The following is a 70,375-nucleotide window of genomic DNA, read 5'->3' on the forward strand; positions in this document are numbered from 1 at the left end:
AATACACACACATGCATACCATCACAAAGGGTGCATGCACACATGGAAGAGAGAGGACAACTTTTAGGAGTCAGTTCTTTCCTAGGAGTCAGTTCTTTTTTTTCACTGTGGGTTCTAGGGACTAATTTTAGGCCATAGTGACTTACCTGCTAAAGCTATCTCACCAACCCAATAACCAGTTTTAAAATTCTAGCAAGAAAAGTAAAACTGCAAGCAAGCCTTAATGCTGTGCAGAAACTATCTCTGGGTTGTCATATTCTAACATAAAATGAGTCAGCATTGTTTTTGTTGTTGTTGATTTTTGTTTGAAGACAATTTATTAGGGTTTAAAAGAAGAGCCCCAGGTATGTCCAGAGGAGAAAAATGAATAGATTTTTAACAGCTATGCTATTCAAGTTAAGCTGGCATGTTCAGCCACTTGGCAGACAAGCAGCCACATGGCAGTGAGTTGAGCTTGGGAAAGAAGGAAGCCAAACGCCAGGGAAAGCATACTTGGGCTCTGGTCAACATCCAAAACGAAGAAAAGGCAAAGGTTGTGACGCTATAACAACTCACAACAGCACTTTATCAGGTCCCCAGCCAGAAGCAGCAGCACACACCTTTAATCCCAGCACTCTGGAGGCAGAGGGAAGCAGATCTCTGAGTTTAAGGCCACCTAGGTCTACAAATAGGCCACCAGGGCTATATAGTGAGACCCTATCTCAAACACACACAGAGAGAGAGAGAGAGAGAGAGAGAGAGAGAGAGAGAGAGAGAGAGAGAGAGAGAGAGGAGAGAGACAGAGACAGAGACAGACAGAGACAGAGACAGAGACAGACAGAGACAGAGACAGAGACAGAGACAGACAGAGACAGAGACAGAGACAGACAAAGAGAGAGACAGAGACAGAGGGAATCCATTTCATTCATTTCATTCATTTCATTCAACCTTACCCCTAATGTAATTATTTCACAAGCACCTGTGTTATAGGAAGAGGCTAAATCCTATTGTGTAGGATTTACCAAAGTAATCAATTACATCAAAATAAATGTAAACAAAAAGTACATAGTACCCTTAAAGCACAAATGGTAGATGGATAGTTACTATTAAGCAGTATATAGAAGAACAGGGTAGCATAGGGTGGAAGCAAAAAAGATACATTTAGCTGAACCTGTAAAAACTGAAAGAGGTGGGTGAGGAAGGGAGGTTCTAATTCTAGACATGTACACACTGCAAAGTAAACACACTCAATACACTTCTCTCAGCTTCAGGAATTTAACAATTGCAATTGAACTCACTTTCTTTTCTATGTTTTATTTGAGTGTGTCTGTCTGTCTGTCTGTCTGTCTCCCCAAGAACAGGAAGAATACTTTTGTTTTAAACATTCAGTTGTCCTTTGTTTCGTATTGCATGCTCTCTCATACAACCCAGAACCACCTGACCAGAGAAATCACAATTCTCCCACCTCCCAGTAGACCTCTCTATCAATGTGTTAAAGCACTGATTGGGTCAGAATCTAACTAACTCTGGAATTCCCCTCCTAGGCACATGCTCCAAACTCAGAAAAAAAATTAAACCTTGCTCTCCCTATGCAGGTCCTAGCCCATAATGTATATGTGTGTGTGTGTTAGTTAGGTTTCTATTGCTGTGATAAAAAACACCATGACCAAAAGCAGCTTGGGTAGGAAAGGGTTAATTTTGTCTTCCATAACAATCCATCACTGAAGGAGGTTAGAACAGGAACTCAAAACAGGAATCTGGAGGCAGGAACTGAAGCAGAGACCTCAGCCATAACCCCTGTTAGGCTTGCTCTATCTGGTAGACCTGAATGGGGGCAGGGGAGACAATTCCATTACTATCTGATTAAAGGAAGTTGTATTTAGAACTGGCCAGCCTCTCCCCATTGGGATTTTAAAGAGCAGCCACTTACTGGCTTTAGGGATCCCTTTTATGAGGAATGGTTAAGGTTGATAGAGAACAGCTGTTGCGATAATTGGCTATTAGCACCTGGCCAGAAGAGTGGGAGACTCAGGGCTCAAGGCTGCCTGTGGGGTGGATAGAACAAGAATACATCATATGGAGAGGGAGTCATCAAATTATCTGGAAAACAATTTCATAAAGCAAAGGGGCAATCATATACCACAGGTTCCAGAGTTTAACAAGGCAAACGGGTAGGCGTACATTATGGAGTCACCATTTCAGGTTAGGTTGAAAAAAAAAAAAAAAAAACATGGTTTCCAGCATCCATCCATTAGGCTTAGAAAATAAATTTACTCTTGTGAGGTGTGGAGATTTAGTATAATGTGGCTCTCGTTCCCGATACACAAATCTGTCTACATCCTTTCCTACACAACACAGGACCACCTAGCCACTACCACACACTACCCACAATGCACCAGGCCCTTCCACATCAATCATCCATCAAGGAAATACACTATAGGCTTGCCTAGAGGCTAATCTGATTCTTAGCTGAGATTCCTTCTCCTCACATGACTCTCGCTTGTGTCAAAACTGTTTTTTCCTTCTGGTTTCAACTCCATCCGAGTCTTTATCATAAATAAACAAATGCAGTTGAAGGTCTGGGAAGATTGCTCAAGATTGCTCAACAGTGAAGAGCACAATTGTTCTCTTGCAGAGAACCAGGGATCAGTTGTCAGCGCTCACACCCGGCTGATTCGCAACCATCCGTAGCTCCATCTCCAGGGAATGCAGAACCATCGTCAGTAGCTTCACTCAGACATTCACAGATACGCACAGGATCACATACATAATTCAAAAATTAAAACTCAATCTTTTTAAAAATGTTAATTGATAGTGCACGTGTCGAACCCCAAGGGAACTTCTGTTGTGCCAAGATGGTGGTCCTAACGGTATAGCATTGAAACTGAGCAGTGTTCGAGTGGTTTCCTTAACTAGCTATATGATGTTTTCAACTGTGACTTAATTAGAAAAAAAATATCATTTCATTTAATGACATTTACTAATCGTCTGGGTTATTCTTGATCCAATCACACTGACGATCTAGATCATACTCAGCAAGACTGCTTCTGTGACAAGGAGGAAGCAGAATGAGTAGGAAGTAGAAAGGAAGAAGCACTTTCTCTCTGAGGTAGACAGTGACTCTGGAAGTTGCATATTACCCAAAATTATTTGTGTCAGTTAAAAGCACGCAGCCGATATTGGCTCATCTATCTCCTGTTGGTTTGTTCTGCTGGCAAAAACCATAATACGGTCTGCAGAGTGAGAGGTCCTGTTAAGTGGGTCCATCACATGGAAGACAGTTTAAATGCAGATGAAATTAGATGGTTTTCTTTGCTAAAGAGAACCACTTTCAAGGATCATCGGAAAACAATTATAAAGCAAGTGTCCTGGATGGTTTTTTTTTTTTTCAATGTTTAAGTGCATTCTTGAATACTGAAAACAATATATGCTTACAAATTAAATTCCACAAAGACAGAAAAATAATTCAATGTCTCTGCAATAAGCCTAATTAAAGACAGTGTATTTACTTAGAGCAGTCTATGCCAGAATTTTCCTGTGATCACTCACCCTTAGAAAAATAAAGTCTTCCCATGAATCCCACATTTCCTAGATACAATTTTTAAATCAGTAGAAATAAAGTAGACATATATAATTTTTAAAGGTACAGCCAGCAAGACATCTCAGTGAGCAAGGGCACTTGCCACCAAGCCTGGGGTTCAACACCAGCCTGTGTTCAACCCCCACATCATAGAAAGAGAGAATTAACTCTACAGGTTTGTTCTCTGACCTCCACACGCACAGCAGGACCTGTGTGCACCCAATTTGCATGCACAGAAAGAGGAAGAATGAGTCAAATTAAACAGAATTTTTTTTCTAATATAGAAACTCTCAAATAGACTTGCTGCCTGGATTATAACATATGCAGGAGCCTCAGAGCTTATCAGTGCTGCCCAGCTTTGTGAAACAGTAGTTCGTTCACAGGTAAGAACACAGACTCCTAGCTATTGCAGCAGGTGCCTCCCCTACTGAACAGGAACTTCAGCCTTCTTAATACTTTGAGTTAATCAGTGACACGTTTTTAAGGTCCTATATCCAAAAATACTTTTAAAAACATGATATTCATTTAATATGTGTATATATTTACATCATCAATTGAAAAAATATAAAAATAAAATGGTTCCAAGGGAAGGCATTAGTGGTGGAGCATGCCTTTAATCCCAGCACTCAGGAGGTAGAGGCAGGCAGATCCCCGAATTCAAGGCCAGGCTGGTCTACAAAGTGAGTTTCAGGTCATCCATGGCTACACAGAGAAACCTTGTTAGGAAAAAAACAAAACAAAGAAACAAAAAGGCTAAGAGGAGCTTTGCTGAGATTGCACTAAATAATTCTGAGCTTCCCAAGAACCAAGACAAATAGAAATCAAGGCATTAGTTCTTTTATTTTGCTGGAATAAAAGATATTACATGAGTTCCTGTCAATTTTATAAGTACTTTCCTGGTACTAAATCACTGTGTAAGTGCATATGGATGGGAAAATAAGAGATACTGGATATCAAGAGGGTCAAAATATTCAGCTGCTGCTTTGAAACTTCTATGGTGATGTTTCTTAAGTTCTGTGTTTTTAACAGTATTGATATGTAGCCCTGACTCTCCAGGCACTGACTAAGTAGATCAGGCTGCCCTCAAATCTGTGGCAAGCTTCTCGTCTCTGCTTCCTGGTGTTGGGGCTCACATTTCAAGAATTTTTAATGGAAAATTTCGAAGTGAATTGTCAGGGAATTGTTAGAGCTAGAGTTGAGTTCTTTATAAACTCTTGTTGTAACTTGATTCAAGGGACTGAGCTTAAAGACACCAGATTAGACCTAGGAAGACAGCAATGTCAAGACCCATATAAAAGTCAAGCACACATAGTGTAATGGTTTGAAAATGCTTGGCCCAGGGACTGGCACTATTTGGAGGTGTGGCCCTGTTGGAATAGGTGTGTCACTGTGGGCTTGGGCTCATCCTAGCTTCCACTAGAAGCCTTCAGAAGAAGATTTAGAACTCTGGTCTCTGCCTGTACCATGTCTGCCTAGATGCTGCCATGCTCCCACCTTGATGATAATGGACTCAACCTCTGAAACTATAAATCAGCCCCAATTAAATGTTGTCCTTTATAAGACTTGCCTTGGTCAACAGAAGCTGGTACCAGGGACTGTGGTATTGCTGTGATAGGCCTGACCATGCTTTTGTTTGGAGGAATGTAGATTTTGGGACTTTGGATTTGGAAAGCAGTGGAATGCTTTAAGTGGGGCTTAATGGGGCATCTTAATAGAAATATTGAAGACTTTGTTACTGAGAGTGTTTAACTGTGCAGACCCGACCCAAATGGTGTCAGTGTAGAAGAACTTCAGTAGGAGGCCTAGAGGTTGTTTTTACAATATTTTGGTGAAGAACATGACCGCTTTCTACCCTCGTCTGAAAAGTCTACCTGAGGTTAAGGTGAAGAGACTCAGATTAATTGCATTGACAAAGGGAGTCTCAGAAATGACCGTCATAGACCTTGTTCTCTGGTTAAACAAAATGAAGCCTCATTGCAGCAGAAGACCCCAGTCTATTGGAGATGCTGGTACCATGGGATGATCACCAAGAACAGCGTTGACAGTGGAGTAGATCAACCTGAGCTTAGAGTGCTACAGAGGGTAGAGTTGGAGAAGTGACACCAGCCCTTTGGAGGAGCCCAGAAGATCATGTGTGGATCCCAGACACTTAAATGAGAAACTGTAACATTGAAGTTGCCTTGTAGACCCCAGGATTTTCAAGATGCCAGAACCATGGGATATTTCCTGAGGAATGCTGTTAACAGAGGGTGGAACCAGTCCAGGAAAGGAAGTTTGTTGCAATCAACAAAGATGAAAAAAAGAGTTGGAGATCTGAAAACTATTTTGACATCAGACATGGAGATGCAGAGTTTGGAGTTTGCTCAATTGGTTTCCTGTCTTGATTTGGGGATAACCGTTAAGTGATTGAATGAATCTCAGAAGAGACTTTGAACTTTGGACTTTTAACATTGTTGAGACTGCTATAGACTATGGGGACTTTGGAACATGGACTAAATATACTTTTTTATTATACTATGGCTAGATAGAGCTCCCATTGACTCATTAGTTTGAACAAGCCTATGGGGGCCAGGGAGTGAAATGTAATAGTTTGAATATGCTTAGCCCAGCGAGTGGCACTATTTGGAGGTGTGGCCTTTTTAAGAGTAGGTGTGTCACAGTGATGTGGGCTTTAAGGCCCTCATCCTTGCTGCCTGGAACTCAGTCTTCTACTAGAAGCCTTCAGATGAAGATGTAGAACTCTCAACTCCTCCTGCACCATACCTGCTTAGATGCTGCCATGCTCCCACCTTGATGATAATGGACTCAACCTCTGAACCTATAAACCAGCCCCAATTAAACATTGTCCTTTATAAGACTGCCTTAGTCATAGTGTCTGTTCACAGCAGTAAAACCCTAACTAAGACACATAGTCTGCCTACAAGAGGCAAAGTAAGGCAAGGTGAGTAGATAAACTGGAGATATCTGTGGGCTTCAACATAAGGCTCAGAATCTGCCTCAAAATCTCAGAAAATAAAATGAAGAGAAATTGAGGAAGATAGCCAGTGTCAACCTCCAGCCTCGATGTTCACAAGTGTCTGCGCAAACATGCATCTGATCACGTGTACATGCACTTGTGTGCATGTGGGCGCGAGCACACACACACAGAGAGAGAGAGAGAGAAAGAGAGAGAGAGAGAGAGAGAGAGAGAGAGAGAGAGAGAGAGAGAGAGAGAGAGGCAGACAAATAGACAGACAGACAGATATAAAGCTAGACAGAGACAAAGAGAGACAAGAGAGAGGCAGAGAGAAACAGCATTTCTGAAAAGGTACTTGTAGTTATCCTTCATCAGATTATTTGATGCTACTTTTCAAAAACCCAAAAAACTCTAAAACCTCTAAATGAGAATGTGAGATGTGGATATGAAACTCTTCCCTGATGGTAAGTTCTGGTGAATTGTGTACATATGGTGCTGACCATTTACAATCTCTGGATCCATCCACTCCTCTAGGCTGTGGCTAAATCTGAAGAAAGACACACCGCCATTACCATAAGCATTTTGGCTAGTTTCTTCCAATGAGAAATAGTACAGAGAGACTTGAAAAATCAGGAAGGAAAGGAGACAGAACAGGCCAGTTCCCCTATGGTTTGCCTACTATCCAAGGATGTGCCACCCAGCTGCCCATTTCTACCCCAAACGGTCTGCTTGTTTCTAACAGCTGGTTCTAAGTGCCACTTCTTTCCATCTCTGCCAGCATGGTGGTACACAGAGCACCAGTGTCATCTAAGCCTGGATTCCTGCTCCTGTAGGCTATGCCCTCCTGAGGAAGCAGCATATCCAGGCAGCTTCCTCTCCCCAGTGCCTTCCATTCCAGCTTCACAGTTTCACAGTGGCTAGGTTCACACACCCTCTCCCTTTGTGCTGTGTGCAGGACTGTTTCCTCCCATGCCTTTCTCTGTGTGAGTGTCCCTTTGCTCTTTCAGGCCTCTAATACACATATATCCAACCCTCTAAGTGAGTCCTGTGTTGAGATAATTGATGTGAGACACACACACACACACACACACACCTGACAGAAACTAACATTTTGAGTGCTGGTGTTTGTGGGATTAGGAGTATATTTCCCTCTGATCCCCCTTAGTTATCAATTGCTCAAATTGGTACCCATGAGTAAGTCTGATATAGTAACATCTGTCACTGTGTTTTATTACATTCAATTTTTTCTAAAAAGCTTCTAGTTCCAAATGACCTCCTTACAAAGTTTAAATTCTTATCATAGAAAACAACAGATGAAGAAAGAGGAGTGAAAGGAAAAAAGAAGAAAATGAAGGATCCTGTGGTCTTTTTTTAGATAAAAAAAGACTAATCTCATTTTTTCAGAAAGGATCCATGTGTGAGTCTTTAAACAGAGAAAAACATTCTCAAAAGAATTTTATTCATCTTAAAGATTTCCATGGGATATAGTGGATGAAGTATCTGCAAGAGAGAAATAAGTAAGCTTTAGCATTATCCATGAGAATGCCCAGTGTTGTTATTCTGCATGACCTGAAAGTGATTCCACCTCTGTTAGGATGTGGCCTTGACTTGAGGTATTTGTTTCCACCCATGCCTCATCTACAGGTTCCTGCCTCTCTGCTTCGACTCAGCATCTTCTCTCTGCAGATCCTTGTTCAATATGCAAATATCCAGAGCAGTCTCACAATGGAGACTCAATACGTGCTGGAAGTGGCACGCCTTGCCTTCCTTCTAGTAAGCCTTCCTCAGCATCCGTCTGCTCGGAATGGCCACGGCACTGCTTTTATGTATACATTTTACATCCAACTTGGCTTATGGACAATCTTTCCTTCTAGATAACAGACTCTTTGAGGACACACTATGTGTCTTACACATAGGCTATCTTCACACTGTCCAAATGAATAGTCCTTTATTTCATGAGTCATTCCTTCTTCTGTTATATTGTAGCCATAACCAATATTCCTACAAATATAGAGGCTATAAGCCTCTAAAAAGCATCTAAAGTGCCTTATATGATCTACATGGTGTAATGAAATCTTTGTGCTTTGCCTTGATCCGCATATACAGAATGTATGACAGGCTGACCAACACAAATTTAGAGAGAACCAGGTGTTGGTGAAGATTTCCAGTGCTTCTGTTCAGATTCTCGGTCTTACACACTTGGGCATGACAGCAGTGGAACATAAGCAGGTCCATGCAGGTCTCATCTCACGGAAAACAGAACCCAGAGAAAAGGAAGGGGGAGGGGAAGATTCAGCCTTCCACAGGAAGCCCCCAGTGATTACTTCCCTCCAACTAAATCCCACCTCCTAAAGTTTCCACAACCCCCAAAACGTACTGCAAGATCCCTAGCATGGAGTATGTTTACTTTGATCCCGGCACTACAGAGGCAGAGGCAGGTGGACCCTGTTTTGGTTAGCATCATTTTAGCTTGTAACTAGTTCTGGGATAAGGCATTTAACTAATGAGGCTGTGGGCACATTGCATCTTCAAGCTAACCAGTGCATAATATTGCGTATACATTGGGCATGTGTCTTTTAATGCTACCTTGGGGATAACTTTTACCTTTCACTGAGAAAAGTGAGGCTCTATGGACTTCACTAACCTTCCCAAGGTCACATAATGAGACAGGGGTTATTGTATCTGGGAGCCTGACAGGTGCTCTTTTCACGGACACCACACAGTCTCTCAGGAAGTTGTTGATGATGACAGCGATGAGTTCACCTGACAGACGGCCCTTTCTCCCTCTTTGGAGACTCACATCCACACCAGGAAGAACCAGGAGGAGTGACTCAGAATTCCCAGCATCGGTGCCAGCTTGTGTGCTGCTGTTCTGACCGTGAGTGTGATGATCATGCCAGGGAGTCAGATGGCTGCTGGATTTAGAAAAGGACCAAAGGTCACAAAGGGAAACAGCAAGCCTAAAGGCTTCTGGGAGTTCTGGGGCTCTTACAGCATCTCTTTCACACCCATCCCAGCCAGGAGCATGGCTACCAGAGGAGGAAGGACAGCAAGGGAGAGGTAGGGATGGCTTACTCCCCTCCCCTTCTTCCCTCCCTAAAAACACCCATGTTACTGGCACTCTCTACAGAGGATTCATAGCCTAAACTATGACTTATAATAAAAAGAAAATTTAACAACTTTATAGAGCATTCATGTACTTCAGACAGATATTGAGTTTTCCTAGGGTTTAAATGACAGTATCAAGCTCTGTGGTTTTTACAGGTCTGTAAGCACAGCTAACAAAACCGGGATTGGATTTCAAGTTCAAGGGCAACCTGGGCAACTTAGTGGGACCCTGTCTCAAAATGCAAAACAAAAAGAAGGCTGTTGATATGTGGGAAAGGAGAGCACTCGCCTAGCATTGGTGAGGCCCTGGGTTGAAGTTTCTTTATATTGTATGATATATAAGAGACATCTGATTACAAGACAAACATTGGATTAGAGCAAAGGTTTAAATGAAAGATTCCTTCATCAGTTAAAGATAATATTGTTGTCCAAACGTTTAAGTAAAAGTAGTGGCTAGATTGACTCATGTCTTTCCCCACTATACTGCCTCCTCCCTCACCTCTCTACCACTTTTTGTTAACAATCCAAGCTTCCCTTGCTGCCTTCTCTCCCCTAACTCTCCTATCTGTGTAGAGAAGCATTCTGACCATTCAATAAACTGATTTGCTTGCTACAGCTATTGTTAAGCTCAAATTGAACAAGCTATCCTGTTTGCATGATGTTAAAATAAAATCAGAAAATGACCTTTTTAATGAGGCAAGGCCAGACATGATCCACTGTGTTGCTTCTTGAGGGGGCTCTAAGAGCACAGTATTGTTCAGTAATTTTGAGAAATGTCCCACCAACCAGCATCGTCTGACAGGAAAACTTATTATTAGGAGTTGGCAGGAGCTGTCAAAGGCCCCAAAACCAATCGATTTTAAGTATCAAGCCAGGCATCATGGCTCATACCTGTAAGTCTAGTACTAAGGAGGCTGAGACAGGAGAATTGCTACAAGTTCCAGGCCAGTATGGTCTACACTGAGACAAAAAGACAAGGGGAGACTCAACAGTGACCAATGAGTTCCTATTTCACTATTAGAGAAATGCAACATTTGCTATTATAAATGACGATGTAATTGACAGTTCTTATTCTTGTGGTACCTTTATAAGACTATGAGCAATTTTTTTTATTTTTGACAAAAAAGAAAATAGTATCAAGAAGATTAACTGCTGCTCAGAATACCACAAAGATAACAGCATGGATTCCTAAAAATGAGTAAATAAAAAATAATCAATGCAAACAAACTGGCTGAGAGAAGTCAAACTGGATCCATGCAAAATGATGTAACGATGAAACACAATCATTAAAGCAGCCACAAGGTTAATTACTCAACACTCTTTGTTGTCTACTGGAGTCAGCACTTTATCCCAAGGTGAAGAAAGGGTAGCAGTGGAGCCTTGTCAGAGGAGAGCCGTGGGACACAGCTACAGACAAAGCCAGCCTGAGAAACAAGCCCAGAAGCTCCATATTGAACTCACAGGACGACACTGGAAGGCATCCAGAAAAGGTGTGCCTGCCTTTCATTTCCAAGTCCATAGTTTTACTGCAGAGTCTAAGATGCTCCAGGTAACCTGGATCCCTCCAGCACCTGATACATATGGCCCCTTGCTAAAGCAGCACACTTGTCTCCAAGTGTGACCAGTTGAGCTGGATCACTAGGAGTCCCATTGTGGAAGGGGGTAACTGATTCCCCAAAATTGTCCTCTGTTTCACAAGCCAATTGGGCATACATACATAGGAGTAGGAGGGTACATATTCACACACACACACACACACACACAAAGGCATGCATACATGTCACATATGTGCATAATTAAATAATTTAATTAATTACAGATATTACAGCCTAATTCCTGAAATTTTTGGATATTAAAAAAAAATTCTTGAGTGGAACTGGAACCACTCTTGGTGGCAACGTGTCTGTAATAGCACTTGGGGACCTGAGAGAGGAACATCTGTTAATTCAAGGCCAACTTGTACTGCATTGTAAGCCTCTGTCTACAAAAAAATACACACACACACACACACACACACACACACACGTAAAGTAGATTTTTTTCTTTTAAGGATGAAATTATAGTTGCTTATTAATTAATACTTAGTGCATTGTATGCTTGATATGTGCCTCCTACATCCTGTGGAACCAGGAAGTCTCAAAGCATTAACAGAAAAAAATCCCAAGCACTGTCCTTATAGAACTACGGACCTAGTAAAACAGATATGGTGGCTCCTGTTTGTAATAGAGCAATCAGGAGGCAGAAGAGGAAGGCTCACAATCTGAGACTGTGAAAGGGAAAATAGAAAGGCAAGAGAAGGAGAGAATGTGTCAGAAGACAGAGGGAGAAGAAAAGAGGCATCAAAATAGCTGTCATTATTTTCTGCTTCAAAGGACATTATAGATTAAAAGAATACATGAAAATATATATATTTCGGCACTCATAGATTCTTAATCGCATGCTGGGGCTTTCAAGGAATAGTGCTTACGAAACTATGGAATTTGTTGTTTCTTCTTAGATATGAGGCTCTTTACTCTTTCCATCTACTCTGGGGTTGATGGACTGGAGTGTGTGGTTTGCAGAAATTAGCAAGATAGAATAACTGAGCCTTGCATCCTAGAACTGGATTCAAAATTTAAGTGGCCTTCTACAGATGGAAAACCGGTCCTAATCAGACTGAAGGGCACCTGTATTGGGAAAGGTGCCAGGAATCCCAATTCGATTTTCTAAACCACACAAACTGTAGTGAACTGTTGGGCAAACGTTTTAAATGAAGACATCATGTCCAGTGAGAGTCGGATTAGGAGTCTTCAGGGGGCATCCAGACCTGAGCTTCTGTATCTATAAGAGTCCTCCACAGAATGGAAGTAAATAAACCAGTGACCACTTTAACACACCCATTCTTAAATGTGGGAGTGGTTTAAGTCAATACACTCAGTACTTATAAAACATTTTATATCCAGTTGGGTGTGGTGGCACATGTTCTTAATCCCAGAACTAAGCAGGCAAAGACAGATGGCTATCTACGTGTCCAAGGCTAGCCTGGTGTACATATTGAGTTCTAAACCAGCCAAGGATACATGGTGAGAACTTGTCTCAAAGAAACCCAAAAGGTTACATATGTATCATTGAAACAAGCTCTCAGGCAAGAAGATATGTAGCCATGGTTCCTGTGAGTAAAGGGGAGTTTGGTAGTTTTTAGAACAATGATGTGACTTTCTTATTTTCTTAAATAGTGAAATAATGTTTAATATTTTTCAATTGTGTATACACCATCATTTCTTCACAGTTGACATTATAAGGTAAACTGAATGTGAATACAAATAAAAATAGAAATATTTTTTTAAAATGTGAGTCCTAGAGCAACCCTAAATCATAATAGCCTCACATGAATTAGTCATGACTGTGCCCACGTGTATCAAAGATCAGGAAGCTGATAGCCTCTCAGAACATTTGGACTAGTTAAAAGTCAATAGCCATGTTTATTTGGGGCATAGGTCACAGGTCACGTTACAGCTCTATTTTACTGGTACTTGAGAGCCAGTCACAAAGGTTTAAGGATATCTTGTTAATGTCACAAAGAATAGATTATGAAAAAGGATTGGATTAAAATTGATCATGTTAAAAAATACCTGATCCCATAGACCTCCTACAAAACAAACCCTCCCCATTTCATTTATACTCTAACCCAGACTTAGGGGTGAAGGATTTATAGTCTCCTCTTTGACATTAGTGTTAACTGAATTTTAATCTCAAGGATGATAAATGCTCAGAAGCACTTTATAGAACGGGAACACCACTATGAGAAAAGGCAAGCCAGATTATCATTTACAATTTGTGATTTTTCAGTACAGTCAACCTTCCATATAACGATCTGCATCCATGGATTCAGCCAACCGAGGATACAACAATTGGGGAGAATAGAACTGGACTGAAGGGCTGGAGAGGTGGCTCAGAGGTTAAGAGCACTGTTTGCTCTTCCAGAGGACCTGAGTTCAGTTCCCAGCAACCACATGGTGGCTCACAACATCTGTAACAGGAGCTAACACCCTCTTCTGGCTTGCAGGCATAAATCCAGGCAGAACACTGTATACATAATAAATAAGTAAATCTTAAAAAAAAAAAAAAAAAAAAAAAAAAAAAAAAAAAAAAAGAACTGGACTGAAGTATAAAGACATTTTTCTTGTCAGCATTCCCTAAATCATCAGCACAGCAACTATTTACAAAACATCTGCTTTTGATTAATTGTTGGGGTCCACACTAGCCCCACGTTGGGGCGGCCAAAAAATGTCGCAGCCCAAGCAAAATGTTGAGGTCCGGGCCAACCCACGTTTGGGCGGCCACTGTATCCCGGGCCAAGCTGCTGCTCCGGTCCTCGGGTCGGGGTTCAGCAAGATCGAGAGTGAGGATGGACTCGAAGAATGCAGACCAGACAGAGTGTGATTCAATCCCGTTTATTCTTCAGTCTAAGTCCTAAGTCTTGAGTTCCTAGTGCCTAGTCCCTAGCTCCTAGTCCCTCCAAGTTCCAAGTTACTTCTTCCAAGTGCCTGCTACCTGTCTTCTCTCTGCTGTGTCTGGTTCTCTCTAGAGCCAAGTGTCTTCTACCTAATGTCAGATGTGTCTTATTCTGATCTGTTCTGTCTCTGCCTTTTATATGTCTCACTTCTAAGCTATGCCTCTAAATCATACCTATAATCATGCCCTTAGGTCTTGTCTCTAACTCTGATCTCTACACTTCTAAGTTACACACCTTTAATCTCACACACTTTTAATCTCACACACCTTTAATCTCAAGGTATCTAAACCAAGATTATGGGAGTGTGCTCAGCTGTAGTAGGCTATTGTAATCCAAGTCTCATGTCAGGGTATATGGCTCAAGATGGCTGCAAAGCTGATAGCCGCTTTCTGCTAAAAGCCGGCCCCCAACAATTAATCATGCTAAAACTTACCTAGAGTGTATAGAGTCTCTGAAGGTTTTACACAAATACATCATTTTAACGAGCCTTGCACATCCAGGCTCTGGTATTTGATAGAATTCTAGATAAAGTTCCCCTCAGAAAACAGGCGATGTTTATATCGCCACTTGACAGTCTTAGCATCTGAAAGCTTTGTTGTAACCTGCAATTCGTACTAAATCATCTCAAGACCTGAAAGTCTTCTCTGAGCATGGCATACATGCTCATGGGTTCTAGTTATTAGGAAGCATGATGTTATCCCCTTTCCCCATTCCCCCACCCAGAAACTCCCTATCCCATCCCCTTTCCTCCTGCTTCTATGAGGATGTGCCCCAACCCATCCACCCACTCCCTCCTCCCTACCCTTGAATTCCCCCACACTGGGGCATCTAGCCTTAGGAAGCACTTTTATGCCCTTCATTTTTCCTCTGCAATGCTTCTTTTTGTAAATATTTTTGGAACTAAGAAACTAGTTCTTTGGATTAACTAATGTCTAGTGTTTTATTTAGTGAAGACAATAACTCCCAGACTCAGGCCAATAAGATTGGAATACTGTAAATGGGATCTTGACATACTGTTTTCAGTGATCTCCAGGGGAAAATCACTGTCTTAGAGGACCCACCACTTCCAAAGAAAAGAGCCAGCTGGCTGGGCTCCAAAACTAATCACCTTCAACAGGAGGGCTTGAAACCTGATGGAGTTCACTTCAGTGAAAGTGAGGTTGATTAATTCTTCTGAGATCCATTAATACCTCCCTCCATGGATGAAAGTCCCAAGGAAATAGGGACTCTCACTACTTTTTGTTTGGAAAGGAGGAAGGGACAATGACCACCTTGACCTTCCTGCACTTTGAGGACACTTCAGAAGTCAAGAATCTGAGTAGTGAGCAGCAAGGGAAAGGTTGGGTCAGCTCTGCCATAAGGATACAGGCCAGCCCAGACAAGGATTGTAACAAGGGAAAAGTAGAAATGATGTCATAGGCAAATTTCATTTCCATCAAAACTAGCCTTATTCAGCTAAATAGAGATTACTAAAACAGAGATATGAATTATCTCTGGAATAATTTTGCAAAATAGTAGGGGAAATTTTTAAATTTGCTGACAAATACCCATGCAAATTTCCAAGCACTTAATCATCACCTTTAAAGTTTCTTGGAACCTGAGCTGGGATTTTCGCCTTGTTGGGAATGGCAGGTTGTTCTGAAGAGGGTGTTTCCTAGGTTTCTTGTCAGAGGGCCTAATCAAAGAGGAATGCTAATCAAAGAGGCTGTTTCTGCAGTTCCTCTAGTTCCAAGATTTCCAGAAATTGTTTCAAAACTCCTCAAATACTGTTACTTGGTTTCAAGTCTCCATGACAAAAAAGGACAGATATAAAAATAAAGAGCTGAATAGTTATAGAAACTGGTTTATAAAAGATGAATGTCAGATACATGATTTCAGAAACATGTATTGCAAGTGTTTCGGCCCGAGCTGCCCCACGTTGGATGCCAAAAATGTTCAGAACTGCACTACCTCACGTTTAGGGGCCAAAATGTCTCAGACAGTTCTGTCAAAAGCCTTGGGGGCTAAATTGTTAGAGCCCACACTGCCCCAAGCTGCTCTGGTCTATGGGTCGGGGTTCAGCAAGAGAGAGAGTAAAGATGGACGAGAAGAATGTAGACCAGACAGAGTGTGATTCAATCCCGTTTATTCTTCCGTCTCTCTTCCTACTTCAAGTCCCAAGTCTTGAGTTCCTAGTCCCTAGTTTCTAGTCCTTAGTGCCTCCAAGTTCCAAGTGTCTAATCCTAGTTACCCGTCTGGAGTCTCAAGTGCCTATTCTTAGTGCCTAATACTTAATAATCATTTCTTCTGTCTGCCTCTCACCTTTTATTTATCTCACTTCTAAGCCACGCCTTTAAGTCATGCCCTTAGGTCTTGTCTCTAAACCTGATTTCTAAGTCACGCCCTTAAGCCACACACCTTTAAGTCTCACACACCCAAGGGAAAATCTTGGGTATCTAAAACAAGATGCTATCAGAGTGTGCTCAGCTGTTGTAGGCTATTGTAATCAACTTTCTTGTCTGGGTATATGGCTCAAGATGGCTGCAAGGATGATAGCTGCCTTCTGTCTGCTCCCCACAATGCTATACACCAAGTACACTAAAAGTTAAAGTATTAAGCAATGGAAGATTTGAAATAGACATACACAAAAGAACAAAACAGAAACCAATCAACAGTGGCTAAACAGTGTGATGCAGGAAAATTCACCTGAGTCTACATTTAAGAGAAATCTACAGCAAGTCCTACGTAGTAGTGAGGGTCACAACAGCTCCCCTTCTGTCTCCTCAATCATCAGCATAGCAACCATTTACAACCATTTACAACCATTTACAACCATTTACAAAGCACTTGCATTTGATTAGGCAATTCTCAATACTTAACAGTCAATTTTCTTTTGACAATTTTCCAGGTTTTCAGTCTTTTGCAAATCTTTGATTTGTACTGGTATATTCTAATTCAAGATGCAAAAGGAACCCATCGCAAGTGATGGTGTGTCAAATATCAGGATGTGTATACTTCCAGCCATCTCTTATGCAGCACCTTGTAATTCCCTTTAACTACAAACGGGTAGCATCTGAAGTTACATACTTGGTTATTTCCTGTTACTCTGACATGCTAGCATTCCTTACCAAGTTCTCAGTGGGGCTGAGGATGACCATGATCCTCCTGAGTCTACCTCCTTGGGTTTAATCCTCAGCAATTCATAAAACCACACACGGTAGCACATGCCTACAACCCCAGCACTAGGGATATGAACATAGGAGAAACGGGAGTTCAATGTTACCCTTGTCTACACAGGAAGCTAGAGACCAGCCTAAGCTAGAGATACTGCCCTGGAACGAATTAAGGAGAGAATTCTTCATATGCAGTGGTATCTAGTCTCCATTATCCCAAGAGCATCCTTGCACATACAGTGCAAGTTTCACATCTCAGAGAACCCCTCAGTCCCATTCTCTTTTCTGACCACTGGGATGTTAAAAGCACTGGCAGATTCCATGCCCCCTTTTTTTCACTATCATACTATGTTGACTTCTTGGAAGTTATTACAGGGTAGAACTGTCATGGTAAAGTAATTGGGTCCTTGTTACAGTCTAATTTTCTCACTAGAAATCAACTATTTATGAGAAACTTATCTTATCTACCATAGTCACCATGTACCTCATACTGCGAACAGGACCTGCCAGCGACAATAATAGCTGCCCATTCAACAAAGGCATTCATTCAGAAGGCTGGTTTTGACCTCAGAGCTTGAGAAAGGCATTACACATTATGCCTATTCACTGGACTGATTCACTAGCAAGAGCTCAAGATTTAAGGAGGGAAAAAAAAAAAAATAAAACTTTCCTAAGAGATGCCAGGCAAGTCGTGCAAGGGCTGCTGGTAAAATGAAATTAATAACAGCATTCTCCTGCCTAACTCTAGCTGTTTCTCACACCGCTAAGACGTCTCAACAAAGCAGGCTTCTTTCAAACACTCAAGATAGAACCCATTCCACTCTTTATGTCCTGCTTGTATACACAGGCACCCACAATCCTTTGCTTTCCAATTTTTAGATGACTAAGTCCTTTACATGTATAAATAAGTTTAGAGGTTTTGTTTTGTATTTCAATTATTTAGTCTCTTCTTCCCTAGTAAACTGTCTGCCCCCCCCCCCCACTACCACCTGTGCCTTGGCAATATCCTGCTGTTTCACAAAGGAGACTCTTCTAGGTGTTATGCACACTAACCCACTTAAGTAGAGTATTGAAAATGTTCGCCTTTAATCCCAGCACTTGGGAGGCAGAGGCAGGCAGATTTCTGAGATCAAGGTCAGCCTGATCTACAGAGTGAGTCCCAGGACAGCCACGGCTATACAGAGAAACCCTGTCTCAAAAAAGAAAAATGTTTCTGTCCCAGGAACAATGTCAATACCCTTGTTATAATTATTTTTTTTTTAGTTTTTTTTTTAAATTGCCGATATTTTAGATTTATCTTGCAAGAAAAATACAAAGGATTACCATGTACTTTTCACCTAGATTCCCCAGATAGTAGCTTCCTGTGATATGTTTTAGGCATCTCTATTTATGAATGATATACTGTTCACTTAACCAGTTGCAAGTAAGTTACAGCTGTGTTCTGAACCCTTTAGTGTCCTGAAAGGTCCATAACCTTCAAAGGAAATAAATAAATTGATGTATAACTGCAGTACAACTATTAGAGTCAAGCATTAATATAATTCTGTCTACTCACACAGTTGTGAGTTTCCTCAATTTCCCAAGCAATGTTGTTATAGAAAAGGATAATTCTGGATCAATGTAGAAATAGCAGTTCAGTCTTCTATTGGTCTGGCTGCTTTGAGACTGAGCTTGTGTAGATTACTCTAGCTTCAAACTTCCAATGTAGCCAAGGGTAACCTCAAACTCCAGGCTGTGTGTACCTGCCAAATTCTGGGATTACAGGAGTGTCTCACTAATGCCTGACTCAGTAGTTCAGTATTCACTATTTATTATTTGATGTTTCTTATTAGTACAAGCTAATTGCAATGTCCTTTACTTTATGTTTTTCTGATGCACTCTCACAATTAGAGTTAGGTTATACATATTGCTAGGAATGTCCCTGAAATTATTTTTTTTTCTCCAGCTCAGGAGATATTTGATGATTTTTCTCGTTACTGAAATACTGGCTTTGACCCTTTTTTTAAGACCGTAACTACCAAATTTATTCTCTGATATAACTGTTTTTCTTTGCCATTAAAAATTGACTATGGGCCGGGCACAGGCAGAGGCAGGCGGATTTCTGAGTTTGAAGCCAGCCTGGTCTACAGAGTGAGTTCCAGGACAGCCAGGGCTACACAGAGAAACCCTGTCTTGAAAACCAAAAAAAAAAAAAAAAAATTGACTATGGGATAGTCCTTTAGGATTATATAAATATCCAGCTGGTCATGAATTTAAGGCCAGCCTGCTCTACAGAGCAAGTTCCAGGACACCCAGGGATTCAGAGAGAAACCTTGTCTTTGGAGGAAAAAAAATTGTAAGAAAGAATAAGGCTAAGTATGGCTGTGCTCACCTTTAATCTTAGCAGTAAAGGGGAAGAGGCAGGCTGATCTTGGTGAGTTTGAGGCCAGTGAGAGTGTATCAAAAAGAAAAGAAAAAGAATAAAAAAATAAAGAAGGAAGAAAAAAAGAAGGAAGAAAAGATGGAAGGAAAGAAAGTAGGAATGCCTCAAAAATACAATTTTGAAAAGATTAAAACATTGGCTTAGCCAGATGCAGTGCCATGTGCCCACATTCCCATCTGCCCTGAAAACTGCAGGTTGGGCATGTTAACACAAAGGCATGGGATCTCTAAGAGACCCTCTTCCACTTGGTCTACCCGTGAGTTTCAGGCCAGCCTGGTTACACAGTGAGACTGTCTCAAACACAGAACAATCAACCAACATTTAGGGGGCTAATCTAATAATCTCTTAGCTCAGAAGTTTAAGATCAGTAGGAAACCCTCACCCCATCTCTGGAAACAAACAGCTGATTACAGGGATAAATTGACCTTGGTGGCTATTCTTGGTTGTTAACTTGATTACATCTGGAATTAATGAAAATCTAAAAAAAAAAAGAGAGATCTGTTTGGAAATTTCGCTTAATGTGATTGGAAGATCCACTTCTAATTCAGATCTTGAGGTAGGCAGACTCACACTTTTCATCTGGATCATGCCTAGAAAGGACCCACCTCTAAACTAGGCCACACCCTCTTCTGGAAGCATATATAAAGACATGGAAGAAGGAAGATTTTGTCTTTTGCCGGCTTGCTCTCACCTTGCCAGCAAGTCCATTCCTTCACTGGGATCCCAGCATCTCTACTGAAGACCAGTTGAGACCTTCAGCCTTGTGGACTAAGTGGATTCTGGATTCTTGAACTTTCCACTCATAACAAGCCATTGGACGAGCCAGACCACAACCTGTAAGTCATTCAAATAAATCCCCTTTCTATGTAGATTCATTCTCTAGAGAACCCTGACTAATATAGAGATGGTGGTTTTCATTTAGAAGATTTAGAAGGAGGATACTTCTTTTAAAAATATTTCTCTGAGCTGGGCATAGTGGTCCATGGGTTTCATCTCAGTACTCAGTAGAGGGGGGCAAGTAAATCTATGATCTATGATCCTGAGGCCAGCCTGGGCTACGTATCAAGTTCTAGGCTAAATAATGTGACAAGGTCTTAAAGGAAAACAACAAACAAGAACAAACAGGAATGTTCTCTGTCTCCACCATTAAAGACACTGAGATGACTCTTAGAATGGGACTCAGTGAGTTTCATTCTAAGGAATTGATGGCTGAGCCCAATTTCTTAAACACTAAGCCCCTGCATCTCAATGCCTTCCTTCCTTCCTTTCTAATATAATAGCCATGCATTTTATTTTCCTCCTTCAAGGAGGGCTCCAAGTGGTGGCAGAGTACTTACTTGGCAGCCCTGGGTTAGATGCTCAGCAACAAACACAGTTAGCAGCTGTCTGTTTTTGACACCCCTCTACAAGACAGGCTCAGTTTCCCTGTTTGTTGCAGTCATAGAATTCTGTGAACTGTGGACATTTTTTGCTTTTGTTTTTCTTTGTTTTTTCTATCTAATGGGAGAAGCTTAGAAATGGTTTACTGAGTCATAAGATGTCAAAACCTTTCATCCAAGCACTTGGGAAGCAGAGGCAGACAGAACTCTAAGTTGGAGGCCATCTTGACTCTATTACGTAGAGTTCCGAGACCAAACTGATTTAATCATGCTAAGAGGGATAAACTGAAGGCTTTTAAAAGTGAAACTTTCAGTCTGAGTGGGTATCACACTGAATTATCCACAGTATTTTCTTTTCAAATCTATGTTACAGTTCCCAAACATTGCCTTCTTTGGTATCCTGTCTCTTAATGGATTGTAATTATTTGTGGTTTGAGGAATACGATTCAATTATCAGAGATAATAGGCTTCTCTAGAGAGAGGGAGGTCCTTATGAGTATAAAGGGGGTTGGAGAGACTTGGACAGCACACTTTCGAGAGCCGAGGCAAGCAACAAGTGGAGCAAAGGGTTTTCCTCTCCAATCCACGGGGAAAGAGAAGGCTTGACAGAGAGCTGAGTGAACCATACCAGCTGACATCAAGTAGCCAAAAGTCTCCTACGTTCCAGGTCTTCAAATCTATGAAGTAGTTCTTTCCCAAGACTTAAATGTAACTATATCCAATTCTAAATATGCTTTTAAATCGTTTGCTTTTTGAAATTGTATAATTGGGTTTTTTGTAGTTTTCATTCTAATTACTTTTCTTTGTTAACATCTTTTATCTTCTGGTAAAATATAGTGTTACAGCTGGGCAGTGGTGGCTCACGATTTAATCCCAGCACTTGGGAGGCAGAGGCAGGAGGATCTCTGAGTTTCAGGCTAGCCTGGTCTACAGGGTGAGTTTCAGGACAGCCATGGCTGTACAGAGAAACCCTATATTATTAACCCTGTGTTATTTCTGGAGACTGGGTCTTACTATGCAGCCCTGGACAGTCTAGAACTGGTTATGTTTACCAGGCTATCATGGAGCTTGAAAAAGATCCTCCTGCCTCTCGGCTAGGATTAAAAGCATTTGCCACCACACTTAACCTGTTTGTTTGTTTGTTTGTTTGTTTGTTTTACTGTATTTTGTTTATGACAAGGTCCCCCTATTCAGACCTAGACAATCTGGTTATATTTCATTTTCCATTCAAATTCCTTCTGGTGTGTATGATAGTGTGTTTCTACCGCAGGCAGGTAGAGCTCCCAGAACTTGTATGAGTGAATTCTCTCCTTGGACTCTGGGACCCAGAGACTGGGCTCAGCTCATTGGGTTTGCATGTTCCAGTGTTTCCAGTGTTTTGGGAAACTATGGTGTTTAGTTGCATAGGAATCATTCTGAGGGGACCAGAATGGTATTTAACTAGTTCCACCAATCTTTGTCGGTATATACTGTTCAAGTTCAAAATTCTTGTTTTTCCTAATCAAGTTCTCAGGAACTCTTCCCTACTGCTTAATGATGTAATATGCTGAAACCACAGATCTACTTTCAACATAAGGTTAAAATTTTGTTTTCAAAAGAACTATTCTAGCATCATAAAGTAATAAGACATATCGTTGATGATTGGTTTTTGCGGTGAATGAATAATTTTTACACAGTCTGGGTCTCTGGGTCTGTGCTCAAGAGTGAAGGGCAAAGGTCATGGTATTTGCTTCTTATAAACATTTACAAGTGTAGCCTAAAAATAGAGTTGTCACCCAAGAGTGTAATTAAAGCTGGCCTAGAATCCTGTTACATGGTATAACTATTTTAGTGGCTCAATAAAGCTAGCTTTCTCAATCTTCCCTGGAAGTCAGCAAATATTCTAGATCATGAGACCTCAAAGAGTGACATTTTGGGGACCATGTAGTTTACTAGCAAGGAATGTATTGTGTCATTGCTGGTTGTGGGTCAGGAGGAAACAGGAATTTGGAGTTTTCATAGCAATTTAGAGACAGCCGGGTGGTGGTGGCACACGCCTTTAATCCCAGCACTTGGGAGGCAGAGGCAGGTGGATTTCTGAGTTCGAGGCCAGCCTGGTCTACAGAGTGAGTTCCAGGACAGCCATGGCTATACAGAGAAACCCTATCACGAAAAGCCAAGAAAAAAAAAAAGAAAAATAATTCTCACCAAGAGTGTATTTAGTTACAAGTCAGTTCTTTAGTCCTTTTTTTTTTTCAAAATGCAGTTCATTATGGAAGAATCTTTTTCTATTCTTCTCAAGTTTCTGATCTCTCTTGAAAATGTCAAAGCACATGAAAAGAATCTTATTATTTTCATTCCATTATAATATTGGGGGTGTCCTAGAGATGGGAAATTTTTATAATCTTTATTCTAGACTCTGATACTTCCCTGGAAGATTATCTTGGCCTCCTTTCTCTTACAACATGCCAAGTTCCCAGACAGAAGCAAGTGTTCCTGTGCAGGATTCCAAAAGCACCCAAAGGAAATTTAATTTAGTTATTATACCTTGTCAAAACATATGTTACTTACATACATTTGCATCATATTTGGTAAGCATCTTAAGCTGTATATCCTTATATCATTTTCTTTTTATTTAGATATGGGATCTCACAATGTAATCCTAGTTGGCCAAGAATTCACTATGTAGACAAGGCTAGCCTCAAACTCCCAGGATTTGCTTGTCTCTGCCTTTGACTCAATTCCTAGTATCATGAAGCAATTTATAGTCATTTAAAATTTTAATATAATCAAAGTAGGTCTAGACCCTCCAAATGACTGGACACAGACTCCTACCCTCATCTCTTAAAAATTGTTTTAAGTGTCCATGCATAAATGTGACTGCATTAGCATGTGTGTGGAGGTCAGGGAATTCGTAGGAGCTTGTTCTCTCCTTCCACCATATGGGTCCTAAGGACAGAACTCAGAGCTCTCTGGCCACATGCTCTCGCCCACTAGCTGTCTCACCTAGTTCTCCATTTTAATAAGAGGCATGGATTGTGAGTTAGCAGAAGCCTCCCTATTGCTGCTATTGCTACTGATGTAATCATAGTTCTTGGAACTACAGGGGGAAAATGGCTATGCACTCAGTGCACTAATCACAGAAAGTTTTATCTCCCTGTATGGCACCTACTTTATGTTACCAAAGGCATAAACTATGCCATCACTATGCCTTCATTGGCGAGTGTCCTTCAGCAGCAGCTGGAAACTCTGGACATCCTCAGGCACTTCTATACAGTATAATCATCCTGGTGACTCAGGAGATCTTCGTGTTTAATCTTGCACCCTGCAGATCCCAATTTTATGAAAAGAAAGGAGGGTCTAAGAAAGAAGTTCATTTGACTGGCTCATTTTCACTAGGTTTCTTCCTACCTGTCCTTTTATAAACTGGGGTAACTCTTATTCTGCTAGTATCCGTAAAATGCAATCATTATGATATATAGATGGTATAAAGGACTTCACTTGAGGAAGTTGCGTGGAGAAACAAAGCGTGTTGCTATTGAGGACTTCCCCTAGTCTCTGAGAGAAGGGACACTTTTGTGGTCACTTGGATGGAATGTTTCTCTTATTCTCCCTGAGTTCTGTTTTCCAAAGTATAAAGTTGGATGATGATCTACTCCTTTGAGCTGTTTTTAAGACAGGGTCTTACTGTGTAGCTACTAGGTGTCCTAGAACTCAGACAGATCTGCTTGCCTCTGCTTTCTGATTGCTAGGGTTAAAAGCATGTTGCACCACAGCTGGCCCTACTGAGGTCTTTACAGAATTGTAATTTGTTCGTGCTGCTAGAGATCCAATTTAGACTTGTATATGCTAAACAAGCTCTCTATGGTGCAACTCCCCAGCCCCTGAATAAGCCAATCTAAACTCAGCCGGGGCATGGTGGCATATGCCTTCCTTCATTCCAAATTTTGAGTGTTCTGCTCCCTGTCCTTCCATATTTTTTGCTAAGCTATCGATTGCAACCGTTTGGTTTAGTTACTTCTTTAATAGTATTCTAAAAAAAAAAAATCTGAATTTTCACTATTACTCAATCTTCCAATGATGCCATTAACTTCCAGATAAACTCCAGACTCTTTAGCAAGCTATTTAGAAAGCACTAGAATTGTGCCCTGCTCTACTTTGTTACCCTTCTAGCCATTTGAAGCTTGATTTCCAGCACAGGAGTCTTGCTGGCTGAGGCCTCCACCGCTTCGGATCATTTCTTTTGCTTAGGATATTGCCTTTCTAGACCATTTTACTCCTTGGATCATTAACATTAGCTTTTCCTCAGCTTTTCTGGCTTCTAATGAGCAGAGCACTTTCTTCGCTCCTTGTATTCTACAGAGCACTCATCTGCCTCCACAACACTTATCATACCGTGTTCACCACTTTTAGACTTTTTCTATCTCTTATGTTTTCATAGCTGAGAACATGCTATATTAATTTCCTTGTGCCTAAGAGTACTTGGCACGTGGCAGATATAAGACTTGATGTTGATTTAGGATGTTTGGGCAATTGCACTGTTTTTTGGTAGAAAACAAACCCTGAGAAATCATATCTGGTATGAGACTGTGAGATTAGGTGAAATCAAGCAGCTAGATTCTTATTATAACCCATGTTTACATTGCAGCTTAGAAGAATAATTTCGTTTCTTAAACTGAATGAGAACTGACAAGTATCAGTGATTTGAATGAGTTCTTTTGCACAGACTCACTTAAAAGTGATGCTGGCATGCATATTCTTGGCAAGCCCTTGTACAAGGAATTGTAGATCTCACTTCCTAGAAGAATGATCCTCTGATCTCCCTTGCCTCAGCCTTCCAAGCACTCAGAATAGAGGCATGTACCACTCCACCCAGCTTTCATGCCCACCCTGTTCACTACTTTTAATCTGTGTTCATTTATATAAAAGTTTCATTAGGGCAGAGGCCATGGCAGTAACCTAGAACAGCCTCAGGCATGTGGCAAGCAGGAATCAAGTACATATTGTGTTATGGTGGGGAAAATGTTTGCTACTCACATGGGTGAGAACCCCAGCTTGAGCGGAGGAGGAAGTCAGGAGGGAGGGCCTAGGACTCCAAACTCTGGTGAAAACACTGTGAAAGAGAAAACTAGGAGTGGGGTGTCCTAAAAACTTTAGGTGGAAAAGTACTTGAAAATACCTAAATATTGTTTGAACATCGGCTGTGTAGATGAAGAATTCAAGGAATCAATAATTAGAGTCCGTGTGGTGGCCCACGCCTTTAATCCCAGCACTTGGGAGGCAGAGCTAGGTAGATCTGTGTGAGTTTCAAGCCAGTGAGACCCTGTCTCAAAAGAATTTTTTTTTAAAACGGAAATAATTCACAAGAACTTCCTATACATTTTCAGAATTTCTGGAGGCTTTGCTCTTATTTGCCTTATTCAGTGCCCTCCAAAGACTGAGTGCACAGGTGGCAACGTTTTCTCCACCTGCCCAAGTAAATGTCACACCTGTTAGCCCGGAAAAATATATGACTCCTGTAGCTTTCCTAAAAGAGGCAATGATCCCATGTGTGCAGGAAATTGTTTAAGAACAGTTGATGTTCTTATGTAAGGCTGCCAGAGTTATGCAGTTTCGGTCAGTCTGTCTGGATTATCTACAGCCTAAATGCCAACTCCGAGAATTAAATCTGTCAAGTGCCATCTCTGCCACAGGACACACAGCCAACCTTTCCCATTCACTTATACACCACTCCACAGTAAATTCTCTTTTCCTAGGCTATTTTTTTGTTTGTTTCCTTTCAGACTGGCATAATTCAGCTCATAATTCTAGACAGTCACAAGGAAGCTACAGCCCTACAGATTTCCAATTCCCAAATGATCTGTATTCAGGCTGCAGAATCGTGAGAAAAAAAATTTGCCAGATTTTCTAAAAATACTTCTCAAACTAGATTTCTTCAGGTACCAGAATGTGAACCACAGGATATGAAACTCCTAGATTGTTTGAGGCCATAGTAAATCTTTATTCAGCCTAAAGGAAATCAATTTATCACAAGTTAAAAATACTATTTCCTTGACCAGTCTGTTTTGTCACATCTTGATGTGTGCACTCCACTCCCAAGGGAGTATTCTTTATATTAAGTAGCTGTTAAAATGAAAACATGTTATCTGGTTTAAAGACTACACAAACAATTCTCAGGTTTACTTGTAAGTTTGAGAAGGGAAAGAAGATGCTAGTGATACCAATCATAGAGAATTTTCTTAACTGTTTTAAATGTTGAGTTCCTGGCTTGACTTAGTTTTAGAAACTATTACTTCTTATGACTTTATCTGATAATTTACTATCTTCATTTTAGTGAGGCATAGTAAGGCACACCGGGAGTATTACCACTTGGAAGGTAGAATAACAAAGATCCGGAGCTCATGGCCAGAGTCAGCTAGTGTTTGAGGCCAGCCTGCATCACCTGAGACCTTACCTTAAAAGCAAAAACACAACCCCAAAAAGGATGCTTAATGTTGATACACCTGAGTTTATTCATGTTTAGCTGGAGTAATCTCCCATGTGATGGAAAGTTTCTATGTTGTCTGACTTTATGTAAAGCATAATGGTCTGCACTGCCCTATGGATTTCGTCTATATGGTTTATTCCTTGAAAAGTTTATTGCAAACAAACTTAGCTCCTCACTGGAAATTGCTGTCTAAAGTTCCAACAGAAATTTTGACATAGTACTGTGTTTTTAACTCATCAAAACATCTCTGACTATAGTAGTCGTTCCTTTTTTTTTTTTTTTTTTTTAACGTTTTTCCAGTTCTGGGGCTTGAACACAAGACCTTGTAAGGCACTCTAACCACTGAGCTATATCACCAGTGCTCTTGTTGCTTTTTAGTTGTGTATTTTTATATGTGAGAGCAGGTGGTGCTTGCAGAAGCTGGAGGAGGGCACCACAAATCCCGAATCTAGAGTTATAAAAGGTTATGAGCTGCCCAACACAGGTGCTGGTAACTTGGTCTTCTAGAAGAGCAACACGGACTCTTAACCAATCCAGTACAGTTTTGCTTTTTGAGACAGAATGAACACTGGATCCTCTGGCCTCCAAAGTAATTGAGATTACAGGTCTGTATAACTAGACCCAGGCTGACCAAAAAAAAAAAATTACCCATAGGGTATGTTTTAGTTTTTAGTTTTACTAATTGCTATTCTGGGCAATACTGACATTGGCCATTGCTGTATACCCAGTTTTGTTAAAAAAAAACCTTTCTTAAGTATGATAACCAGAGCTCTGCCTGTTATCTACACACCTATTCAGCTCTAGCTATCCAGATATTTACCCATATCAAATATACTTAGTCCACATATACATTACTTACTGTTCCTCAGTTGATACTGTCACAAACGATCTTTCTGTACAACAATATCATTTTGCTATATAAATGTAATCCTTCTGTGGGGCTTTTATGGCCCCACACAATCAAAAAGATTCTGAGAATGAAATCTTTTTATACACTTGGCATCAATGGGATCACTGTTTACAGATGTAATGTGCTTGAAGATTCTCTATTCTCGTTTGGATTTGATCTGTTGCCGTCTGAGGTCTTTAATCTTCCATGATGACCTTCCCGTCATCTGTTATCCTCTAGGTACTGTTTTGTTTATACTTGGATATGCTGATAAAAGCTCCAAGGACAGGTTTTATTAAGGAGCTTCCAGTGAGTATCTTGCTTGGCATAAGTGGTTCTCTTCCATTTAGGGTTTCTGGAGTCTAATCACTAGTCTTTCAAAGTTGTTTCCTTCTCTTTTGGTTTTTCGAGACAGGGTTTCTCTGTATAGCCCTGGCTGTCCTGGAACTCACTCTGTAGATCAGGCTGCCCTCAACCTCAGGAATCCACCTGCCTCTGCCTCCCAAGTGCTGGGATTAAAGGCGTGCGCTACCACTGCCCAGCTTGTTTCCTTCTCTTAACATGTTAAATAGAGAGTGCTTAATGTCCCAATCACCAGTGGGTAAGTCCCATTGACTTGAACCTTGCTCAGTGTTGGGATGGTTATTCCTGAGATCAGCTTCCAACTACTCAATGACTAGAAGAGACACCCTCAGCAAACCAATAAACCAACCCAAGACAAGTAACCAGTGGCTGCCAAAGAGATAGGCCATTACTGCCCTGTAAAAATTTAGTTGACTGGCCAGCAAATCTCTATCTGGTTTAAGATACATTCTTTCAACAGTAAAATAGGACTGGGTGGCAATTCCTTATAAAAGGATAATCCCCGTAGAGATGATTCCTCTTCCTGACAGCAGAAGCCAAGCTTCTAGAGCTCTCGGAGGACAGCTAGTCTCATACATCAGCCACTACTGTCAGCAATTACAGGATCTGTGGATTACACAGCTCACAATTTGCATCACAAGTTGTACGAGAAAACTAAGACAGTGATTTACCTTTGCTTACTATTTGCTGAGTTATTTTAGCTCACCAAATTCCCCTTTGGGAAAGGTGTCATTATTTTTGTTTGACTGCGTTGACCAACCTTTGGGGTACGAGATGCTGATTTAATATGTCTAAGTATGTTATTATACAAGTTGGCCAAGCCATTCTCTAATTCATTCTGCCCATGTTTTCCCCAAGCTCAAGTTAATACTTACCAAAGTCACTTGTCATATGAAAGGTTTTAGTTCTGTAATACTGAATCTGTCTTCTGGTAAGTTTCCCGATCTGTTCAACTTTACTTTACTGTCCTAAGATTCTTCTTTTAATCTTCCTGCATTTTCTTAGGATTTACATAATTTAATTGTTACCCAACTTTACCTCTATTTGTGAAGGTATCTGTCTCAAGTTCTTGACTTTTAAATGAATCTCTGGGCAAGCAATTTTTAATGACGATGAGTTGACTTTTTTTGGAGGGGGGTTGTTGTTGCTGTTATTAAAGGTCTTGCCCACCCCCCTTTTTTAAATGCACTTACTTTGCTTACAGAGTACATGTTTATAAGACAGTTGAGTAACTATGCAAGGAAAGTCTCTAAATAGAAATGCTACTAAATCACAAAATGCAGTACACAGAAAGGGCGGGCACAACTTGATTCTTATGATTTCTCCAATCTAATGTGCAGAAAAACAGGGAACAAAAGACCTCAGTGTCATTGGAAAGCTGAGTTCTTCAAAGCAGGTAAAGGTCCTGTTTACCTGTCCTAGACGAGCGAGCAGAAAAGGTTTTCAGATGAAAGCTGCCCTTGTATGATAGCGAAACAGCTGAGCTCAGGCTTCACTTAAAAGCCTAGATTAAAAGGACACTGGAACAGGGACAGGAGATCAACAAGAGGGGAAAGCTTAGCTTTTGCGGAAAAAAAATTTACAGCAGTCCCTTGATAAAGCGGAAGATTCTTAATTAAAAAAAAAAAATGCTTCCCCTTAGCAAAAGCTAACCTTTCATTATCTGTGAGTAGCAGTACAAAGGATGCATGTGATTTCGAAATGCCACAATCGAGCCAACTGCAGTTGCCAGCATCAGCAGTTTGGGGGTGTAACCTAAAAGAGGGGGGGGGGGGGACCGTTCTGGAGCAACCAGGCTTCACTTGCCTCAAAAAAGAAAAAAAGAAAAAAAAAAGAAAGAAAGAAAAGGGACATTTCCCGCGTTTCACAGGCTAATCTCTACGGAGAGCCTTCCCACACGTGGAGGTGCCGGTGGTGACGAGATTCCCTAGTCCCAGCCTAGAGCCGGGCTCAGGAGCGGTGAGTCACCCGCCCAGCGGTCATGCGACATCAATATGGGGTGATGACGGAGATCCTGGGGCGCAAGTGCCAAGGTAAACCGTTGGCCGGCGCGATAGAGCTATGGCCTCGGGCTACAAGGTCCCTCCCGCCGGAGCGGCGTTCCAAGTTGAGGCGAACTCGCGGCTCTAGCGACCACAGCGTTCGGTGGCGAGGACCCGCCAGCACTCCGCGCCATTCATCAACCGGTTCGCACCGGCGGCAGCCGCCGCGAGTGACGTCGGCGTCCCGGGCCCCGCCCCGCTCCGCAGGCGTCCCGCGCTGTGATTGGCTGCCGCCGGGGAGCACGTCGCTCTGGCTATAAAGGGGCGGGCTTGTGACGCAAGGGCGCCTGGGCGCGCGCATTGGCTCTAGGCTGCGGCCGGCTCGGCGACGCTCCTCGGGCAGCTCACTGCATGGTCGTCTGGTGCCCCCGCCGCCTGCATCGCCGCCGCCGCCCCGCGACGCCCACCGCCGCCTGCCCTGCCGCCGCCGCCTGCGCCGCCTCGGGATCGGCTGTATGATTAGGCCACAATCTTCAATGAGTAGACATATTCCTGTGAGTACCGCGGGCCCGGCCTTTGTTAGAGCGGGCGACTGAAGGAGAGGGAGGCTGGCCGGCTAGCCGGCCGAGGCGCCGGCGGCGGGACCCGGACCCGGAGCGGCCGGAGGGTCAGCCCAGCGGCTTTGTGCGCGTGCGACCCGGCGGCCTTTGTTCCGAGAAGCCGCGCGGCCGTCGTGGACGTGGCCGGGGCGGGGCGGCGGGGGGGACCGGGACCGGGCGCCCGGGGCCTCCCAAGATGGCCTCGGTGGCCGCCCGCGCTCGCCACCGCGAACCCGTGATTGCGGACCTCGCGGCTGTGCGCGCCGCTCAAGCCCGGGCTTGCCCGATCGCCGACGGACGTCGGTAGGGGCGACCGGGGCGGCGGAGGGGGTCCCTTATCCGGCCCCGAGGCGGACTGCGCGTGGGGCCGGTCGCTCTTGGGCCGGGAGCAACAGGAGCTGCTGGTCAGAACTGCGCGGCTCCTGTTGAGCGAGCAGCCCTGCACCATTCCACCGCTGGTGAGCCGAAATTTCCACGGTGTTGGAACGGTCCATGGACTGACTTAGAGGTCTGGATTCGGGGGCTAGGGGGTTGTGCATCCAGGCTTGCTTTTTAGCTGTGTGCTTAGTGCCGGCTTCAATGGTTGGAAACCCAGAAAATTGCGATTATGTTCCCGGAAAGAAACAGCGTTTCACACGCGCTAGATTGGGTGCGTTACCTGAAACCTGAGTGTCTTTGGAACAGAATTGGATAAAGCAGATCATTCCACAGACGGGTTTGATTCTGCAGCCCTACAGACAGACTTAAGCTAATGCTACAGACACACACACGTACACACAAATGATCATTTTTTTCTGGTTATGTTGTGTTGGTGCATGCGATTAAAATGGAAAGATCTCTTGTGTCGTAGCAGCCTATCATGATTAGTTTTTGCCTGTGAGGGAAGGGGGCATGTTAACGAGGATGTCGGTGGTCTCCACTGTTTTAACAGAAGCGTCCTCCAGCCACTGGGTGGCTCCACTCATTTCAGAGCAGTTAAGGAAAAAAAAATTCTTGCTGCTTTCCAGCTTCTAAAACTCTTCAAAGCTTTGTGGGTCCTGTCTATGAATGTTCGATAAGTGCCAAAATTACCTCCCAGAAAGAAGAAAAAAAATTTAGGACAAGAAACTTGTGCCTCAGATAGATAGATAGATAGATAGATAGATAGATAGATAGATAGATAGATAGATAGATAGATCAGGCAGTTTAAATTGTTGGAGCCTACTCCCTGAAGTACTAATATCTTCACTGGTAATTTACACAGTGGGTTTTTATATCTCACTGGACAGACGTATCTTGTGAGGACACATGTTGGGAATAAGTTGTCTTGCTCCTGGTACCTTCTAGTAAATAGTTTTGGGGACTAGTTCATTGTTTCACTAGAAAATTAGTCGGAATTAAGTCAAATTCCGATTTTGTCTTAAGATTTTACTTCAGTAGTTTGCTCTGAACGACAATGGTTGTTGTCTTTGAGTGTTCTTGTTACTGAGTAGACAGGAAAGGGTTTTGTTAATCCCCACTTACTTCTACTGGATTTATTTGAAAGGGTTTTTTGTATAGAGTCTGAAAAAATATAGTGAATATGAGTATATATTTGTTGCTGACACAAGAATATGGCTTAATTTTTTAAAGGAACTTATGGAAATGTATTTGTCAATGTTTATAGTTACATTGTGTTTGAGACCATTATAAAAATCTTAATATTACTTTTTTCATATTTGAATTAAATTTTTAGTTTTACAGCAGAAAAGTGGAATTAGAGTTTTAAAATAGTGAAAAGATAATATTGTGTATATTTTATTTGAACATAACTTGTCTTAAATAGGATATGGTTGAAGACCTAAGTAAATTGTATTTATAAGAGCCAATTTGATCCAAAGAGATGGATAGCATAGAAGCTCTTAGGAGTTTTTAAGTAGCCGGGCAGTGGTGGCGCACGCCTTTAATCCCAGCACTTGGGAGGCAGAGGCAGGCGGATTTCTGAGTTCCAGGCCAGCCTGGTCTACAGAGTGAGTTCCAGGACAGCCAGGGCTATACAGAGAAACCCTGTCTCGAAAAACCAAAAAAAAAAAAAAAAAAAAAGGAGTTTTTAAGTAGGAGATTGCTTACAGTTTCACTGTGAGAGATGAGTCCGGGTGTCTTGTAAGTTCCATCACGATAGAACTCCACCCTCCCACACACTTCACCTCCAGAGTTTAGTGACAACTCCACCCTCCCACACACTTCACCTCCAGAGTTTAGTGACAGTTCCTTCCTATGTGCTTGATGATACGCTTACACTAGGATCTGCTTTACCTAAAGCTTTAAATGGCCATAAATTATTTGTAAATGTCAAGGAACTGCTACAAAATACAAAAGAGAAATGGACAGGCCTTAAATTTTAAACTTTAGAGACTAATAAAAATGCTTTTTTTTGTTTTTGGAAGACCATATAACAGATATCTCCTTACTTTGATCACAGTAGTTTAATAACAAAATATAAAATCAAAGAACTAGTGGGCAGCTGAAATCGCGGTCTGTGAGTTCAGAGAATTATGCAAAGACTGAGAATATCAGAGTGTCAGACTGCATAGAGTTTATGTTAGTGTTTAAATAGCAGGCCAAGGCAGCGTAGAAAACACCGTACATAGTTTGGGCCAGAATAAACTGAAAAGAGGAGTAATTAAATATACGCGTATAGATGTGTAAGTGGGGTTCCAAATGTAAAGTGGCTCTTTGAACATTAATTGTTTAGCAACTTCCCTTTAATGGGCTTGTGACTGCTCACTTTAGGCCCATTGATTTCAAATGCAGTAACCTTGAATTTTGTAATGCAAATAAGTTGATGTCAAATTAGTTTGTCTCTAATTTGAACAGTTGTATACTTGGTGGAAAAAGCATGACATAATCCTTATGAGTTAGAAAATAACTTTTTTTCCCTTTCTTGCTTTCTTTTTCTTCTAAACAGCAGTTCTGTGGTGTTCTCGGTCACACATTTATGGAGTTTCTGAAGGGCAGTGGAGATTACTGCCAGGCACAGCACGACCTCTATGCAGACAAGTGAACTGTAGAAATTCATTACTACTCCACCAAGAAGCCCCCATAGGAGTGGATAACCTGGACACAGGCGTGTTGAATTGAAATCTGCAGAGCATTTACAAGAGCTCAGACCTGGATGGGGTAAACCTCAGTGCACTTCCTTTGTATTGCCTCAGTATTACTGGATTGAAGAATCACTGCTTCTTGTTAGGAGGTTCATTTCATTGCCCGTCTCTCCCAATTCATACTCAAAGCACTGAGAATTTCAAGTGGAGTATATTGAATATTGAAGTAGACTTCAGGTTGTTTTTTGTTTTTGTTTTTTTGTTTTGAATCCTTTCTGTATTCAATTTTTTAATTCTTTCATAGCCCTTTTGGGTGTTTTTTTAAACTAAATTAACATGGCTCGAATGAACCGCCCTGCTCCTGTGGAAGTCACATACAAGAACATGAGATTTCTTATTACACACAATCCAACCAATGCAACCTTAAACAAATTTATAGAGGTAAGATTATGATCTTTAATGTCCTAATTGGTGGCAGTTTAATAGTGGGTCGGCTTGAAAGTGTTGTGACTACAGTTCTCACACCCAGAGAGGATATATTTTTAATTGTAGAGGTCTGTCTGCTACACTTTGAGAACTATTTGCCTTTGAGTTTGCTTAGTTAAATTTACAAGGCAGAGACTGCCACTTAGACTTTTTTCATATATCTTTCTTCTTAGCCTAGTATAGTAAACTTCAATTAGTGTCTGATTTTATTTGTGCTTTGAATCTAGTTTCCAACTGGCAATTCTGCTGTTTTCTGATGGCCTTACAACTTGCTTATACTAGGAATTGAAAGGAATTTTAATGCCAAGTAACTTACGTGAGCATTCATTTATGAAGTATAAAAATCTATAGATGTTTGGATAGAAAATAGAGAAATATTTGAATGTTACATAATTGTTTTAAATTTTGAATTAAAACGTTTGAATGCCGGCAGAGTTATAATAATTACTTAATGCATCCTTAGGTCTATAGTTTTTTTTGTGGTTTGTGGTTTGTTATTTTTTTTTTAAATGGTAAGTGGCTTTTTTTAAAATTAGTTCAGATTTGAGCCTTTGAAATTATTCTGACTTAGGTCTGAGGAGGTTCAGTCAGTAAAGTGCTTTACTGCTCCTGTCCGCATCCCTGCTGCTTCTTCAAAATCCATAGTTAAAAAGCCTTGAATGGTTGTACATGGAGCAGGGACACCTTGGACTTAGTGGCCAGCCAACCTAGCCTGCTGGCAAGGTGCCAAATAGTGAGAGGTCATGTCTCAAAATGAGGTGAATAGCACCTGAAGTTGACCTGGTACCTCTCCACAAGCACCAGAGTACTCAAGAATTTTGGTTTTGGGTTTGTTTGCTTGCTTTACCAGAGTTTAGGGTTTTTTTGTTTTTTCCTCCAACATAACATAGCATTTAGCAATCCTCTTTACTCTTACCATGTGAAACAAATATGCAGAGCAGATTTTGCCATTTGTTTGATCAATCCATATTTTTTTTTTAAAAAATGGTGCAGATAGCACATGACACAGTAAGACTATGGTTCCAAAGACCTCTCTGATGTTTTTAATATATGTATTGTTTCCTAGGAACTTAAGAAGTATGGAGTTACCACAATAGTAAGAGTATGTGAAGCAACTTACGACACTACTCTTGTGGAGAAAGAAGGCATTCATGTTCTTGTAAGTACTTGAGTTTTCCTGTCTGTTACACTACAGAAGTTTATTCATATCAGATCTCATGTTTTTTAAGTCAAGGCAAAATCATACAATAGTAACATGTGATTAAATATTTTGTATGCTCTTTGTGTGAGTGTCTTGCTGCATAACCCAGTTAGCCAGGAAAGTACTGTGAACTCAGCAGGCTGCCTGTCTCTTCTGGATTTGGGGATCCATGGATATGCCAGTGTACCTAGCTAACTTAAAACTCTAAAACATTTCTTTTGGATCAGGACTGGCCTTTTGATGATGGTGCACCACCATCCAACCAGATTGTTGATGACTGGTTAAGTCTTGTAAAGATTAAGTTTCGTGAAGAACCTGGTTGCTGTATTGCTGTCCATTGTGTCGCAGGCCTTGGCAGGTAAGGAAATACCTAATTTCCTTCTAGATCAGTGAGTCTCGCCCTTCCTACTGCTGCAACCCTGTAATAATACAATTCCTCATGTTCTGATGACCTCCAACCATAACATTTTGTTGCTACTATTATGAATCATAAAGATCTAATATGGAGTCCACAGGTTGAGAACTGCTGTTCTAGGTAAAGGTCTAAGTTGAAGTACTAATGTTTAAGATGCTTTCTTTTCTTTGGGATTGACCCTGGCCCCTCCTGCATGCTAGACAGGATTCTAACACTATGCTATACCTCTAGTTTTCTAGCTGTCTTATTTTCAGACAACTGAGTCTGAAAATAAGTCACTTCTAGCAGGCTTTGAATTTTTAATCTTTCATGCCTCAGCTTTCCAAGGAGCTGACATTCAAAGCTTGTAGCATCAAAACTAAGCTCTAAGATTTTCAATACAAGGCTATCATTGAATTGATAATTATATTTTTAGGTATATGAACAATTTTACAGGGTTTAGTGATCAAAAGTTTTACCTTACCTTAACAGAGCTCCGGTGCTTGTTGCCCTAGCATTAATTGAAGGTGGAATGAAATATGAAGATGCAGTACAATTCATAAGACAGTAAGTAATGTACCATCATCTTTCATGCCTGCTTGTATTCCCTTATTAAATGTCTGACTTAAGTAAAATCCAAACCATGTATCAACTAAATTTCTTTGTTTTTATCTGTGTATATGTTGTGTGCCTGTGGCCCTTAGAGGCGAGAAAACAGCATTGAATACCATGGGAGTGGAGTTATGAAGTTATGGGCGGCTGTGGGCCACCATGTCGATGCTGGGAGCTTGGTTTAAGCAGCGCAAGTGCTCTTAACTATCCCCCCAGTTGTTATTTTTAGGATAACTAAAATTATCCTAATTTTAGTGGGAGGGGTGCCTTGGGGACCCTACCCAACATTTTTGTATTCATGCAGATAATGTTGAGGGTTTTTTGTTGTTTTTTTTTTCTGCTTTTTTACTCGGTGTGTTTGTTACTTTACAGTTTGCTGAGTTATATAACTGGGGGTAGGGAGGTTGTTTTGCCCTAGTCTCAGAATCATTTATAAAAGTTAAAATAAAACAGGTTGATGTATTATTTAGAAATCTCAGTTTTCTAGATGGGTCCTTTGGTCTTCATTTTCCTTGCTATCAAAAATGGCATCCTTCTAACCTTTATCATGATTAAAAGTTGTCTTTTTCTTCTTTCCAGAAAGCGGCGCGGAGCTTTTAACAGCAAGCAACTTTTGTATCTGGAGAAGTACCGTCCAAAAATGCGGCTCCGCTTCAAGGATTCCAATGGTCATAGAAACAACTGTTGTATTCAATAAAACTGGGGTGCCTGATGCCATTGCCTTGCAAGTGGAAATTCAGATGGGACCTGATTTGTCATACGTAATTAACCAATATCTCTCGGCTTACCGGATAAGTCTGCTGAAGCTCCACAGGAATATTATTGAAAACCAGTTTCACCAGGCCACAAGCTTGACAGAATTGCAACCTTTATATCTGGGCTATGATCAACAAGTTTGGACACTTAGCAAATGATTTTGCTGGTCAGCATTTAAAACGGGCTTATCATTTGTACCAGTTGACCTTTCCTAAAATACGGTATTGAGTTATGTCATTAACGTGCTCCTGTGCCAGAATATTATTAGTCTATAAGGAACTTAGAAGGAGTAGGTGCCAAAATACCCAGCACAATACCTGTATATTTTTAGCATCATACAGAACCAAAATTGCAGGAACTAAGAACTCTCTAGACCTTCCATGGTGTATTCCTTCAGTCATTTCAAACACTGCAGGGCTTCTCTCATTATCTGCCTGCTCACTCTGTTTACATCTCCCACATTTACACAAGAATACATCAGGTTTGCTTAGCCATCTTTTTTTTTTTTTTTAAACTAAGTCTTGTGCTGATTATTTAATGTCTCTGTCTTTATGTTGTGCTGTTTCGGGAAACCTCCTTTTGAAAATCAACTTTGTTACAGAAGCACATATCTTCAATAATGTCTCCAGACAAAAAGCCTTATAGTTAATTTAATGTTTGCACTCAGAGGTGCAACCTAACGGAGGGCCTGAAAAAGAAGCAAGAGGAGGCTATTAAATATTTTTAGTAATATGTTGCCTTGTCTTGTGCAGAACATGTAGAGTATGCTCTTTAAGTTAGTAAATATTTTTAAGACATAGAGATACATTGTTGTAGCTAACCAATTCTTAATCAAAATTTCTGAAATTTTTGTGTTTTCCATGCCTATCAGAAGTTTTCCAACTTGTTTGAATTATGCTTTTCCCTTCTCTTCCCAATCTCTTGCAAAAAAGAAAAAACTGGGATCTGCTGATGAACTGAGCAGAAATATTTTTTACGCCTTTTGAGCTATGTAACTTAATAATTGGATACTTGATCATTTGTTTTATTATGTAATCAATAAAATGGTGATGTGTATTAATGTTAGTTCAACCATATATTTATACTGTCTGGGAATGTGTGGTTATAGTTATGTGGGAGAAATAGTTTGTCAGTGTTCACCAGCTTGTAAAAACTTAGTGCGAGAGCTTCAACATCTAAATAAATGATGAAACGCATTCGTCACTGAGGTCACTTTGCTTAAAATTAATTTGTAGAAAACAATGGATTTTACTATCATTTCAATTTATGGACAAATTTGTTGGGGTTACCAAGTGCTTTTTATTAAAAATTGCTCTTTAAAGGTCTAGATAATTGAATCAATTGAATGTTGGGCACCGAGGGAAAGCAGCCTGTGACAGATGACCTTGATTTTTAATTCAGTTCCATCAGTCACTTGTAGCTCTGTGCAGTTTTCAGTCCAGTTTTCTCATTTTTGAGTTCATTACATGCCTGTATATATTTTGAAATTAATTTAAACCTGAGTATTTGGCACATGATGGCTTAATAAATTTTAACTTTCAATAATCTGAAATGTTTCATTTTCCTAGTTCATGCTCAATAAGTGAACGGGATTTTTTGAAAATTGGAAAGAAATGTTATTCCATCTTACATGATTAAAGCTTTACATGCCGGTCTAGCACTTAGAAAGTGTTGGTCTGTAGGTCCTTCCTTTTTAATTAAATGATACACTATTACCACACAGCCCGTAAATAAACGTGCTTATTGGGAGAAAGATGCTGTCATGATTACTGAGTTTTTACTTTATTGAGACTATATATGGTACTAAAAGTCACTTTGCATTATAAACTTACCTGTATGGTATAAACTGAGATTTGCTTTATATTTTCTATCTGTGAGTACAGTAATATCCGGCAATAACATCCAAGAAATACCTTTGAGTCTAATAAGAATTTAAAGACTTACAAGCTGCATTCTTAAATGCAAGTTGGCTGTTATAAATTTTACTTAGTAGAAGGTTGGGGGTATGGCTCAGTGAATAGATGGCTTGTCTAGCACACAGGAAGCCCTGAATTTATTTCCCAGTGTCAGATAAATCATGCGTAATGGTATACAGGGATCAGAAATCCAAGGTCACCCTCAGCTATATAACTTTAGCCAACCTGGTGCACATGAAGTGCTGTCTATAATCTCACGTGCTTGCTTGAGTGGGGGCCACTTTTAGTAGATAATACACTGACTACTTGATCTGGCTTCTGAATTGGGATCATGATACTGTGGCAAGTGATGTGATTACTCAATCAGGAGACTCAGTCTCCTTTTAGAGGTACCCTAAAATAGATAGCCAGGGCGCATTTCGCAGTAGCCAGCAATCATTGATACTGTTTAGCACCCACTGGGAGTAAAGCTTCCCTCTACAGTCAACCTGCCATCTGATCACACTGCATGTGGTCAAGTCCCAGTATGTTGTACATGTTAACCTGTCCCATGGCCAAGCTTTAATCTCGCAGGATCTGTTGTGTTACAATCATCTGGCAAACAGCAGCTCCTGATACTTAGGAGTACTGCAAAGGGTATAGAATCTGGTGCCAGATTATCTTCAATAATTATCCCACTCCTTACCAGTGACAATTTTTTTTTGTATTTAAGTTTCAGGAAATATTTACTTGGCAAGAATGCTTCAGATGAAAGAAGTGACTTGGTTTCTTAATTTATAAGTGAAAGGCTAAAATACACAAATTAGTATCTTATCTGCTGTACACATTTACACCCCACACTCTTGAGTCCTTGAATTAATGTTGCCGTGTATGTGTCTCCAGCTCCTTAACTCATGAATTGGAAATTAAAGACAGCTTTTAAAGTATCTGATAGTGTTTCTGCATTACCTCTGAGCAGCTACACTAAGCAACACTGAAAGTAAAATTAAAATGTTCATTTACAGTAGAGGCATGCATTGAGAATAGAACTGGCAGTGATATTAGACACATTGTATTAACTAGATAGTGCACTTAGCTATGGATTAGCTGTTACTTAGTATTTTACAGTCAAGTGTTTTTCAAAGGACTTTAAAATGATTTACTGCAACAGGATGAGCCTCCAGTTAGGTAACTTGGTAGAAACCAGGAAGCAAGCCTGTATTTGAAATTTGAAGCTGAGTGTAGGGGTACACTCTCAAATCTCAGGACTCCTTTAATTGGTGGCAGGCAGATTTCTGAATTCCAGGCCAGCCAGAGCTACATAGTGAGATTCCAGCTCAGAGGGGAAATCCTGTATTTGAGCCTTAAGTATACCAAGCCATGCAGTTTATTTGAATATATCTGTATAATACTCCACAATGGCAGTCCTACATGAAACCCTATCACAAAAAAAAAAAAAAAAAAAAAAAAAAAGTAGGGGAGGGAGGGAGTCAGGATAGGAAGAGAAAGGAATTGAGCCTGAAGGAAATAACTATTGTCTGCCTTCACTGAGCATGGTGGTCAAATCTGCACTGATAACTTGTAGCCTGACTTGGTAGTAGTTTCAAGACTTAAATACCTCTTGTCAAAGAAGTATGTGCCCAGATTTTCCCTAGTTTGAATGCAATCATAAGGAACTTAGAGGTGCTTCCAAAACAGCCCTGTCCCTGTGAAATTCTTTGTCCTGGCTTTACATATATATAAATAGAATAGAACTGGCAGTGATATATTAGACACATTGTATTAACTAGATAGTGCACTTAGCTATGGATTAGCTATATATATGCATATCTATATAGAATTGTAGAGTGTGTGTGAGAGAGAGAGGATTTATTTGAAATTAAATACCAAGTTTGTTCACATCAGTATTGTGATGGCCAATCTTGGTGATCAGTGGCACACCTGGAAGAGGAGCAGTCAACTGAAAAGAATTGCCCAGATCAGATGGGCTCTTGGCCATTATCTGTTGGGCATTTTCTTGATTGCTAATTGACAAAAGTAGGGCCTCCTGTGGGCCCTGTTGCCCCTGGACTTGGGCTTTACTAAGGGCAACTTTGAACTTGAGGCAAGAACCAAGCTTGTCAGTAGCCCTCCCTCCTTGGTTTTTCTTTCAAGTTCTTACCTCCAGGTACCTGCCTTGTGCTCCTGTCCTAGCCTTTCTGGGTTATATCTGTACCCTACTAGCTGAAATAAGCCCCATCTGCCCTCAAGTTGCTTTTCTGGTTATTTATCACAGTAACAGCCAAAGCAGAACAAATACACAATGTGGGAGAAGCATTTTTTATTTTCCAGTGGCAGTTGTTTTGAGGCAGGGTCTATCCCTGGCTGACCTCAAACTCCCTGTTACTGAAGGATGACTTTGAAATTCTGATTCTCCTGCCTCCACTCCCAAGTTCTGGAATTACAGGCATGTGGTGCTGGAGATCAAACCCAGGACCTCCTGCATCTAGATAAGTACTCCACCCAGTGGGCTACATCCTCAGCCCAGGAGGAGTCAGTCACTTTTCTTTAGAAAGTAGAGTCTGGCTTGTTTGAGAGCTAAGGTCAAAAGACAAAGTGTGGTTCCAGCTTGGAAGAATGACTTAGTTTCTTACTTGGCTGGGATCTGGAATTCATGATTAATCGATAGACCTCATTGCATGAACAATTACATGGTAGGTATTGGGCACTAGTCACAAACTGATAATATTACATTTAAACCTTGAAACTGGGGCTACCAGTAGGTCAAGATGTAAACATAAACTCCTGGGTGTAACATCCATGTTATCTGAACCAAAGCAACCTCTCCCTAAACGTTTTGATGTGTAAACGAAACAGATATGCCCCTGCTGAAATTTTACATATATTGAAAATATTTCCACCCGCAGCTGTCAACAGAATACCATTAAAACACAGACTTAAAAGTTAATGAAGTGATGGCCGTAGTTATGCTTAATATGCAATACATGGAAATCCAAGCAGATTTGACACTGCTCATCCAAATGTTCAAACTCTTCACAGAAGCACAGCTCAAAGCAAATCCTTGACAGGATGAATATCTCAAGGTGGGGCCTCAGCCTTGAGTTCAGTGCCTGATTGCACATGCAAATCAGATTCTTCCTTAGGTAGGGGTTGATAGAGGCGCTGTGGAAATAAAGCAAAGGCAGGCAACAACTCTAAAAGCAGAGCTGTTCTTTAACCAGGGAGGACTACAGTCTCTCTGTGGAGAGGACACTGTCTCTATGAGGTATGGAGGTCTTGGGTTGTATAGAGCAGAAAAGGTGTTAGGGGGTAGAAAAAGTCTGGGTCAGTTCCCTCTGGAGTCTGGAAGTAGGTACCAGTGGGTTTAGTATGCACATCACCTGATCTGAAGCTTCCACAGATGTTATCAGTCAACTTCAAGAGCTTCTCGGTGCACCTGAGGCTTTTAGAAAATTAACCCTAGACCTAAAATGTAGAAGCACTAAAATTGCTAACGACTTCTGCTTGAAAAAATGATTCTGCCCTCTGGTTCTACTTTGTTCCAAGAGATGAAAGAGCCTATTGTGGTTTAGTTCTAACTCTGATGACAATAAAAGCTGCCTCTGTGACTTGCTTCTTTGGTGTTATTGTTTTTGTTTTCAAAACAGGGTTCTCTGTTATTGAAGACAGTCTTTGTGGAAGTCCCTATCTGGACTCAGTTTTGACCCAGCTGCCTTCCCTGTGCATTCTACCTTAAAAAAAAAAAAAGGTGGCATGCTTAGCTTCTGTTTTGTGGCCACCTTCAAGGACGGCCCATGCTCTTTCTGTGGTACAGAATATTCAAGAACGATTAATAAAGATCAATACAGCATTGTTTCTTTGAGTTTGGCCTTTACATGGGGGGCATTCTTTTTCATTCTTCTATTTTATTTTATTTTATTTATGGGGGGGGGGGGGTGTTGAGACAGGGTTTCTCTGTGTAGTCCTGGCTGTCCTGGAACTAACTCTGTAGACCAGGCTGGCCTCAAACTCAGAAATCCACCTACCTCTGCCTCCCAAGTGCTGGGATTAAAGGCGTGAGCCACCACCGCCCAGCCATTCTTCAATTTTAAATAGACCAAAATACATTTCAAACTCAAAAGGTTAAATTGTTGAGGCCCGGGCCGACCCACGTTTGGGCGGCCACTGTATCCCGGCCCAAGCTGCTGCTCTGGTCTGCAGGTCGGGTTTCAGCAAGATCGAGGGTGAGGCCAGATTTTACCTAGTGTCTGAGATTCGTCTCTGATGATCCCTCTATATTCTCTGATCTCTGGTTCTGTCTTTTATAGTCTGACTTCTAAGCCAGGCCTCTAAGTTACACCTTTAATCATGCCCTTAGGTCTTGTCTCTAACTCTGATCTCTATACTTCTAAGTATACTATTAAGTCACACACCTTTAATCTCACACACCTTTAATCTCAAGGTATCTAAACCAAGATTATCGGAGTGTTCTCAGCTGTTGTAGGCTATTGTAATCCAAGTCTCATGTCAGGGTATATGGCTCAAGATGGCTGCAAAGCTGATAGCCGCTTTCTGCTAAAAGTCGGCCCCCAACATTAAGTTAATTTCCTTTTCTGGGCTTTCTAATGTATAATTTTACCTCTTTTCATGATTTCAAGTTTGTGATTTCTTTTTCTGAAATAAGATTTATTTTGGAAAAAAAAAAAGTTATAGGACCTTTAAAGACATGTTGAAATCGAAAGGGTGGGAATTAATGTTCTCTATGCCTGTTCACTATGATGGTGACTGTCAAACTTCAAACAACTCTAGACCCTCAAAAGTGACTTGGGATCTTGTAGGAACAGATTGCTGGGCTTTTTGCCCCCACAGTTCTGATTTGGCAGGTCTGGAACGGAAGCTTGAGAATTTCCACTTCTTACATGTTGCTGATGCTGCTATGAAAACCCATTCAGAACCACTGCTTTAAAGAAAAAAGTTTGAATCTTAAAGAAAATAGGAAGGTTGACATGGCCCTGCCATGTGCAGTTACTGAGCACCAACTTCCAAACAAAATAATCATCTGTATCAGCAAGATGTGACTATTTGCAAGAGACCAACAGAGACCGGGACTATTGGTGTTTCTTTGTAGGAGGAGGAGCTGGAAAGGGTCATTGGACCCTTACCCGAGATTTCAGCCACTCTCTAATGCACTTCCCAGCCAATTATATATAATTCTGCACTAACTGTCCATTGGCACTGTGGTCTCAGGTAGCTCTAGAGTAAATATACACTACAAAAGTAATTGATTTGCATGCCACTATGCAGCTACCAAGAAGACACCACTGAAAGATAAGAGTTTTTGGTGGTGCAGCTGCTTTGGGGTCACCCTTATATGTAACATGTCACCTACACTCTGTAAATAAGCTCAATGCACTGGTATTTTGATCCTCTATAAGGAGAAAGTACATTTCCCCAGCAAAAGCAATTCCACAATGGCTGTACTCCCAACCATAGCTTCTGTATTAAGGATTTGCCATCCAACCCAGCATGAAGAAACGGGTTGGGAAAAGATGACCAAACACTGGGATGCTCTCTATCATGAGTGTCTTCTATATAGAAGAAAAATTAGCTCAGGATACCAAAGACAACTTCGAATGACCAAATCTAGGGAGATGATGACATCTTTCTGTGTTAGGGGTCAATCATGACTATGAAGCTGTCAGAGATCACACATGAAATTCCTACCCTAAGCCTCCAGAGTGAAGTCATTTGAACTTTTTTTTGTTTTGTTTTGTTTTGTTTTGTTTTGTTTTGTTTTTTTTGTCTGAGGACTTCTGGTGGTGGCTAGCAGATCATGGGGTAGCTAGGAATTAAAGAGGTGTTGCTTGACACATGTAGGTAGTCACTGTAGATTATATTGTTCTATTTCAGAATGGAAGGCAGTTCAGAAGCCAAAATCCTTTTAAGGAACATCTCAACAAATCTGTCAGTGTTTATGTTGAATATTCCTACAAGCCTTCCCTAGAGTCTGTTCAATGACAACTCAACAGGGAAGAAAGGAAAATACTTAGAAACCCTTAGAATTATGTTAGAATCTCACTGTGAACCTACACAGGAAACAGACTAGAAATGTCATTTTGGTCTACCAATCGACACTTTATTTTATGGAAGTTAGGAAATGGATGGAGGGTCTTCTAAGTCGTTAAGACCCTGGGTCAATGTCATAGCCTAAGATGACACACGGGTTTTTTAACCGCTCGACAGTGGCTTCTCATTATGCCAGGGTTAGTCAGTATGACCATAGAATATGGCAGCCTGGATGGCGAATTACTTCTGAAATTATAGTTGAAGATTCTAGACAGCTGCATACTCCAGCTTCCTCAGTGGGTTCTTACGAAGAAAGGCTACATGTTACCATGCAGATACCCGTATTACCCATGGAAAGGCCTACAAAGAAAGAAAATATGGTCTATATCTTCAGCCAGTAAGGAACAGAAACTGCAAGACTGGAAGTAGATAATCTAGCTTTCAGATGTCCCCAGACACTGTCCTCAAGAACCATCCAACTAATCGCTTTTAAATCCTGAGACACAGACACAATGAGATCAATATTGAATAAAGCTGATAGTGATAGTTTGTAGCAATAGATACCTAATATAACAATGCCTCTACAGTAGTGGGAGATTAAAACAAATCTCGTATATAATAATACCTTTCCATCTGAATATGTATAATAGTCCACTTATAAAATATACTTCACTTTTTCTAAACATACCACAATACTATCACACCCCAAATCAGCAATTGCTTAATATTACTTCCTTGATTGTATCATATATTTAAGAAATTGTCCTGCCCTATACCACAACACAGAAGGAACATGAGTATATCTCTGTAAATAATGTACAAACAATTCTTTACACTTATATGTTGTGTGTGTGTGTGAATGCACACATCCCACAGCATACGTGTGCAAATGGAGGCTGGAGGACTCCTTTCAGGAGTTGATTCTCTCCTTCACCATGTGGTTTGGGGACCAAATGGAGGCGGTGAGGATTGCCCAAAAGCACTTTTACAGATGGAATCAACTCGTGGCACACTGAGAATAATTTTTAAGGAAACCTTAGTGCTTCTGTTAGCTAGGCTTGGTTGTAAATACCTGTAACCACTCCACCATTAGGAAAGGTAAGGCAGGAAGATTGGGGATTCCAGGCCAGCTTATGTGACACATGCCACATGCCACCCAGATTCAAAATAATACTAATTATGTTCTCAAAATTATTACTGATACTTAGAATCCAAGGTCCAGGACGACATGGGCTTATTTATTTTGCTGTTAGAGGAAGGCTCACTATGTGACTGAGAATCTTCTTCACTTCTTAACCCCTCTTCTCTCTACCTCCAAAGTCCTAGGATTACAGGTATGAACTATTATATCTAGCCAAAAAAAAATTTTTAATTGACAAATAATAGTCTTATATGCTTATGATTTTATAATATGACATGATATTTTGGTATTTATATATTTTGGAATGATTAAAGCAAACTAACATACCTCCATCACTTTATATTCTTCTCTTTTGCATATACTACACACATTTAAAATGTACTCATTCAACGGATTATTATTATTAACTATATAGTCACCATGACTGTCCAATGGATGTCAATAATATCCAATTTTGATAGAAACTTTAGACCCTTCAACAAACATCTCCTTAGTCACCATCCCCAGAATTAATTATATAATTGATTACATAATTAACTTGAGCAAATTAATTATATGCCTTACAATGAATTTGTTGATTGATTGGTGATTGATTGACTGACTAATTTCCTTCTTCCTTCCTTAGTATCACTGAGACTTGAACTCAGAGCCTCATACATGCTAGGCAAACCATTAAGCTTTATCACCAGCCCATTTTTTACATTTTTGTTTCTTTTTAAGACAGGGTTTCTCTGTGTAGCTCAGGCTGTCCTGGAACTCACTCTGTGGACCAAGTTGGCCTCGAACTCAGAAATCCACCTGCCTCTGCCTCCCAAGTGCTGGGATTAAAGGCGTGTGCCACCACTGCCCGGCTATTTTATTTTTTAAAACAATTTTTAAATTCAAATATATTTTGATTATGTTTCCCCTCCCCAAAGTCCTTCCAGATCCTCTCCTCTTCTCTACTCACCCAACATTCAGTTCTTTCTTAAAAAACAAACAAACGCTCAATACAACAATAACAACCCCTAAAACCAAGAAAACAAAATAAAACCATCCCACTCCCCCAAAACCCACCAAACTGTAACCAGATAAAAGTATATTAAAAAAAAACAAAAACTGTGAAGTTCAGCTACTCCTGAACAGGAGGTCTGCCCCTGCCCCTGCCTTGTTTGAGATACCCAGTGTCACTCTGCTGGAGAAAATTGATTTTTCCCTCTTTTGACGGGTATAAGTGACGATTGTTAACCTTTACCCTAGTGATTATGTTTCCATTCATTCATGTATTCATTCATCCACTCATTTATTCATTGTTTAAAAATATAACAGATCATATGAGCTTTGTTCGTGTTGATTTATAGGGTCTTGTTTTCTTTCCCCTCTGGCTTTTAGTCTCTCTGCCTCCTCTCCTGCAGGGTTCCCTGAGCTATAAAGAGAGATATATGATGGATACAGTCCATTTAGGGCTAAGTGTTTCAAGGTCTCTCACTCTCTGAATAATAATGTCTGCCAATGGGTCTTTGTATTCATTCCCATCTGCTATAGGAGGAACCTTCTCTGATGATGGCTGAACATGCTGCTGCACTGCGAGTATGGAGAATGTCATTAGGATCATTTCCCCCTTTTTACTCTGAGATCTCTGTCTCACTGAGTTGCTCAGGCTAGTCTTGAACTTGCCATCTCCCTACCTTAGCTTTCCAGTGATGGAAAGATAAGCATGTGCCACCACATCCGAACACATAAAAACTTACTTCTTTAGTCTGGTGCTGTGCAATTCCGTAGCTCATTCGGGAATGTGTAGGATAAATAATCTGTCTGGTGACTTTCCTGGAGTAATCAGTCAAGTAACTTGTGTAGGATCCGCTGGTCCTCAGTAATTTCCTATGTCTCCAGCAAGGGGAGATTTTAATCATAATTCTATCAGTTCTACAGATCATCCTCAAATTAGATCATCTGGATGGATAAACCTTGCCTTTTCTTCAGTCATCCATGCTTCCTTCCTTGTTAAATTTTTTTTTCAGTTAAACAGTGTGAAGTTGATTCAGAGAATGAATCATGTAAATACATTGAGAATAAAGGATTTGCTATAATAATTAGATCTCACACAAACATGAATATTATTGCAGAACTGGAGGTCTGGAAGAAGATTAGAAGATCAGAGAAATAGGCATTGAGCAGTTTACCTTAAGGCCTGAGTGGGTAGACTAATGGCAGCTCACCCTGAAATCAAAGAAAAGCAAGTGTGACAGTCGCCAAAGCAGTATTACAAAGGATGTGTTCCTGTAGTCATCACCAGACTTTGTCCCTCTGGGGAAGTGGTTGTCTTTGTGTGAGCATGTTCCTGAGGGTGTAGTTTAGAGTCACTAGGTGAGATGACTCAGGGACTGCTATTGAATAGGAGACCAGCAGGTGGCAAGAGAAGCAAAACTCAGACGAAAATAGCACAAAGACAAGTTGGGATTCCAGGCATCTGCACCTTGGTCCTTACCCAGCTACACAGCCTTGGCATTGAAGCACACCGTGTCCTGTTTCCTTCACGTTCAGATCCATGCAAATTCCTCTTTTGTTCAAAGGACTCCAGGGCAACTGATCCACCAGTGTTTACTGCAGCGCTGTTTCATTCATGAGAGCTGAGTTGTGGAATCAACCTAGCAACCACAGAGGAGTGAAAAAAGTATGGCGTAGAAACAAGCTAGACTTTGTTCAGCTGTGTAGAATGAAGTTATGTCCTTTAGAGCTGGAGAAAATCATGTTGAATCAAATAAGTCACTCTCAGAGAGACGCATAAACTTAGGTGTGTACGCAAAATGAAAGGAACAGGAAAGCTGTATACACAGAGGACCAAAGGGAACTAACTGGGTGACGGAGAATAGGGAAGGGAGTGGGTGTGGGGAAATAGGCTCGATATACACTATGTATTTGTGTTCAGATGTCCTTGTGTAATATAGTACCTTGCAAAGCGGATATTGCACAAATGAGAAGTTTTAAAATAAGAAAAAAAGCTAAATGTTTTAAATAGAAAGGAAGCGTTCTTTTAAAGGATCCTGACCCCTTTACTGCTGTTACTGAAACAGGTTACAGCACAATAGTTTGGTGAGAACAAAACTAAGACCTTCTTACAATTGCCACACTCGAAGAGTTTAGAGTCGAAGAAGAGAGAGGGTCCCTAGGAAACAAGAGAGGGAAGTATAAGACGGGCGCTGAAAGAAAACCAGGTGAGCCGTGTAGGAGCGACGCAAAGGATCAGGCATGACTTGACGAAGTTTTTCTGTTCTTCAAGGATTTTTATTTGTGTAAAGATGCAGTGTGAGAATCCAGTTAGTAGTTTATACCACAGTACAGGCAGTGGCCTTTCCTTTGCAAGATACTGATTGGCAGGCACCCACTGGGACACTGTGAATTCTTAGTTGACAGACTTCCTATTTCCGGGTACCAGGATCTCTTACCTTGTGGTGGTTTGAATAGGCATGACCCCTCCCCACCTACCCTAAGACTCTGTGTTTGAACACTTGGCCCATAAAGAGTGGCACTAATTAATTAGGAGGTGTGGCCTTGTTGGAATAGGTGTGCCTTTGTTGAAGGAAGTGTGTTACTGTGTGGGCGGGCTTTGAGGTCTCCTATGCTCAACCTACATCCAGTCACAGAGTCTCACCCTGCTGCCTTCAGATAAAGATTTAGAATTCTCAGCTCCTCCAGCAACATGTCAGCCTGCACACTGCCATGCTTCCCACCATGGTGATAATGGACTGAACCTCTGAAATCGCAAGTCAGTTCCATTAAATTTTTTCTTTTATAATAGTTGCTGAAGTTGTGATGTGTCTTCATAGCAGTAAAACCCTAACCAAAACACACCTGGAAAGCGGATTTACTTGAAAAGTGGGTGTTGGTGGCTAGATATCCTTCATCTTCTCAGCTTCATCCCTGAAACTCCTGGCTGCAGGTTCATGATGGGAAACTTCCCCTCCTAAGAAAGGTAAAGTAAGATTCTCAACTGTCCCTATGGGATCTGATGCTTCTCTTCAGAGCCGCAGCCATGCTGGCTCAGATGTTGGGACCTGAACTCTCCTCAACTCTTATCATATCGTTGTCTGTCTATCTGTCTGTCTGTCCACGACATTAATAACGCCTCTGTTAAACTTCATACTCTCCGGGCAGTGGTGGCGCACGCCTTTAATCCCAACACTTTGGAGGCAGAGGCAGATGGATTTCTGAGTTCAAGGCCAGCCTGGTCTACAGAATGAGTTCCAGGACAGCCAGAGCCAGGGCTACACAGAGAAACCCTGTCTTGAAAAACAAAACAAAACAAAACCAACAACAACAACAAAACAAAACAACAAAAAACCAAAACAACAACAAAACAAAACAAAACAAAAACAAAAACAAAAACTTCATACTCCCCAGCAATTGGTTTCAATGTCCCTCTTGAACTTAGATCTGAGACTTTCAGTGCTTAGCATATGTAAATTCAGCTATCAGGGGAGACTCCCTTAGCCTCTAGGTATAATGGGAACACAGCAGATCGAAACAGCTATTTTTTGAGCCTTGAAATAGTCCTGCTCAGAAGTGGTTGTAGTAATCAACAAATCAAAAGAAGTAAACTATAGATTAATAAGGAAAAAAAAAGAGGAGAGAGCCCAAAGGTAAAGAAATTTGAGTCCTCTGTTTCAGATACTTGATGCTAAACATACTAATTTATATTTATTTTTTTTTTACTGTTTTGTTTTGTTATTTATTTATTTATTTATTTATTTATTTATTTTTGAAACAAGGTCTTACTGTGTAGCCCTTGCTGGTCTGGCACTAACTTTGTAGATAAAGTTGGCCTTAAGCTTACAGAGATCTGTCTATCTCTACCTCCCAAGTACTGGGATTGAAGGTATGCACCACATGCCTTCCCTGATGTTTTTCCTTTTTCTATTATTTTGTTTCTTTGTTTCATTCTTTTCTCTTTTTTTTTTTTTTTTTTTTTTTTTTTTCTTGGCAGGTTCTTACAATGTAGCCATGGTTGGCCCTTATACTCACAATTTAGAATGTAGACGCAGGCTGACCTCAAATTCAGATACAACTGCCTCTGCCTTCCAAGTACTGGGATTAAAGATGTGCTACCACATCCAGCAGTACTGGTTTTAATAAAGTTTTAATAAAGTTTGTTTGTATGAGCTATCCCATTTCCATTCAATACAGACTTTTAAACTTTTTTTTTTTTTTTTTTTTTTTTTTTTTTTTGGTTTTTCGAGACAGGGTTTCTCCTTGTAGCCCTGGCTGTCCTGGAACTCACTCTGTAGACCAGGCTGGCCTCGAACTCAGAAATCCATCTGCCTCTGCCTCCCAAGTGCTGGGATTAAAGGCGTGGGCCACCACCGCCTGGCTACTACTTTAAACTTTTTTTAATCATAATTTTTTCTCTTTCTCTTCCAATCTCCCTCCCTCCATCACTCCTCCATCTCCTTTCTCTGTCTCTTCTGACCCAAGGGATTTGACCCAAAGTACTTCACATGATAGGTAAATGGTCTATATCCAAGCTATAACCCCAGCCGGTTATAATTGATCTTTTAAAAAGGTAAAAATACTCTCTAGGAATTTAGTCAGTTCGTGATTGCACTAATATGTCTTTTTTTTTTTTTTTTTTTTAATGTATAACTGCATGTACACCTGCATACCAGAAGGGGGCATTAGATTTCATTATGAGATGGTTGTGAGCCATCATGTGGTTGCTGGGAATTGAACTCAGGACCTCTGGAAGGGCAGCCAGTGCTCTTAACCGCTGAACCATCTCTCCAGCCCTGCACTAATATGTCTTAAACTAGTTGTCCTGGTTATCTTTAACTGCCATTTTGGCACAGCTTAGCATTATCTAAGAACGCCTTAACTGAAGAATTGCCTAGATCAAATGTGCCTGCAGACCATGTCTCTGGGAGAGTATCTCAATTGTCAATTGAGGTAGGAGGGCCAGCCCATTGTTGATAGCATAACCCCTAGGCAGGGTGTCCTGAACTATAAAAGAAATCTAGCATAGTATAACTCACACTGAAAGCCCCACAGTAACAGCATCCTCCATGGTCTCTGGTATCCTTTCTTTGTGAAGTTAGCTCTTTAGTTGGAGGCAAGTCTATGAGGAATAGAAAGCAAATCTCATTTCATGTTCCTGCTTGAGTTTGCCTTGACTGCCTTCCATAATATACTGTGGGCTGACACTGGAGGCCAAATAAACCCTTTCTTCCAAAAATTCCTTTTAGTTAGGGTGTTTTATTACAACAGAAATGAAACGAAAGCACTAACATTTTAATTTCTTGTTAAACTTCTTCTCCATTTAGTTGGTTACTTCAAGGTCAATTTTTTTCTTAACTAAAAAAAAAAATTATTATTCTGTGTGGGTTGTATATGTGAAAGATATTTTTTTTCTTTCCTTCCGTGGGGAATCCTACTTTCTACCCTTCCACTAAAGTCAATAATTATCTCAGGATTTAAAGGCTCTGAAATAATAAGATATAAAAAATAAAATAACAAAAAATATTATAGAGACAGAGATAGAGAGATTTCTGGGCCAAATGATGCATTGACCACAGAACTAAACATGCTTCTGCTTCAACGCTGCAATTCATGTAAAAAATAGGAATAAAAACTAAACCCTAATGAATCATAGAGCAAGTTATAAATAAATAAATCATAAGCAAGGAAAGCTTAGATTCAGTCGCAGTGGCACATGCCTTTAATCCCAGCACTCAGAAGATAGGCATACAGATCTCTGAGTTCAAGTCAGTCTAAAGAGCAAGTTCCAGGACAGCAAAGCTTAGGCAATGAAAGAAACCATTAAAAATGAAAAGCTGGTGATTTAGAACTTTCAGCTCCTCCAGCACCATGTCTGCCAACACGCTGCCATGCTTTCCTGCCTTGATGATAATGAACTAAACCACTGAAACTATAAGGCGGCAGCCCCGATTAAATGTTTGCCTTTAAAAGAATTGCCTCACCAGGCAGTGGTGGCACACGCCTTTAATCCCAGCACTTGGGAGGCAGAGGCAGGCGGGTTTCTGAGTTCGAGGCTAGCCTGGTCTACAGAGTGAGTTCCAGGACAGCCAGGACTACACAGAGAAACCCTGTCTCTAAAAACCAAAAAAAAAAAAAAAAAAAAAAAAAAAATTGCCTTGGTCATGGTGTCTCTTCAGCAAGAACTCCACACTTAAGACACCTCCCCTGCCTTTTCAGAAGCTGAGTCTTGGTATGAGACCATGTTAGTGAGAGGCCAAGTGTTTTAAGTTCAGACTCCATTTTAGAGAACCTGACCTAACTTTGAACTCAGGTAAACTAACAGGCTGGTACCTAGCATTAGTTTCCAAGTTGCCCCCCAACAAAAACCGAGAGCCTAGCTCTAGTCCCTAGGCTAATCCCCAACAAGACCAGAGTCTCCAGATTATTACCCCAACAGATCTTCACCCCCAGATTACAAGGCCACCCCCTGCCTAACAACCACCAATGTAGAGGGGAGCAGAAATTAAGTTTATGATGTGACTACCAGCACCAGCCAATTATGTTAAAGGCCACAGTAGCGTTCCAAATAGATGCTTACACAGTTACCCCTCCACTTGCTGCTTACTATAAAGCCTTGTCCCTATAAATATTTGGGGCTCCTCCACCACTAAAACCATCCTGCATGAGGGCAGTGTATTGGAGGGGCCCCAGCTAACTCAAATAGAATAAAGACCCTGCTGTGAGTTGCAGTAGATTGGCTCCTGTCTGTATCTTGGGAGGATCACTAACACTTCCCTGGCACTATATTTTGGTGCATTGGCTGTGAAGTTTCCCAGAGTTCAGGACAGGTAGAGAAGATAAACAGAACCCTAAAAGAGACCTTAACTAAATTGACCTTAGAGACTGACAGCTCCTCTTCTCCTTTTCCTTCTTTATAGTGTACAGAACTCCCAATACTAGGTAGGACTCACCTTTAGTTATGTTTGGTTCACCTACTGACAGAAGTTATTACAGAAGCAGACAATTGCTAATTATTACACGATTTAAAGGGTGTCCAATGGGTACACAAATGTGTTTGGCTTAAACTTCTTGCTTTCCATAAAATAAGTCCACCTCCAGAGCTCTCCCAACCTTAGCCGGGAGATTGGGCCCTAGACAAGAGACTCTGCCAGGGGTCACTAGAGCTTCAAGGAACGGGTCCCTGTGCTACAGAGTGGCAGCTTGGATCCACCACACAACCATTTGCAGTTGAAGACCCTGGCCAGCAGGAGGAAAATTCAGCCTCAAGACTCCCTCCTGTCTCCCACTGATGGGCCCCTACCCATGCCCCAGGGATACTACAAAGACATAGCCCTGTTACTGTTTTTATGAAGTTTCAGGAAGTCCCGTAATTGGCCCTTCTAGTCACAAGAGAAAGAGGGGCTGAGAGGTCAAATCTTTTAAGTTCAGACTCCATTTTAGAGAACTGGACCTAAGTTTGAACTCAGGTAAACTAACAGGCTGGTACCTAGCATTAGCTTTTAAGTTGCTCCCCTCTCCCCAACAAAACCCAAGTCTACCTTCAGTCTCTAGGCTAGTCCCCAACAAGACCAGCTTCTTCAGGTTATTACCCTAACAGATCTTCACCCCCAGGTTATAAGCTCACTTCCCACCTAATGACCACCAATGCAGAGGGGAGCAGAAATTAAGTTTGTGATATGACTCCCAGCACCAGCCAATTATGCTAAAGACCATGGTAGCTTTCCAATTAGATGTATGTACACTTACCCCTTACTTGCTGCTTACTATAAAGCCTTGCCCCGATATATATTCTGGGCTCCCCCACCACCAAAACCATCCCGCATGAAGCCAGTGCTTTAGAGGGGCCCAAGCTAGCCCAAATAAAATAAAGACCTTGCTGTGAGTTGCATCAGAACTGCTCCTGTCTTGTTTTGAGGGGATCACTAACACTTTCCTGGCACTATACTGGTCTCAACCACCTGAGGTCTATCAAGCATATGCCCATTTCAACCTCCCAAGCAGCTAGGATTCCACTTAGGACATAACCACACATTTTGACAGACCAAATGGAGCTTTTAGAATTTACATTTCAAATTGAGAAGATTTTATTAGAAGCCTCTTCTGCCTTATACCACAGGTATATGACACCGTTCCAAGGGATTCTTCTTCTTCTTTTTTTGTTTTTTGTTTTGTTTGGTTTTTTTTTTGTTTGTTTGTTTGTTTGTTTTTTTGAGACAGGGTTTCTCTGTATAGCCCTGGCTGTACCTGGAACTCACTCTGTAGACCAGGCTGGCCTCGAACTCAGAAATCTGCCTGCCTCTGCCTCCCAAATCCTGGGATTAAAGGCGTGTGCCACCATTACCCGGCCCAAGGGATTCTTCAGTGTCTATAATTCAGTTCTTGCTGTGTTCTTAACACTTCTTCAACTCAAAGCTCAAAAACCTTCTGCCACTGACAGTGACTTTTGGACCAAGCAAAGTATAACCCAACACCAAGAGTTTACACTGTCTGCTGAAAGATTTCTCATAAACCCTTTCATTTTTTGTAGATTTCATACCTTTTGAGTATTATATATAATATGTAACAACTACTTGCTAATGAGGGAACAATAGTTTCCCCTATAACCATATCTGAAAGAAATTTAATGTGTGACTTAGGCCATAAACCACACATTTCGATAGACTAAATGAAGCTTTTAGAATTTACATTTTAATTTGAGAAGATTCTATTAGAAGCCTTTTCTGTCTTATATAAAAACTGATATATGATTTCTTTCAGTAGTTACTGGATTATTCTAAAATCTAATAATTTCTATACAGTAGGCAAGTACTCTGCTAATGAGCTATTCCTGTATCATGGGTACTTTTTTTTAAGTCAGTAGGAAATAGATATAATTGTTTGGTTTTGCTTTTTTACTTGTAGTGACACTTAGGGTGTCTTATACAGTGGACTACATTAGTGTATATTAAATTGATTTGACACTCAGGATTACAGGAGACACCACTCTAAATTCTCAATGATTGTGTTTTCTGGAACCATCTAGATGTGTTTTCCCTGATAGTGCCAACTTCAAAGGGGATCTTTATTTCCCCGCTTCAGACAGACCATTTTCACTCCTTGTCTAACTAAGGCATATATCCTGAAAAATATGGAGTCCCCCATGTCATTTTCTATCAATATTCTAGAATATTGGGGCTAGAGAGATGGATCAGTGGTTTAGAGCACTAGTTGCTCTTCCAGTGGTCATGAGTTCAATTCCCAGCAATCACATGGTGGCTCACAACCATCTGTAATGGGATCTAATGCCCTCTTCTGGCAGACAAGTGTACATACAGATAAAGCACACATATACATAAAGTAAATAAATAAATCTTTTTAAAAAATATATGTATTTCAGAATATTAACCAACTTTCAAATTTTGGGAACTTACCACTTAAGTCTTGGTAGAGACCAGAGCACAAAGCACAGTTGGAACTTTTAATGTAAGATATTTTCCACACCAACCTCCTCAATGGGTCTTGAGCTACTCATGTTGGATAGAGTTTGAAGCTGGTAGCACAACAGGAAGAACTGAGCACCCTCGTTGACTGCAGGGTTAGCTGCATCAAGGAACTACCATTGCTACCTTCCTCTGCCCTCAGGTTAAGGCTCTAAAAATGTTAGAATCCAAATCAACCAAAGTACAAGACCATTCTCCTTCACCTCCAACCAGCAATTAATGATAGCCTGATCACAAGGTTTCCTGGGAACTACTCATCAGTCATTGGACATGGAACCTCTCCCAGTTCTCTGAAACCTATAAAAGGGGGTTCCCCACTTGGTCATTTGCCGTAAATGCTCCTCAAAGTCACTGCCATGCTGTTGTCTGTCTGTTCACTGCATTAATAACTTCTAATAAATATTGTATGCTGTGGACATAGATCAGTGTTAAAGTGCTAGCATGCATGAAGCCCTGGTTTCAATGCTCAGATCTGAAAGAAAAAACAAAAACAGAATTAACTTAATAAATCTCTTATCCAATCTCATTGTCCCTGTTAATCTCCAAATCTGAAACACTTCAGAAAAAGCTGTCTCTTCAAAGATATGAAGAATTCTCTATTTACTATGTTTGAGTTTGGTATAAATATTTTGGTACAAACAAATACTTGGGGTTACAATAATTAAAATAGTTGGCTTTTTATATATAGTTGAATATATATATGTGTGTGTGTATATAATTATGTACACATAATATAAACTAGAAATTTTATTTTATCCTATTACAAGGAATGACAGAAAATTAATATTCTAAAAGCCATGGGTTAAGTCCCCATATATCCCCTTTGCTGTGTTTCTGCTTATATTGATTATTGCAATTCCAAGAATTAGCAAACATTTAATATTTGTGTGTGTGTGTGTGTGTATAAATTTGATATGTGCAATAATCTTGGTAGTAAAAAGACCATGGTCTATTTGCTGTTGAGTCAACAAAGCCTGAAATGTGAATACGGTTATTTGAATGAGAAATGTCACCTGTAGGGTTGGCTATGTGAACACTGTCTCCAGCTGGCAGTACTGTTTACAGAGGCAGAGCAGCCTTGCTGGAGGACGCATGACATCTAGGTGGCAGGTTTTGAGAGTTCATAGGGTTGTCCTCCTTTGCTCCCTCTGCTTCATGTTTGTGGTTGAAGGTGTGATTTCTCAGTTTCCTGCTCCTGCCACTGTTTTGGGCTCAAAGGTCCTTGTCCTCACAGATAAACACTAAGGAAAACGGGAATGTTAAACACACAGGGTTGTCTTTTCAACCAGAAAGATGTATAACCTGTTTTTCCTTCTGGCAGGTGAGAAATGGAGGTGATTGACCTCTGGTGATTCATGCTATCTGTAGGGCCAGGTAACAGCAAGCTCCCACAAGCAGGATGGAAGGGCCTTATTTTGGAATCTGTGCTCTAAGTGAGCAGAGGCAGGACATTAGGATACATTCTTGCTTTCTGATATAAAATGTCAACATGTTTATGTTCAGTTCAGCATTTAAAAGTATTTTTTGAAGTATGTGAATCGTGTGTGTGTGTGTGTGTGTGTGTGTGTGTGTGTGTGTGTGTGCGCGCACGCGATCTAAGGAGACCAGAGCAATCACAAGCAGTTGTAAATCACCTGCCATGAATTCTGGGAATTGAACTCAGGTCCTCTAAAAAAGCAGCACATTATTAACCATCTCTTCAGCTCAAGCGTTTCTTAGTTAAATGCGCATTCACTAAACTCTCTTTGAATCTTCTGTTTTTTGTCACCTTGACACAAACCTAGACATAGTTTGGAAAAGAAGCCTCAACTAGGAAAAAATCCCCTGTCAGACTGTAGTCAAGCCTGGGAGGCATTTTTCTAATTACTAACTGATGAAGGAGAGCTCAGTTCACTGAGGTTGGGGTCAGTCATGAGAGGGTAGGTCTGGGTTGTATCAGAAAGCAAGTCAAGCAAGCCAGGAGGAAATAGCCAGCAGCACTCATCCATGGCTTTTATTCTAATTCTCTCCCTGACTTCCCCCAGAGATGGATTATCATATGAATGTGTAAGTCAAATAAGTCCTTTCCTCTCACTGTTGCTTTTGGTCATGGGTTTTCACCACGGCAATAGAAACCCTAGATACCCTCCAAAATCACTACATTTGAGTGTGTTCAGTCTTTCTGTTTGAAGACAATAAAGACAAGTCTTTCCTTAAATTTTTTCATTAACTATTCACTTTATTGATGGCACATCCACAGTGAACATTACAAAATATTTCCCAAATTTACAACTATCAAAACCTCAGCTAGAATCTTTCCCAAGTTAATGTGAATATGGTCATCAGATTTTTTTTTTTTTTTAAGAAAAAATCTTTGAAGATGATAATGTAATTACAATATTTTGCTTATTATCTTTCGTCTCTCCAAATCATCTTGTCTCCCCCTTCTTGTTGACTTCCATGTATATTGCTACTTTTTCATTAATTGTTGTTACATGCATGTATGTATTTCTAAATACAACCCACTCAGCCTCTATAAAGTTCTGTGTATGTTTTCAGGGCTGAGGATTTGGTATTGGATACCCATTTGGTATGTTCTTCCCTTGGGAGGACTACTTCTCTTACTCTCAATATTCCTTAGTTGCCTGCAGTTCTATGTAGGGTTGAGGCTCCATGGGTCTTCCCTTATTCACTTTGGCATGTCTATTGTTGTCTTTCTTCATTGCTTAGGTACTCATGTTTGTGAGACTCTATAGGTGGAGATTCTGACAATTTTAGAAGACAAAATACCATAATGATAGCAAAGTCCCTGGTCTTCTGCCTCTTACACTTTTTCCTTCCCCTCTTCTGCAATGTTCCTTGATCCTTAGATGCTACAGTTCTTTTGTAGATTTATTCATTGGAACTGGGTTCCACCACTCTGCATTGGTCTCTGCCTGTTATAAAGAGAAGTCTGAGAGGTGAGGACTACATTTACCTGTGGATTAAGGACACATAGTTAGAATGTAGTTAGGAATTATGCTGGTTTTAGTAAAGTGGTGGTTGTAGGTTCTCTCGAAAGATCCACAACTACACTAGCACTGAGTTGTTCGTTAGGTTTTCAGAACCAAGCATCATTTTCTTTTCATTGAGTGGTTGTAAATTTAACTAGAGAGCTCTTCTACTGTCAAGGTATGTGTGCTGCCACCACACCTTTAGAGCCATCTTGCCATGCTTCTTGTTGTTGGATTAGCCATGATTTTCTAGTTACACGATAAGAACATGCTAAAAAAAGCATAGATTAGAGACAGGAAGACCTGTGCTCAGAACCTTGCTGCACTATGGCAAGCCATAGGAGTTGTTAGCTTTTATGATACTTATTTTCTCGTTGTAAGATAATGATGTTAAGCATTGCCGCTTCTTCAAGGATCTGGGACAGATAGGAACTCAACAATAAGACAACAAAAAGAGATCAAGGAGATACAAAATGGAAAGGAAAAAAGTCAAGGTATCATTCTTTGCAGATGATACGAGAGTACATACATAAGTCAGCACCAACATTTAGCAAGAGCACTCCTGCAGCTGATAATCAACTTCAACAAAGTGGCTGGATATAAAATTAACTCAAAGAAATCATAACCCTCTTTTCTACAAATGATAAATGGGCTGAGAAAGAAATTAGGGAAGCAACACCCTTCATAATAGCCACAATAAATTATCTTGGTGTAACTCTAACCAAGCAAATGAAATACCTGTATGACAAATACTCCAAGTTTCTGAAGAATGAAATTGAAAAAGATTCCACCAGAAGATGGAAAGATCTCCCTTGATGGAAAGATCTTCCATGCTCATGGATCAGGAGGATTAACATAGTGAAAACTATCATCCTACCAAAAGCAATCTACAGATTCAACAACAATTCCCATCAAAATTACAACACAATTTTTTTTACATACCTTCAAAGAGCAATTCTCAACTTCTAACAGAAAACCCAGGATAGCCAAAACATTCCTGAACAATAAAGGAATGTCAGGAGGCATCACTATCCCTGGTATCAAGCTGCACCAGAGAGCACTAGTGATAAAAACTACATGGTATTAGTACAGAAACAGACACTGTGATTGATGGAATTAAATCAAAGACTCAGAAGTAAACCCACACACCCATGGACACTTAATTTTTAACAAAGAAGGCAAAACCGTACAATGGGGAGGGGGGAAAGCATCTTCAACAAATGCTTCTAGTCTATCTAGATGTCTACACGTAGAAAAATGCAAATACATCCAAATGTCATCCTGCACAAAACTCAAGTTCAAATGGATCTAGGGCCTCAACAAAAAATCAGATACACTAAATATAGTAGAATAGAGACTGGGACATAACCTTGAATGTATTGGTACAGGAGACAATTTCCTGAACAAAGCACCAATGGCTCAAGCTCTAAGATCAACAATCAATAAATGGGACCTCATGAAACGGAAAAGCTTCTGTAAGGCAAAAGACACTGTCAACAAGACAAAATGGCAGCATATAGATTGGGAAAAAATCTTCACTAACCATATATCTGACATAGGACTAATATTCAAAATATATAGAGAACTCAAGAAGAAAGTTAGACTCCAAAAAACCAAATAACACAATTAAAATATAAGATACAGAGCTAAACAGAGAATTCTTAACAAAGGAATCTTGAATGGCCGAGAACAACAGAAAGACATGTCCAATATCCTTAGTCATCAGAGAAATACAAATCAAAATGACCCTGAGATTCCATTTTACTCCAATCAGAATGGCTAAGATCAAAAACTCAAGTGATAGCACATGCTGGAAAGGATGTGAAGAGAAAGAACCATTTCCCCATTGCTGGTGGGATTGCAAACTTGTACAGCCACTCAGTAAATCAATCAGAGAAATGAAAATAGTTCTACCTGAAGACCAAGCTATACTGCTCCTGGGAATATACCAGAAAGATGCTCCACAATACAACAAGGACATGTGCTCCACTATGTTTATAGCAGCTTTATTCATAATAGCGAGAAACTGGAAGCAACCCAGATGTCCATCAACCAAAGAATGGATATAGAAAATGCCATACATTTACACAATGGAATATTATTCAGCAATTAAAAACAAGGATATCAATGTATAAAAGCAAAAAGGAAAGGGGGGCATGAGATAAGGGTTTTCTAGGGAGGGGAAATGGGGAAAGGGGGTGGCATCTGAAATGTAAATAAAATATAAAAAAAATAAAAGTGAAAAACAAGGGCATCATGAATTTTGCACGCAAATAGACAGAACTAAAAAATAACATCCTGTTTGAGGACAACCAGACCCAAAAGGACATGCATGGTATATATTCATTTGTCAGGAGCCAGGACCCTCGCCTCTTACCCTCACCCCCTACTTCTCACCACCTGCACAATGTCCCCTGCAGCTTCATCCCCCTAGCAACCACAAGGTCCGGCTTGACAGTTACAGATAGACTTAGAGACTCAAAGCAGTGTACCATATCTTTTGAGAAAAGCAGTTAGACCGCCATTGTTTCAGGGCACAGGCCAAGAAGATTCTGTACTTTCCCATCACCTGGATCCCTCTTACCCCTCCCTTTGCAAACTGTATTATAAATAAGCGTGTTGCACCCAAATATATGACTCTTGACAAGTATTTGCTTCCTTGAGTCCTTTCCCCTGTCTCGCCCGTTCTTCTTTCAGGTTGCGGTCCTTCTCGTCTCCACGAATTACTAGGCCTGCGGGTCGGGTCATTCATTGAAAAGTGGATATTAGCCATCAAGTACAGAATACTCACGTTATACTACACAGACATATTACATCTGAAATGTAAATAAAATATATATAAAAAATAAAAGTGAAAAACAAGGACATCATGAATTTTGCAAGCAAATAGACAGAACTAAAAAAAATAACATCCTGTTTGAGGAAACCCAGACCCAAAAGGACATGCATGGTATATATTCATTGAAAAGTGGATATTAGCCATCAAGTACAGAATACTCACGTTAGACTACACAGACTCGAAGAAGTTAAATAAGACCCACTGGAGGATGTTTGAGTCTCACTTAGAGAGGGGATAAACTAGTTATAGAAGGCAGATAGAGGGAGGGTGAGAGAGGGAATGGGGAGGGGAATTGGGGGTCAAGATCATGTGTGGGGAGAGACTGGAGAGAGGACTAGAAGGCCAGCAGAATGAATGGAAATCTATAGCTGCACGGAGATTGCGGGATGAAGAGAACCTCTAGGAAGTTCCAGAGAGGATGGATTGGGGAGGATCCCAGAAGTCAATGTATGAGACGTTAGCTGAGATGCCTAAAAGTAGAGATATGGAACCTGAAGAAGCCACCTCCTCTAGCCAGGCAGCACTCCAGATAGAGAGATAAGGACACCAACCCCCTACAAAATTTTTGACCCCAAAATTTATCCTGTCTAAAAGAAATACAGGGACAAAGATGGAGCAGAGACTGAAGGAATGGCCAAGCAATAATTGGCCCAACTTGAGACCCATCCCATGGGCAAGCACCAATCCCTGACATTATTAATGGTACTCTGTTATGTTTGCACACATAGCATAACAGGACTATGAGAGGCTCTACCCAGCAGCTGACTGAAACGGATGTAGATACCCATAGCCAAACAGTGGTTGGAGTTTGGAGTCTGTTATGGAAGTGTTGGGGGAAGAATTGGAGACCCTGAAAGGGATAGGAACTCCACAGGAAGACCAACAGAGTCAGCTAACCTAGACCCTTGGGGATTCTCAGGGACTGAGCCACCAACCAAAGAGCATACACAGGACCCCAGCATATATAACACACAGCTCAGTCTCTATGTGGGTCCCCCAACAACTGGAGTAGGGGCTATCCCTAAAGCTGTACCCTGATGGTGGAATCTGTTTCCCAACAGGGCTGCCTTCTCAGTGGGAGAGGATGTGCCTAACCCTGCAGAAACTCAATGTGCCAGCATGGGAGGATACCCAGAGGGGCCTCACTGAAAACTCATCATAATTCACATGGCTTAATACAGTGTGTGCACAGTTGTGTCTAAAAAAAAAAGAAAGAAAGAAAGAAAAAAAAGAAAAAAAAAAAGAAAATGAAGAGCTCAATAAGTCACTCTAGCTTTCCTGTCCTCCCTAAAGTACAACTGTAATTGAGTGGTCAAAGCAGTGTCGTCTGTGACTTGAGACCTTAGGAAATGATTAACAAAGAAGCATGGTTGTAATCATTGTCCCAGATATTGACTTCCACATTTCGAGGACTTGATTTTACCTTTCTTGCAAAGCAGTCAGTTAGCTCATTGTTAGCATTTTGACTAAGCTCCGCCCCACAGTTACCTGGCAACATCCAAGTATGCGGACTCACTAAAAAAGGAGCTGCTTGCCCCCTCCTCTCTCTCTTGCTCTTTCTCGGCTCCCTCGAGGTCCTCTCGCCTCTTTCCCCCCCCCCCCCATTCCCTTATCCCCTCTCTCTCTACGTGCTCATGGCCAGCCTCTATTTCTCTACTCTCTCCCTCTCTGCCTTTCTCTGCCTCTACTACCCTCTCAACTCCCCTCCCCGTGCCCGGAATAAACTTTATTCTATACTATACCATTCTATATTACACCGTGGTGTGGCTGGTTCCCTCAGGGTTAAGGGATGCCTCAGCATGGGCCCGCAGAGGCACCCCCTTCCTGACTACACATCCACCACCTGACTACATATCCCCTCCTCTCTTTATCTTTTTATAAACACATCACACATCACTGTTTTATGGGTGATACAGACCGCAGTACAGTACAGCAGAAGCATGAAGACCAAGTTGAAGAGCTTGCTTTGGAAGTGTGCACAGGAGATTGGCCATTTTTATTATAAGTGGTAACCGAAGCTGCTCTTTCTCTGGAAGAGACTTCACAGAAAGGTTTTTTGATAGAAGACGCTAAGACTGATGGAGGTTGTTCCTTGAGGCCACACGACTTATTTAATGTCTCTGTTATCTGCAGGCATATTTCTCAGTTATTTCTTTAAGTTTGTCATGAAACGCTGACATTTTGAGACATACTAATTTTGAGAGGCTGGCCTCTTACATTTTATTTTTCACAAAGTCCTCAAAGTCATACTCAATCTACATTTCAATCCTCTTACCTTTAGAGCAGGGAGGTATCCCAAGATGGACTGGCCGGGTACTTGAGCACAGGAATGTTGAACCACAAAAGAATGGAGTGCCGCGGGGTCTGACGACGATAAGGCATTTTGGAGCATCTAAAAACAGGAAGCGCACTTTTGGGAAAGGGAAAAGGGAAGGGAGTGTCTTGCACTCTGGGGAAGCAGGGTAGGAACAGAGAGGCTGTGGGGAAGGTGTAGAGGAAGGGCATTGTTTGCCTTTGGGTGCTATGATAAACATCAGGGCTAAAGGCAATTTGGGGAGGAGAGGAGTGATTTCTTCTTACAAGGTAGAGTCACTTATCTAGGGAAGCCATGGCAGCAGCTTAAGGCAGCACCTGGTTGGCGCCAGGAAGTGAAGCAGAGACCACAGAAAAATGCTGATTTCTGGCCTGCTTGGCTGCTTTTCTTACACATCCCAGACCGCCTGTTCAGTGAAAGTACAGGACGGCCCCACTGTAGGCTACACCCTCAATGTTTCACCCAGGGAAGAGCACAGCAATTGGTTATCTAACAGCAAATAATCAGCCTTGAAAACATACAAACAACATTATACAGACTGAGCAGGTTGCCTATAGATAACATATAATAAACACATAATGTTATAAATAACATATAACAACTGAACAGAATACATATAAATAACAATGAAAAATGAAGGCATGTCTTTGAAAGACAGCAAGGAGGGGGGTATATTGGAGGGTTTGGAGAAGGGAAGGGGGAGAAATGATGTCATATTATAATCGCGAAAATAAAAGAAACAATAGAAAAAAATGCATCACAGATGTGGCCATTGGCCAATCAGATGGAGGCAATTCTTCAATTAAGGGTCCCTCTTCCTGGATGAACTGACAAATGAAGCTAACTGTAACAGACACCTTTGACTTGTTCGTTGTGTGAGGCAGGTATATGCCTTACCCCTTTGAGGTCCTCGATTTCTAAGTTCCCTGGTACCTGTCATTCTCCATGAACCTTGACATCTAGGGCTGTGGTTCTCAACCTTCCTAATGCTGTGACCCTTTAATACAGTCCCTCGCCAGGCGGTGGTGGTACACGCCTTTAATCCCAGCACTTGGGAGGCAGAGGCAGGCAGATGTCTGAGTTCGAGGCCAGCCTGGTCTACAGAGTGAGTTCCAGGACAGCCAGGGCTACACAGAGAAACTCTGTCTCGAAAAAAAAAAAAAAAAAAAAAAAATACAGTTCCTCATGCTGTGGTGACCCCCCAACCATAAAGCTATTTTCATTGCTACTTCATAACTGTAATTTTGGTAATGTTATCAAATGTATGTTGGTAAATATCTGATATGAAGGATGGTCTTAGGTGACCCCCATGGTATGGCTGTTTGACCCCAGGGGGTTGTACCCACAGGTTGAGAACTGCTGACATAGATTTGCTTTACAGACTCAGACAGGCTGTTGACCTCTTCCATTGACAGAGAGGATTCCAGAATCAACTATGAGGATTGGCTACTAGAGATAAAGACAGCCAGAAAGCAGTTACACCTGTGGGGTTCAGCATTTCTTTCCTGGAGTCTGGACTATCTAGGGAGCCTGTCATAGATGCAAACACCCTATTCCTGGTAAGATGTTCCATAGTATCTGAAAAATTTCAGGAATGTGGTTCAGCTAGCCCCTAGCTCAAACCTAATAATTTGGGAGTTCCTCAGAATTGCTCACTGCAGACAATCCTGAGGAATGTTCTGGACAAGGAACAGCTAAAGCTGCATTCTTTGCATACCTAGAAAGAATGAACACCTGCCCGGTATGGTATCTATCTCTCTTAGCACCTGCCTGCCTCCAAAGTGATAGGGAAAGCCAATGTAGATTGAAAATGGTTTAGACACTGTGGTAAAAGATAAAGCATGCATGGAAATTGCTCAAATGTAGTGTATCAATTCAATGTGCCAGTGTTTAGTGACAAATCTTTAATAATTAAGCTATGTCCACAGACCATATCAATATATTTGATAAATCAGTTCTGTTGTTTTTTAGATATAAGTAAATAATATAAGGAAAATAATTGATTACATTTAAGTTATATATCCTTCTCATTGCTGGATTCTATTTTTTTAGTTTTGGAGGTTATAATTATAACATTTCTTCCTTCTGCTTCTGCCCTTCAAACCCCCTTGAATATTTCTCCCATTCTTCTCCAAATTCATGGCCTCTTTTTTCTTTAATGGTTATTGTGTGTATATATTTATAACATATTCTAAACATAATCTTCCCACTCGGTATATTACTTGTACATATGGTTTAGGACAGACTATTTGGCTTTGGACAACCAATTGGTGTGTTTTCCCCTGGAGAAGACCATATGGTGTATTCAGCAAGGGGGACTTACCTTCTACCTCTCGGAAAGTGGCAATCAAGGGAGTCTGGAGGATGGTAAACATGAGAAATGACCATGAGATTTATTTGCAAGGAGTCTCTTGGACAGTCTCCTGGCCAACAACCTAAAAAAAGGTGTCTCCTGTTTGGTACTGAGATTTCTGTTAGGTGTATTTTTTTGACTCTTGTAGGAAGCACCATCAGCTCAGATTTTTAATTTAAGCTTATTGTAATTTAACTAATTAAGCTTGATTTAATTTAAGCTTATATATAATATAATACAATATAATATAATTAACGTGTGTGTGTATGTGTGTTGAATATTTTTAAGGTAAATAATTAACAGTATGATTCCCTGTGGCTTTTCAGACACCCTCATTGTTGATTTAGCCTCTTCCCTCATTCTTTTGTTTTTGTTTTTTGTTTTTTTCAAGACAGTTCTCTGTGTAGCCCTGGCTATCCTGGAACTCACTCTGTAGACCAGGTTGGCCTCGAACTCAGAAATCTGCCTGCCTCTGCCTCCCAAGTGCTGGGATTAAAGGCGTGCACCACCACTGCATGGCTTCCTTTTGTATTTATCTTCCTCCCAACCTAAAGAGCCCCTCCCTTTCTCATTTCCCTAAGAAGATCTCTTGTACCCTGTTATTGCCTCTATCACTTCCCAGTAATAGAGGACCCTATCCTGGCAATGGTCTCCTTTTTCCTTCCTGGTTTCCATCATTACTATAGGTTACACACTCACATCTGAAGATTTGCAGTTAGGATTTGCCTCTGATGAGAGAGAACATGTACCATTTGTCTTTCTGGGTCTGCATCGCCACACTTAACATGATATTTTCTGGTTTCACCAATATATCTGAAAAGTTTCTGATTTTATTTTTCTTTACAGCTCTATAGTATTCCAGAGTGTATATGACCACAATGTCACCATGAATTCATAATGGAAAATTCACTATGAATATATTAGGAATGTACCCCAGTTACATTATCAACTGTAAGACCTTTAGATTACCTCTATTTCATAGTTATTATGAATAGAGTAGTAATGAACATAATAGAACCAGTATTTATGAAGTAGGGCACTGAGTCCTTTGAACATACGCTATGGAGTGATTATAGCTGTGTCATATAATAGATTTATTTTTAGTTTTTTGATAAGTTTCCATACTGATATCTATAGTAGCCATACCAGTTTGCTATCCCATTAACAATGAATGACGGTTCTCTTTTCTCTGCATACGCCCAGCATTTGTGGTCAGTTGTTCTGTTCTCAGTTTAGTCTGAGTACCTGCTAGGACATGCACAATCTTGTTTGTAATAGACAGTACCAACATTGAAAAGGACGTGGTTGTTTAAATAGATCAATGGCCAGCACTGACAACTGAAAAGCAAACATATCCCCAGTTACGGAGTTTGTCTTATTATTCCTAACACTCTTCAGCAGTTGAAGCTGTAATTCAGAGCAGTAGATATAAAGACGACTTGACCGAGTGCTAAGTTTAACCTAAAAATCAATAGGGCTACTCTACTAATCAATTTCATCTCTGTGAAACTAATTAATCCTAACTCTGAAGTTTCTGGCTCACTCTATGCAACCCCATTCAATTCTCCCAATGTTAACGTCAGCACTGTAGAGCTAACTTAACCTGAGTACATTCTTTGGGCAACTATTTCTTGTTTTTGTTTTTTTGGGTGTTTGTTTTGTTTTGTTTTGTTTTGTTTTGTTTTTGAGACAGGGTTTCTCTGTATAGTCCTGGCTCTCCTGGAACTCACTCTGTAGACCAGGCTGGCCTTGAACTCAGAAATCCACCTGCCTCTGCCTCTCAAGTGCTGGGATTAAAGGCGTGGGCCACCACTGCCTGGCTGGGCAACTATTTCCTAACATGTTCTGATCAATTTCCATCTTGCCTTCTTTTCTTTCATAGAGTGAGATGCATCCAGGAGCTCCCAGAACATTAGGATGCAGGATGTACTGCTTCATAATCGCTCATCCAAAATTTGTAGCAGATGAGCCTAAAAGCTGCCTTCTCTTCCTGTCCATCCTTTCTCCCTCTCTCACACCTAGGCTGCCAATCAACTTTTCCCTTCCTGTCTATACCATCTGTATTAGTTACTATTCTTGTTTCTGTCACCAGGTACCTGACAAAGAGGCAGCTTAAAAAGAAGGAAATGTTTATTGGGGTTACAGTTTGAGGATATAGTTCATCATGGTTGAGAAGGCAACATTCCATGACAACAGGAACATAAAACAGCTCGTCACAACATGTCCATGATCAGGAAGCAGACTCATCTCTTCTTTTGTATTTTATTCCTTATATAGCTCCAACCAATGTAATGGTGGCTCCTATATTTAATAAAGATTGTTCTGCTTCAATTAATACAATCTAAAAAGTCACTTACAGGCATGCCCAGAGAGAGAGGTATCCTAGGTGAGTCTAGATCCTTTCAAGTTGACAATGACAATCACTGTTAACCACCACCTTGTTAATCTGCAAGCCAAATGCCATTTTAAGTTGAACTTTCCACTCTT

General features: G+C 40.8%; 2 protein-coding genes across 3 annotated transcripts; both read left to right on the forward strand.

Annotated features, from left to right (window-relative positions):
• Window positions 1-31,113: 31,113 nt before the first annotated feature.
• LOC143434849 (uncharacterized) lies at window positions 31,114-34,601 on the forward strand. Its single transcript, XM_076915131.1, has 2 exons — window positions 31,114-31,325; window positions 34,297-34,601. The coding sequence occupies exons 1-2, from the start codon at window positions 31,287-31,289 to the stop codon at window positions 34,390-34,392; spliced, it is 135 nt and encodes a 44-aa protein (XP_076771246.1). The 5' UTR covers window positions 31,114-31,286; the 3' UTR covers window positions 34,393-34,601.
• Window positions 34,602-34,729: 128 nt separating this feature from the next.
• On the forward strand, window positions 34,730-39,634 carry Ptp4a1 (protein tyrosine phosphatase 4A1). 2 transcript variants are annotated; one of them, XM_034521632.2, is made up of 5 exons: window positions 34,730-34,873; window positions 35,985-36,077; window positions 36,347-36,477; window positions 37,006-37,080; window positions 37,705-39,634. In XM_034521632.2, exons 1-5 carry the CDS (start codon window positions 34,769-34,771, stop codon window positions 37,820-37,822), a joined length of 522 nt encoding a protein of 173 aa, XP_034377523.1. In that variant the 5' UTR covers window positions 34,730-34,768; the 3' UTR covers window positions 37,823-39,634. The 2 variants fall into 2 exon arrangements, with proteins under 2 accessions (XP_034377523.1, XP_076771245.1); XM_076915130.1 differs by having other exon boundaries at window positions 37,709-39,634.
• Window positions 39,635-70,375: the final 30,741 nt, after the last annotated feature.

Source organism: Arvicanthis niloticus, chromosome 17 (genome assembly GCF_011762505.2).
Source record: "Arvicanthis niloticus isolate mArvNil1 chromosome 17, mArvNil1.pat.X, whole genome shotgun sequence".
NCBI lineage: Eukaryota > Metazoa > Chordata > Mammalia > Rodentia > Muridae > Arvicanthis > Arvicanthis niloticus.

Excerpts from the sequence above, each read along its gene's own strand:
- LOC143434849 (XM_076915131.1), top strand. The coding sequence starts at position 31,287 with ATGATTAGGCCACAATCTTCAATGAGTAGACATATTCCT. Across the intron at positions 31,326-34,296 it reads CAATGAGTAGACATATTCCT|CAGTTCTGTGGTGTTCTCGG; the intron begins GTGAGTACCGCG and ends TCTTCTAAACAG.
- Ptp4a1 (XM_076915130.1), top strand. The coding sequence starts at position 34,769 with ATGGCTCGAATGAACCGCCCTGCTCCTGTGGAAGTCACATACAAGAAC. Across the intron at positions 36,478-37,005 it reads TGTGTCGCAGGCCTTGGCAG|AGCTCCGGTGCTTGTTGCCC; the intron begins GTAAGGAAATAC and ends TTACCTTAACAG. Across the intron at positions 37,081-37,708 it reads GCAGTACAATTCATAAGACA|CGGCGCGGAGCTTTTAACAG; the intron begins GTAAGTAATGTA and ends CTTTCCAGAAAG.